Source organism: Callospermophilus lateralis, unplaced genomic scaffold (genome assembly GCF_048772815.1).
Source record: "Callospermophilus lateralis isolate mCalLat2 unplaced genomic scaffold, mCalLat2.hap1 Scaffold_183, whole genome shotgun sequence".
In the NCBI taxonomy this organism is placed as follows: Eukaryota; Metazoa; Chordata; class Mammalia; order Rodentia; family Sciuridae; genus Callospermophilus; species Callospermophilus lateralis.
The window spans coordinates 2,250,883-2,308,985 of NW_027512861.1; the positions used below are offsets into that span (position 1 = coordinate 2,250,883).

Here is a 58,103-nt window from a genome sequence, read left to right on the forward strand (position 1 = left end):
AAAAAACTATTTAAACATCAGGAAGTCATTTTCTTGCATGCATAATATTTATTGTGCAATTACTAGTTGGTTATAGTTATATTTATAAGAAATTAGCACCATTAACGTTTATATGCTGGCCAATTAAATCCTAAAAGTATATATAATTTACCAAAGAAAATAGATTATTTATAGTAAAGCTCTGTTGAATGAAGGAAAACAAAACAATGAGAAAGTCAATAAAAATTACAAGGTTTGAAAAACACTTAGTACTGACACTTCATTGAGGAAAAATAAAGAGTGGGAAACAAAAATCTCCATCATATTTGAATATACTTTTGAACACATCAATATGTTTAGATCTATCTTAACCAAATTATAAGTTGTGTTAGCTTTGGATCACTGTGACCAAAATATCCAACAAGAACAACTTAGAAGAGGAAAGGTTTATTTGGCTCTCATGGTTTCAGAGGTCTTAGTCTAAAAACAGCCAATTCCATTGCTCTGGGCCCAAGGTGAGGGCAAAGATCATGGCAGAATGGTGTGGTAGAGAAGCACTGCTCCATTCATGGCATCCAGAAAGCAGAGACAGAGAAGGGGTTTCAGGGAAGATGAACCCTTCCAGGGCACATTCCCAGTGACTCACTTCCTTCAGGCCTGCCTCAACTGCCTACAGTTACCACTGAGTGAGTCCATTCAAACTAGGATGTACTGATTAGCTCTCATAGTCTAATCATTTCACCTCTGAACATTACAGCATCAACACAAGAGCTTTTGGACACCTGAGATGCAAACTATAACATAGGCAGACAATTTTAGGCTAGTTAGGATTTACTTACTATTTCAAACAGATAACATTTTTATAGTGTCCATGCATGGAAAACTTTGAGGTCCTATCAGACTTCTGTGGCCCTGGAGCCACATAGATACAGATGTCAATAGCCTAAAGTTTACAAAATAAGTAACTTTCAAAGTAAATAACTTTCCAATTTGTAGTATGTAAATGAACAACAAGTTTCTTTTAAAGCAATACTATTCTCTTCCCACTATAAATTATAATACAAATTAAAATCAGTTCAAAGTTAAGGGGTTTTAGTATATATACACTTACTGGTTATATTCTTATAATTTTCCTAGAGAAGCTCATTTAACTCTCTGGATGCTTTAGCCAGTGAAGGATACAAATTAGTACATTATCCATACACATGTGTGGGAATATTTTATGCTCTTCTCATTTTCTAAGTGAATAGACAGAATCTTTGACTTTCAACATGTGTTTTAGTAAAATGCTTTTGCTTATCAATAAAACAGGTAATAATTGATTCCTTTCCTTTTAGGAATATGACTACATTCAAACTAATATAACACTTTAATAGACATGAGTAACAGTATTATAATCATCTTATGACATATTTATTTGTTATATGCATACAGCTATATTAAATAAAAAACAATGAAGAATTTAATAAACAGCTTAGTTATTTGTAATATACATATTTTTTAATACAAAGTCAGATTTTAGAAGTTGTACATAGAAAGCAAAAAGCACTTTACATATTCATAATTAGCTTTAAAATTTCTTTATACTGTAAACACTGAAAATGTTTATATTTACTGATAAGGAATGCCAAGTGTATCCATCACCATTTGAATAGCTTGCAGAGAATTGGTGATTTCTTCTATACTATCTCTTCTTAAAACCCAATCCTGTTTAAGTCTGTTTTAAAAAATAAAAATAAAAATATGGCATTAAAACATATATTTCTTAAAAGAGTTAATTTCTTAAAAGAGTTAATTTTTATCTTTATGTGTTAACTAATTCATGACACATCATTTCTCTTACAACCTTTTCAAAGAGGTGGAAGAACTTCATATTATTGCCAATTATCAGTTCTAGAATATTTCCTTATGATACTGGCTTCTTTGGAGCTTATACTACTTATTTTGCTACCATCTTTTGCTCATTGACCATCTCCTAATTACGAACCTGCTCTTGGACTTCCCCCAAATCCTGCTACCATTCTCATTAATATCAACATCCATATGGCTAAAAAACCAACAGCATTCTCAGTTTTTGCAACCCTTTCCTTCCATTCTTTCTTAACCAATCCTTTCTCACATAGTTTACATTCTAGACTTTATCACCACTTCTGATTTATCCATGTTATCTGCTTTAATACAGTCACTGAACCAATTCCTCCACCCTGCTGAGATCTCTAGTTCACTTGACCTCAACACATACCTATTGTTCATTAGAATGTTATTCTCACTTTCCTCCCTAACTAGTTTAGTTATCTCAATATTATTCCATTCTGTTTCTTTCTCTTATCAAACTTGTCTAGAAAATTCTATTTGGGTTCCAAATTAAATAGAAATATCTTCTTTCTCCATTCCTATACAGATATTGCTAAAGAAACTATACATTTTTATTTTATGTCAAATGGGCATTTGAATTGCCTAGTATGCTTCTGCTCTCCCAGATGACTATTTTATTTCTTTCCTCTTTTCAAATATCTCTTCCATACCCTCTAAGCTACTTCTGAGTTGTTGAGTTTAAAATATCACACCACATTGAGAAAACGGTATAAATCAGGGGAGAGTTTCATGTATCTTCTCACACAAATCCCTACTATGTACACTTCCATCTTCTTATTCTTTCTTGTTAAAAATCTAAATGCCTCACCATTGGTTAGTGGTCAAAATGCGGTATGTATCCATACGATGGAAAGGAGTGATAGAAAGGAGTGAAATTTCAATCCATGATCACATTCATTCATCTTTTGGCCTTAAGTGCTATCTACATCCTCAAACCAACAGTACTCCAATTTTTATCTAAAAAATTGTTCTTCTGTTCAACCATAGGCATGATTTTCCAATGGCTTATTTATATTTTCCTCTTATTTATGCTGTAGGTTTCTCAAGCTTATTCTAAACAAAAGCCATGCCATGATGCAACACTCCTGCCCACTCTGTGCTATCCTCTCCTCAACTCACCCTCCAGGACTTAAAAATCACATGATGCATTCTCGGCCATTCTCTTTATCTTAGTAGTTGTCACTATCTTTATTATTTCACTCATTAATCTGTTTGCTCATTGTCATTCTTCCTGAACCACATAGCTTTATGCTGCACAACCAAATTTAAGCACTTTGTAGTTCAAGATGCAGCTCTATATGATTTGTACTCCCTGATCATGGGGAGTAACCACATAAACAAACACACCTTAAAAAAAAAGTAACATAAACTAGGTAAACCACAATTATCTTTATGGGTCTATAACAGGCTAAATGGTGACCCTGAAAGATATATCTATGTCTAGTCACAGAATCTGTGATGTTACATTATTTAGAAAAAAAGAAAACAGTTTTTTTTTCTTTTTTTGCTGATATACTTAAGTAAAAGATCTTGATATAAAATCATCCTGGATTGGGCTGGGGTTGTGGCTCAGTGGTAGAGCGCTTGCTTAGCACATACGAGGCCTGGGTTCAATCCTCAGCACCACATAAAAATAGAGATTGACATGGAAAATAAAACTGATATAACAAGGTTCTTAGCATTTGGTCTGAACTATTTAACATAAGGAATTTGTTGAATAGCTACTAAATACCCAAAGCTACATCAATATTATTTCATTATAGTGAAATTGATTCCTTTAGATTTACTGAATAGTCTATTCTTTTTTTTTTTTTTTTTTTTGGAATAGTCTATTCTTATTCAAATGTTTTTTCTCTATGGTTAAGAACAATATCTTGTTTATGATAGTGTTAACAAATATATATTTAAATGAATGAATGGTGACATGAAATTATAGAATACAATTAACTGCTTACCTTGAAACTATTCTGGTCCTTATTGGTGTTTCTGGAATAACGGGAATACCTATGGAAGAATTCTTCTTTTGATTATTAAGTATTCTTTCAGCATTTATTTTATGTTTACGAGCTGTAAGTTTGTAGATGCTGTAAATGCGGTCCACAACTTTGGGACTACTTCGTACATCCTAAAAAAGAAAGTGTACATTTACTAAAACCTAATAAAAATTCAATCTCTCCTAGAATAACAAAATCAATCATTTGAATACTATGCAGTAGGCTTTCAAGCTTTTAACAATCAAGAGCATGGCTCTCTAAGTATAGCAGGCAAATTATTTTAAATTGTGAAATAATATGTAAGACAATTATAAAGAGAAGAAATATTCAAAAATTGTAAATTTAATTTGATACTGAATGCAAAAAGGAACTATACTCAATATAACCTGTCATATCTAGATACTAAGTCCTATGAATTTTACCTCTTCCAACTTTCTAGAATCATCCACTTACCTCTCATTGACACAACCCTAGGTGAAGCACAATCTCTTGTCTAGCCACTACACATCTACATTTGCCTCCTTTAATGGTCTCCCCATATCTATACATGCTCTCCCAAATTCATTCTTCAGTCAGTAGCCAGGGTGATGCTAAAACTTAAATAGGAAAATATTATTCTCTTGCTTAAAATGCTTCAGTGGTGTCCACAATTATCAGGATAAAGGCAGGGCTCTGGTTACTCTTATGTTGATTGTGATACCTGGAGAGAATAACTCAGATGTCTCGGCACAGAAAAGCTTGAGACATATTTATGGTTATGATAGGTGGATAGAGAATTATACGTATCTTATTTCCTACCCTGCTAAGGTAATTTGTTATACTCTCTAGTAAGTAGGAAATTCTTATTTACATGACTGAAATAAATTCTATTTTCAGAATTCAGTTTCTTTAATATCAAAATGAAACAATGAATACACACACACACACACACACACACACACCGATACTAGGCAAAAAAAAAAAAAAACAAGTTTGATCACATGCAAAATCATATTTAGTGTAATGGTTACTAAAGGAAAAACATAAAATCTATACATAAAAGAACATAGAAAATAAGCTCAAAGAAAAGTAACTGATCAATACTTACAGAGGCTCTGTTTGTTGTCTTCAACAAAACAGCCAACAAACAACAATTTTTTCTGTAAATGCTTCCACCCTTGTCTGCAACTTTGTCACCAGGCTTTTCTCGGTACATCTGCAAAAGCTCCAACAATGTGTGTATACAGTTTTCTACATCATAAACTGCTGAAGTAGTTTTCTCATACTTGAAGAGAACAGAATGAAATTAAAAGTTGTAATAAGCATACACCTTTAAAACTGCCCAACCGTAAAGACAGCTTAGAGCCAAATCTTTGAAATATCTGCCACAGGTACAAAGGACTTCATGAGATAATTTTTTGTTACTCCTATCATATTTGAATCTTATATGCATATTAATCTTTTACTTTCCTAACCACTTCAAAAGTTCCACATAAAACAAATTAAAGCTAAAATATCTAAAAAAGAATATCTTGAAGTAAATAAAAGCAAGCTTCTAAAGAGAAGACCATTTTAGCAAGACTCTCTCATGAAAGAAAACTTATCTGTTACAGTTAGTCATAGAGTAAGATAATGAGTAAGGCAAGATCTAATTATACTATTTTACATCCTTCTTGAGAGGAAGATGTACTTTAGAATAAAACAAATTTGATACTAAAAATCTAGGATTAGTTTTTCATGCTTTATTTAATGATACTATTACATTCTAGGATTCGTTTTTCATGCTTTATTTAATGATACTATTACATTCATACTGAAATTTGCATGTTTTCAAAAAATAATCATTCTAACATAAAAATAAGAAACCATTAATAGCTAACACTTGCATGGCATGTTTATATATCAAGAACTTTTAAGTATATTAACTCATTTAATCTTCACAGTAACATTTTGAGATGAGTATTATTTTTTTCTATACCCATTTTACTGTGGAAGAAAGTAAAGCAAAGAGAGGCCAAATAATCTATAACAGCTTGCAGAACTGGGATTCAAATTCAGTAGTTTGGGTCTATGTTCTTAACCACTATTCCTCAATATATTGGGTACACTACTGTCATGGTTGTGAGGGTGGGCAAGGAAGGTAAATGTCTCATCTTAATACCACTGATTGTATCCAACTTCTGTAAGCATTATCATTCCTTTTCTATAAAATGGAAAATGTATGAGTTACTTTACAGGATTATTATAAGAATTAAATTAAATAATGTACAAAAATACTGACAAGTTCTCAATAATACTATTATTCATATTATTATTCATATTATAAAAGTAATAGAAATAAAACAACAAAATAGCATTCATATCTATAGTTATATTCATAAATTAAATATTTTCCCCATCAAGACTCTTCATATACATGAATTTTAATTTAGAGGCCTAATTTCAAACTTTGTTTTTTTTTTTTTCCTTTTTTGGTGCCATGGATTGAGACCAAGGGTAGTGCTTAACCACTGAGCCAAATCCCCAGCTTTTTTTTTTTAATATTTATTTTGAGACAGTGTCTCACTAGGTTGCTTATAGTCTAAGCTGCTGAGGCTGGCTTAGAACCTGCAATCCTTCTGACTCCTTCCTGAGCTATTGGGATTAGGCATGCAGCACCATTCCCAGCCTAATTTCTAATTTAGAGCATTTCTACTCTACTTCGTAGAGACTCATCCAGTCCACACTGGATGTGTGTATATGTGGATGTATGTATTTAATCCTGCAGAGTAATACCTTTATTTTACAATTTATATAAATTCTATCAATTCTATCTATCTAATAATTTGCAGAGTTACATTTCTTGAACAATGAATATTTCATTATTAAAATGGAAAACTACCTTAGCTACATTAAGCAAAACTTGTACAGGATATCAGTGACCTCCATACAAGGAACACTACGATTACAACTTCGGATTAAAACAAATATTTTAGAAATTGCTCCACTCTCAGCCATGTTCTCACAACAACGTGGAGATATTCTGGTAACAACCTCTGAAAGAGAAAAAGACACGTTAATTTCCACTAACAACAATGCATTCCAATTTTATATATAACTATAATGTACTAAGTAGAAAAATAAATAAACAGAAAGAAGACCAATTGAATAGAGAAAGAGGACAGGGGAGGGACTGGGAGAAGAAGAAGTACAAAGGATTGAAATGGAGCAAACTGGCTGGGTGTGGTGGCGCATGCCCATAATCTCAGAGGCTTTAGAGGTGGAAGCAGGATGATTCCCAAGTTCAAAGCCAGCCTCAGTAACTTATTCAAGCCCTATGCAACTTAGCAAGATCCTGTCTCTAAGTGAAAAAATAAAAATAAAAAACAGACTGGGGATGTGGCTCAGTGGTTGAACACCCCTGGGTTCAATCCCTGGTACCTCTCTGCCCCCCCAAAATAAATGGAGCATATGAAATTATATGCATTTATGTCAAAATGAACCCCACTACAATGCTCCAAGAAAAAAATGAAGTCTTATTTAATACTGTGTAATCACAATGTTCTTTAAATATTCAAAGATAAAAAATGCATTCCTAATCTTATGCAAGATATTGTTATAACAAACTAACCGAGGTGTTTTAGGGCCTCAAGAATGGCAGAAAGGTGCTTATACGTTAAAAGATAATGAAGTGCAAGTGTGGTTCTTTTTTAGAGTTTATCTTCTTCTCTAATATCCCTATTAACCATCTGAAGACTTAACCGTATAGCTTTAATTTTTGTAAAATCATGTTTCTTCCTCCAAGAGTAGCCTCTCCATAATGCCTTAAAGAGATAAAAGAATGATTTTAAGATTACAGCCCATATTGTTTTGAATTTATATATACATTTATTTCTACAAAATAAATATTTTCATTAAATTTATATGATATGAACAGATACATTTCAACTAAAACCTCAATTTTGGTTTTATTCCTGTATCAAAAACCATAGTTTTCACTTACCTGAAGTTTAGTTATTCTACCATTAAATTTTTCCTGTCTTTTGCAAAGGAGAAAGTGACGTACTGCTTTCTGTATTACTGATGCAGCCCTATTTTTCTGGTTCATACATTCTTGAACTTCATGCTCAATTTTATGATGCTATAATATTTCTCAATAAATCTCTTTCGTTCTAATTTTGCTCGAAACCATCTCTGTTTAAAATGTGAAGATTTTTTCACTTTTAATAAACACATTTTTAAAAGTAGACAAAAACGTACATACATTTATATACATATTTTATATATGTTAGCATTCTTCATAGCCATGTGAAGTTTACATGCTCCTTGAATTCTAAAAGCAGATAATATGAAGCTGCTATGAAGTGAAGGGGGAAGCCAAACTGGCTGTCAATGCTAAACTCTAAAGGAGAAAGAAATAGAAGGTCAAAACGCCTTTCAAACCTCCAGTATCATTTCCCCCTTCTACTTCGTAGAGACTCATCCAGTCCACACTGGATGTGTGTATATGTGGACGTATGTATTTAATCCTGCAGAGTAATACCTTTATTTTACAATTTATATAAATTCTATCAAACTATACAACATTCTGAAAATTATTTTTTCACTAAATATTTTATTGGTACATGCATGTTAATTACACAAATAAGAACTTTATTCAGAATATAGAATTCCTATAAACCATAATAAAAAAGAACATCAAGTAGAAAAAGGGACAAAGTGCATAAAAAGAAAGATTAGAAAGAGCACATGATACACAGATAAGAACTTGAATAATAAATGTAAAAATTTCAGAACTGCTGGCAATCAAGTAAATGAAAAACAAAATGAGATACCATTTCCAATTCACTGGAATGGCAAAAATCAGGGTGTCTTCTGATGCCACTGTTGTGAAGGATTTAGAGGAACAGGTACCCTCCAACTTTACTAGTGAGAGTATAATAAATGAGTAAAATTACATCAGAGAGTAATTCACAGCTTTATTGCTGTTCCATAAAGAAGATTTCCAAACTTACAGTCATTCTAATAGCTATATGCTGAAAGTGTTACATATTATATGATCTTTCCATAGGAATCTGAGAATTGTTCAATATATGTCAAAAATTTCTAAGAGGAAAGTTACATCTCATAGTTTTTCTGCAAAAGACAAACTGACCTGAATACAAATGGCTGAATTAACCCGTTTGTTAGCATTCTTCATAGCCATGTGAACTTTATATGCTCTTTGAATTCTAAGAGCAGACAGGTGATAATATGCAGCTGCTGTGAAGTGAAGGAGCCAAGATTTGGCTCTCTGTTCTAAAATCTAAAGGAGAAAAAGAATATTAATAATCAAGTGTCTGACTTTTTTGATACACCAATATTTTAACTGAAGAAATTTTTTGAAGTACTATAACAAATGAGTTGATTGCTCAGTTGTATAGCATGTAGAATGTTAAAATATTTTATTTTTTATTGGTTCTTTTTAGTTATATATAATATTAGGATTCATTTTGACATAATTTAAAAACAGAATATAATTTGTTAAAATTCAGATCCCAGTACATCTCTTTTCCTTCCCCCACTTCCTGCCCTGTTCCCTTCCCTCTATTAAAGTGTCTGATTCTTAAGATAGTTTTTTCTCTTATGTAACTATCATGATTCAATGTGATTATAATCCTGTATTTCAAAATATTTAGAATAATTTAACTCATGATTCATAGTATGTAAGCAAAATTATAGCATTTAACTAAACTACCCAACAACAGCAATTTAAGACCTTCAATGTATGAATAATAAAAGATATCAATGCTAAAAACCAAAAAAGGCTACTGTATTCCAGCAGAATAGTTAGAAATGGTGATGTTAAATCTGATAAAATTATATGAATTAATTGTTCCAGTATTAGTGTAGCATAAATCCAGTGTAAGATTCTTATAGTATGGCTTTCAACAGTGATCTTGGGGCTTTAGATTTCTAATATATATGAGTAAAATACAAAAGAACTCTATTTTAGGTTCAAATCAGGCTGTTATGCCTATGCCAGTGCTTTATATATTGGAAGCCAAATGTCATGAGCTCCCTTAACAGAATTATCTTTTGCTGAAGATTGGGGTGACATCACAGGAATGGTAGTTACAATTCCTTAAGGGCAGCAAAAGACTACCTGAGTAAAAATTAACATCTTTAACCTATGAAACCTTTCCCTCATACTTCTTTCAGTTTTTTTGTTGAGTCATTATACAAGAGAAATTTTATTTTGCATCTCTGGCAATGGGAAGCAGCAGGGTCAAAGAACAAAAATCTGTGACACCCAATGCCTTTCTATGTAGCTCTGCAGGAGCTGAATGAACTCAAACTAATAATTATATTAGCTCTGAAAATATTCTCCAAAGACCAAAATGTCTTACCACCATTTAACGTCAAATACTTTCATTTCACGTGATTGAAACATTCTACTTAAAAAACTTACTTTTCTCCTTTCTAACCAGCCACGCACTAGTGCTTATAGAATAACTGTAGATTTTTTAATTCAAGATATTTTATTCTTTCACATTTCCCAGCCTCCCAGGCTCATATATGTCTTTGTATGATCAAAACAGCAGATTTCTGCTGAAGAAAGAGCTGTCTTCTTTTATGCCCTCTAAAACGTGCTTGGATTAGACAAGCAGCATGATGTTTCTACAAGGAAAATTTTACAAATGACATTAATAGATAGAAATAATAAGATTTTCCACCTACTAGAGATTCTTGAATTCTTTTCAATGTTTGAGGATGTCATATTTCATAGATATGAAAAGGTGATACAGTCTATATAGATCTATAGCCAAAATTGAAGGGACAAGTCAAGATCAATAGATATTTGGTGTTCTCTCCCTCTTACCCTCCTGATTCTTTTCATTGTGAGGAGGAAAAGGACTAAAGTTATTATAGGAAAAATACATTTACTAAAATAGCTAGCTACAATATAAAGAGCAGAGTGGTCATTATAACCAGCCATGAGGGAACTTCTGTGGTTTCAAGAACCACAAAGCATACCACCAGCATACTTTATGTTGCTCAATTACATAACATCATGACAATCTAATTTTCACACACACAGAGGATGTGAATTTAAATGATTTTAATTCACTTAAGCTAGGTTTGTTTTATAAACCTCCAGCTATTTGGGCAAGTAAATTTACCTCTCTAAACATTTTCCTCACCTTTAAGTTGAGTAGGATAATAGTAACTATCTTATAAGGCTGTATGAAGATCAAATTTGTTCATATACAAGAGCTTATCCAATGCTTGGCATACTTTAAGTATGACAAGTAAGAGTAATAACAATAATAGTTATATTATTAACCATAGTGAATATTACATGAACACTAAAATTTAAGTCAAATTTTAATTTTTGATTTTTTAACTAAAGCCCAAAGCTATTTTAAAATGCAGATGTTAAACAATTTAAATATATAATCAATAGTGTCTTAAAGAGCATGTTACTAAGTACTTGACTTATACTAGACAAAATATGCTACATTCATTATGATTTCTCCAGATTGGTTATTTTCACTGAAAGCACTTCAAACTTGAGTTTGAAAATAACTTATAAATACATACGATATATGCATGCACTATATATATAAAATACTAGTGTCTTTCCAAGTAAAAATAACTTTTACTTGAGTATAATAGATATAAAATAAATGAATAATTAGGTCTAAAAAATTCTTTTTTGTATTATAAATGAGTTATTTTGATTTACACCTACTTTTGCCATTAAGAAGTGCTCATGAGCCATTCTTAAAGAAAGTATAGCTCTCCATTTTCTCTGAATGATAATTGTTGATGCTCTCATCTTCAAAAACCTAAAAAATAGTTATTATTGAAAAGCAATTTCAAATTTAATATATTCAACAAATATTTATTGTTCTCTTACTTCCAATACTGAGGACAAAAAAATACAACAAAGGCAAAACAAAAGGAAGCAGAAATTCATACTTAAGTTCTAGCAATCACAATTTTATGCATACACTTAAGACACAATAAAAAGGAAGTTTTGCAATTGGCAATATCCCAGTGAGTAGGAAACAAGAAGTTCCATAATTCTGGTGTGACAAATAATTTTGAACAAGATCAAAAGAAAGTATGACCATTTGGGTCCAGACAAAAACCTCCATAAAGTGAGTCATGACAAATAATAGTAAAGAATAAAGTCTGTGTGAGTCTCTGAGCAGACAGGAGGTGGTCAAAAAGAGAGGTTGGAAGATTACAAGTAGCCTCAGATAAGAAAAGGACACTTATTTGAGAAGATGGGCTCTTTAATTTCTTCTCAGTATTATAGAAAAGGTAAAAAGATGAGTTTGTTTGATTGTCAGATTTCTTAGAAAATAAGACCGAATATCATTGAGAAAATTCACCATTTTGGTACAAGAAAATAAGATACCAGTCCTTAATATTGATAGTGGCAACTGTGTCTATATAATAAGTCCTCTAACTCTGCTCTGCTCTCCTAAACTGGACAGCAATCACAAATTCTGGGATGTGAAGAAAAATTCTTATAGTGTGAAATTAAAAAAAAAAGACCATTTAATAGCAGCCTCTAAAAAATGTAAGTAAAACATACATTAAATGACTCAATAAGTAAGGAAATAGAATATGCATAGAAAGTTGGTAATTAGGGTCTTCATCATTAAGGACAAAGAGTATGAAGAGTAATACAAAGTAAAGAAAGAAAGAAAAAGAAAAAGAAAATGAAATATGAAAACAAATTTAGCCAATAGCTATATCAACAACAACAAAAAGGACAAAAGCTTTAAGTGTATGTAAATATTTCTTACTAAATTATATCATCAAGGCTATGCTCTACATTTAAAAAGCAAGATATCCCAAGAGATATATTATGGTTCATGAATGGAGAAAATATCAACAAAAACTAACCATATAAATTGAGCATAGCAAATACTTATGAGGACTTGCCAACCACACATATACTGTTATGCTCTTCCACAGGGCTACAATACATTACCCTGTTCTCTCCTGTTTGGCATAGAAGCAACCTTGAATAATTTCAACAGCTTTTAATACAGCTAAATATTCATTGCATGCTCTCCAACACCTATAATAGGCTTGAATCTTGCAGGCGCTCTCACTTTACATAAATATTTCTTAGCTTTATATCTTCTCCATATAGCCTATCAAATACAAAAAATATAACAGGTATGCAATGACTGTCATTTTTTGTAAATTGGAAGAATTAGTATTAAGACAGTCAATCTGAGGTTAATGCAGATAAACAAAAATCAATTGTAGAAATAAAGTCACATACTAACTCCCATTAGAGTCTGGCATATAGTGAGTCCTCTGAGGACAGTGGTGCCGATATAATGAATGCCTGCCATGTACTTTAACACACATACCCTGTTGCTGGCTGTCAGAAAAGCCTAACGTAACACTAGCCAATATTTTAAATTGTAAGATGTGCATTACATGTGGAAATCCAGATACATGTGCACCAATGCATTTGGAAGAACAGAAAGAAAATGAACACACTAACCTACTCTCCATTTCCTGGGGAGTAATCCTTACCACTCCACATACATTCTGGTTTTTGTGTATAGTCTGTAAAGGAATCCTGATCTTACCTTTGTTTCCGGTGTCACTTAATGGTATCTTCTGCTGAGTTACCTAAGCCATAAACATGTCTTGGATCCCTGTTCATGCTCAACATGATGTCAATTCTCTTCCTAACCAAGTTAATTCTCCAAACTTCATTTTCACTAACCTATATTAAACTGTTGACTTTCACCTGATCAATGGCCTCTCAAATAGTCTCCCTATTCTAGTTTTGTTCCCTTTACAGTTCACCTTTCACATTCCTGTCAGAGTAAATTTGTAAAAATAAAAATAATTCTAGCCTTCTCCTGCTTAAATTCCTTTATAAATTTTTTTCTGCATCTTACAAAGATATTCACAATTTTGCTCCTGGCCAGTCTTGTCCTATCTTACTTTGTACTCCTCTCTGAAGTTTTTCAATTTATGTGTTATCTCCTATAGCTGAAATAGTCCCTCCATACATTTTACTTGGCTCTTTCCAAATTTATCCTTTAGCCAAATATTTGAATATATATGTCACTCACTCTAGAAAGCTTTCTCTGACCACAAGATTAGCCTAGATTCTTTTTGTTCCCACTAACATACACTTCTTACTTAATATTATTATTTTCCTTGCTCAATTAAGTTGTTTGAGGAGAGCAACTAAGTATATCTTACGGTCTATTCCTAAAACCCAGTACAATATTTAGCACCTTATTAGCACTAAACAGTTGTGGATTTTGAGAGAGAATATTATTTCTAAGCTTAACAGCAACTATCAAGATAACAACATATCACACTTAGGTTCAAAGCCCAATTTATTGCGCATAGAACAAAAATAGCTGAAGTGCTCAGATTCAATTCCTGGATCTGTCTCCTTCCAATACAACATTGATATTTTTGGTTAATTTTTTCTCAGTTCTCTAATATTTTAACAGATAAAACTCTATTTTCCTCACACATTGGAGAATTTATTAAACAAAATAACAAAATGCTTTAGAAGCCACAAGTGCTAAACTGAATAAAGTACATCTATATAATAAGCAGCTCTAGCTAATATATTATTAGAGGAATATAATTATCCTGTTTCATCCAATTATGCTAAATAACAGTTCACTTTAATTTAAAATTTACTCTTAAAAAATGTCAAATACGGAGATCCCATCTTTTCAAAATTCTTCCAGGAGTGCGATAATTAACACCTATGAAATGCATGAAGTGCAAGGTGACCAGGGTCAAAACAACTCCAGTTCTGTGCTATCTTGCCTGAATCATCATTGGTGTCTTTTCTCACTCTCAAAATAATGTTCTACTTTGGAAGATGATAAAATGGTCACGCAAAGTACTATTATTCTTTATGGCCTGCTTAAACTCATTTAAAAAATTCTCACAAACATTGACCAAAATATTGAAGCTTTATATTTAAAATAAGTAAATACCTGAATTTTTATGGTGCTACTTTTAATTTCATAAAACTTCTGTTTCTGTATAAATCCTTTGATTCTAGCTTGAATTATAATAACACTCCTCCTGATTTGCAAATAGACTTGTCTTTGGTGTTTTGCAGATAGACGGGCTCTGTAGTGATTTTGTAAAATGACCGCTGCTTTTTCTATATAGTAAAAACTGCTTTCTGGTTTGCCATGTCCTGATATAATGCTGTAAAGTGACAGCAGCTCTTTTCTGCTGAACAAATCTTCTCTGAAACACAGTCATAAGAAGGAAGGACTGAATTTGGAGGGCAGAACATTTCTGCATTTCCAGTTTTCTTGTGACTGTATCACAAAGATCTCTTTGAATCATTACTATAGCCCCACTTTGAGAATGATACTCTCCTTCCTGTGAAAAGCAAACAGAGAAGTGTTAAACCACCTGTAAATCATAACATCCCCACTTTGAACAGCTTCATATTGGGTTTTACTTCTGTAATAGTTGAATGCAGATTGGATAGCAAGACTGCCATCCGTTCCTCATATATATTTTAAATTTCTGTCTGTCTTCAGCCTGAAGAGGTCAGATTTCTGAATTTGCTTAAACACTTTTTTCTTTCCTTTTTAATTCTGACATATGACCTACAAAAATCTGTGTAATAAAAATCAGTTTTCTTTGTTCAATAAACAGCTTTGGCTCTGTGCATTAGGTAGAATGACCAAATTAGTGTGGCAGCCAGATGCATACATTGGATATTACTTCTTACCTTAAAGCCTCTGTAAGAAGACTGTACAGAAGTAACTGTTTGGGTTCTTTTGCACTTAATGCTCTGTATCTTCTTTGAACAGAAATTATTGTTGCTCTAATGTGGAGATAATGTCTCCTTGTGAGAAAAGCTTTAAAATGCTTCTGAATAATAATGGCAGCTTCATGCTGTTTCTGAGTTTGTTTCCTTATGTTGATGTCCTGAAAACTTGCTTGAATGCTATTTGTTTCTTCTTTACACATATTGGGTTGAAGAGCTTTTTGTTTCTTTTTATTTGCTCGACATCTGTCTTGTAACACTTTTGTAGCCCACTGGAGCTTTTGGTAGAAACAATATTGCTTATACATTTTGTATGTGCTTTGTATTCTAATAGCAGCTCTGTTTTTCCCTTAAAAGCTGTCTTGTTTTCATTCCTTTATATGCAGCTTGAATGACCACTGCAGAATCCCATTGTCTGATAAAATTTTCTCTTTGCAATTTTGCAGCTCTGTATGTTCTATAATGTTGTTGAATTATAACTGAGGCACGTTTCTTAGTCTGAAATGAAACAAATGTTCTGTGCATTCTGAAAGTCGCCTGAATGATAACAGCAGCCCTCTGCATTTCTTTCATTTGTCTCCTTACCACCCACCCTCTGTATGATGACTGGATCTTAATAACTGCCTTTTGTAACTGAAGGACTTGTAAGTGATGCTTCTTTCCACAAAGTTTTGCACGATATGTTCTCTGAATCCAAATAACAGTTTTCCTGAGAGAAAGGAATTTTCTTCTCATCATCACAGTTCTAAATCTCCTCTGAATAAGGGTGGCAGTTAAATGCATAACTTTTAAAAGTCTCCTAGTTTTCATGCCCCTAAAAGTAGCCTGAAGGCGTACTTCAGATTGCCTCAATTGGTTATACCTCTGAAATTGTTTGTTTCTTGCCTTCACTGCTTGGTATCTTTGCTGTACTATTTTTGTTGCCTTCTTTAACTTATTAAAATACATTTTCTGCTTGTATCTTCTATAGCATGACTGAATAAGTGTTGCTGCAACCTGCATCTTTCTTAGAGTTTGTCTAACTCTTGCTCCTCTAAAACTTGCCTGAAGAGTATTAATAGCCTTTAAAGTGGCCAGGTACTTTTCACGCTGAATTTTACCTTGACAATATGCTCTGTATCTTCCTTGAATTGCAGCAGCTGCTCTTCTCATTGCATGGTATCTTACTCTTGACTGATACATTTTAAACATGGCTTTAATTAAAGTGGCTGCAATGTGCATGTGTTGAATATGTCTTCTTACTCTAATACCTCTATAAACAGCTTGGATTTTAATTGCTGTCTTCTTTAAATTAAGATACTCCTTTTGTTGATGGTTTGTAATTTTGATATCTCGATACCACATCTGAATTATGATAGCTGAAGCTCTGTAGATTGCATATTTCTTTTGGGCTCTGTAAGCTCTATATTTAGATTGTATAGTGATTGCTGCTTTGCTGAATTTCTTTATTCTTTTTCTCACTTTCATACCACGGTAAGCTGACTGTAAAACTAGCACAGCCATTTTTGTTTTCAAATACAAACGATGTTGTTCTCTCCCAATTCTGTAAGCTCTATAATACATTTGAATCAAAAGAGCAGCTTTTCTCATGAGTCTCCACCTCTTTTGTTGCACATGCATTCTATAGTATGACTGTATGATGGCCGCACATTTGTGCTTCCTTTGAATTTGTCTTCTCAGGGTTCTTCCTTTCCATGCAGACTGAAGCACCAGTACTGCATGATGGAGTTCGACATACTCCATACGTTGTTTCTTTCCTATAGTCCATGCTCTTAGATGTTGCCGGATGATTAATGCTGCTGATTTTAACAATCTGAATTGTTTCTGGGCCTTGTTCATTCTAAAAATAGACTGAATCTTGATTGCAGCTTGATGTTCCCTTCTGATCTGCTGCCGGACTTTCCAGCCTCGATAAGCAGACTGAAGAGAAATCACAGCTGCTCTTTTCTTTAAAAAATGTGTTCTTATATCATAAGCAGATTTGTGTGCCCTGTACTATCTCTGAATTTTCATTACCGACCAAAGAACAGATTGTTATTTTTCCCTTTTGCCTCTAAAAGCAGTTTGAATTTTAAGAGCCGCTAGAGATTGTTGTTTCAATAGTCGGCAAACTTTGTAACCTCTGTAGACTGCTTGCAAACAAGTAGCTGCTCTTTTGACTTGCAAGAAGTTCTTCCTCTGATTGACTTGTACTTTGTATGCACAATAGTAATTCTGAATGACAACAACTGCTTTATAAGTTTTCAGGTAGTGCTGCCGCATCCTTCTCATTCTGAAATAAGACTGCAGCGAAACAGCAGCTTTTCTTTGCAATCTCATCTGCTTTCTGACCAGGTATCCTCTAACAAAAGCTTGCAATTTGATACAGGATTCACGTATCTGCACATATTCTTCTCTCTTTCATGCAGCCATTTTCTGTGTACGGTACCATTGTTGGATTAATAGTACAGCTTCTCTTAAAAGTAAATATTGTTTACGTGCTTGTTTATTCTTGACAACTGACTGCAACTTTATTGTAGCATTTTTTAGACTCACAAATTTCTTTCTGGAAATATAAGCATGATAATATGACTGAATCTTTATAATAGATGTTAAGATATGAATAAATGTTTTCCTGACTTGCATCCCTCTATATGCAGACTGTAAAACAAAGACAGCAGAACGTGTTCTGTGATAAGTTGCTAGAACTTTCCTGGCTGAAATGTAAGCTCGGAAATTAGTCTGAATTATAATGGCTACTTTCTTCATCCTCTTATATTTCCGTAATTGCTGATGTTTTCTTATGTGTGCCTGCAATCTGATAACAATCTTCTTAAGGTTTAAAAGTCTAAATTTTTTTCTGTCGCATTCTCCAATGATTGGAAAACATAAGCAGCTCTAATTTGTCTGTATGAATTCTGAGCCTTCATTCTCCTGAAAGCTGCCTGTAGTTGAATGACTGCAGCTCATTTCTGTAAGTAGTTGGTGCGCTCAATCTTTCCTTTAAGGTATGCTCTGTAGTACTTCTGGATAGTCAGTACAGACTCTTTCTTTCTTTTATATAACTTTTGGGCTTGAAAGCACCGAAATCTTCTCTGAATAATAACAATACAAGATCTAATATAAATATATTTCTGTAATTCTCTGTGCCTTCTATACCATGATTGTATGACAATAGCAGACTTTTCTTTAGCTTTTCTCCTAGAATGCCATTCTCTAAAAGCTCTTTGCGATATTACTGCAGCTTTTATTTGTAATTGCATTTTATGTTGCTTCCATCTTCTGAACACAGATTGGATTATAAGGCATGATGATTTTAACCTTTTATATCTTTGTTGATCTTGTTTTCTTCTTAAACTAGCACGCCAATCCCTTTGAAATGTAATTGTGGACCAAAGATATCGTTTATAAGATTTAACAGCAATTATCATTCTTATTCTAGATTGCAGGATGACTGAATAATATTTCAATTTCAGAAATCTTTTTCTAGTGGAATATCTTCACCAATACCCCTGGGAAAGGTAATAAAGGACAAAATGTAAAATAGACATAGCTTTCTATTCTTAATACTTTTGAAAATATTAAGTTTTCTAATACCATGCTTAAAAATGAACACATTAATTAGAAAGCCAATATTTCATTGCTAACATCTTGTTTATAATTTAGTCTTTACAGTGATACAGCTGTAGTCAATTCAGAAATCCATTTCAATTCTGATTGTATTTACACTGCATTTGTATTACAGAGTCATAAGTAGCAATTTTGTTATATTAAAAGGAAAAGAAATATTTTTGATATCTATTGGTTATATATAATTTCTGAAGACTTTATTTCCAGATCTTAAATATTTTCTTTATTTTATGGTTGTTAAACTATCTTATTATGCTTGAAAATTCTGTACGTAAGGCATCCTGTACTATAACATTACAGGAATGATAATATAAACATAGTGAGCCCTCTGTTTCCATGGATTTCCCATCCATGAATTCAAACAGGTGAGGGTGGAACATTTTCCAAAAGAAAAAAGAAAAGAAAGATGTGACTGTATTGAACACGTACCAACTTGATTTCTTGCTATCATTCTCTAAACAATAAAGTCTAAAAACTATTTATACACTACTGGCATTGCATTGAATACTAGAAATACTATGAGAGAATTCAAAGCATACTGGAGGATGAGGATGTGCATGGTCATACACAAATACCATGCCATTTTGTAAACATACAGATTTGGATATCTGCTGGGGTCCTAGAACCAATTCCTCATGGATACCAAGGGACAACTATACAGGAGTTTGAGAAACAAATGAGCTAGACCACTTTCAGGGTTATTATTGTTATTAAAAATAAAATTACTTTCTTTTACCAAATATGGGGATTATAGATATATAATATATGGAATGAATATATATATATGGAATTTTGGAAACACTCTAAAGTAAGCAAACTTTTGTCTCTTGAAAAGCCACAATTATAATGTAGCTTCTTAGTCAATGAAACAATATGTTGGCTCAACAAACAGGACTGCAGACTTTCCAGCCAATTCCAGTTGCTGATATCTACATGATCCCAGGTTACTGGTAATCAAGTTCCAGATAATTCTTATAGAAACCTGTCCAAAACAATCTATATATTGTTGATTAGGAGAGGGGCATGTTGTTTCTTATTATATATTTTTTCCTTTCATGCAAGTAGAGCAGTATAGGGACTGGGTACCAAAGAATCTACAGAAAAAAAAAAGAAAAGAAAAAAAAGAAAAAATCTCAGAATAATAAGTAAACAATAAATGTATAAGCTTAGTACTATTTACATTTGTAGCAAAACCATGAAATGCTAAGGTGCATATCTAACAAAATATGTACAAAATCTATATGAGCAAAAATTCAGAACTGATGAAATATCAGAAATTTAGATCTAAATATACCATGGTCATGTATGTTTAGGAAGACTCAAAATTATCAAGATGTCAATTCTTTATTTTGATTCAATCCAATCTCAATCAAAATCTCACCAATTACTTTGGATATCAGCAAACTGATGCTAACATTATACAAAAAAGCAAAGGACCCAGTATAGTCAACACAAGGAACATATTATGTTAAATAGATATTACATACTTTGGCTAAAAAGAAAAATAACATAGACATTCTATTGACTAATTATAAGCACTATTTTCATTATATACTAACTAAATGGGCTTGGAAGAAAAATGTGTGTATTATTTGTTCCCAAAGAGAAGTTTCTAGGACTCATTATTAAGATAAAGCTATACCTTGGTAAGGTACATGGATTCAAAGTAGAGTGATGCTGTATGCCACAATGTCCCATGCAGTGGAAGACTACAAATCTCTAATACAAAATGAAGACAGCAAGATGCATAGAACTAGAGTCTTGTCCCTTTCAGAACAAAGAAGGCATTTCAATTATGTTTCAGTCTTATGCTGAATGTAGCAAAGAGATTCACAGGTAGTAAGGAGACGCTAAATATTTTTTAAATCAAATATAGTCAGCTTTCTGTATCTATGAATTCTACATTATTAAATTCAACCAAGAGATTGATATTCCAGAAAAAAAAGTGCCTGTTCTGAACATGTACAGAATTTTCCTGTCATCATTATTCCTTGAACAATACAGTATAATAACCATTTATACGGCACTTATATTGTGTTAGGTATTATAAGTAATATAGAAAATTGAAATATACAGGAAGATGTACATAGATAATATGCAAATCATATACATTGCAGATTTTGGTATTCACAAAGGGGTCCTGGAATCAATTATCTTTGGATATTAAGAGACAATATTAGAAAAAGAATTCTAATATTTAATCATTGAAGATTTTGTTATATTTTTCCTTCTTCCTTTAAAATGTTACTAGAAATGTTTAAGTTAAAAAAATTTGTTCAGGATACTATACCTGAATGACCATTGCTGCTTTATTCTATACATTTTCCAGTTTTTCCTTTTTTAACATTAATAATTTTCTTTGTGCTAAGACTCTTCTCCAATATTTCTGAATGACCAGTGTTGCATTAATCTTTCTTTTCACTCGTTGTTTGGTTAGAAAATTTATTACAGCTGACTGAATAATTCTTGCAGTTTTGTCTCTCTCCTTAAAAAACAAAACAAAACCAGCAAATGTGAATTAAATACTTAATTATTTAAGACTTTATTCCTTATATGATAATTAATTTTTTTAAGTTAATTAAGTTACTACAGGACTTTGGGCAAGAGCAAATTATTTCAGGTATTATTCTTTCTAAGTCAGACACTGTATGGGAAAGCAGGTTATGTTTCATAGTTGCCAAAATGTTAGTTGTTTTAGATAGCTACTGAAAACTGGCCATAAATATAAATTTACTGTAATTAAAAATTTGAGGAGCAATAATGAATGTAACCTATTTCTGAATTATCTATGAAAAATTTTATTAGACGACGACTACTTGTTCTATTATTGTTGGTTTTCTAAATATTAAGTATAATATTAGTTAGTAGGTAGGAAGCTGAAAGGGTTAAAATAATCTGTTCTGCTCAACTGGTCAAGAGACCATTTCTCAGATTATTAAAAATGACATTTTTCTCAGAACCTAAGAATGAAGCTATTTTATGTTAATGAAAAATTTTGTACTGTTGGGATCACAAAAGAAAGCAATAAATAACATCTCTATCCCTGTGTCCAGATCTTAAACATTTTGAAAAATAAAATAATGGACACCAAAGTACTGCTTTATAAAGGATAAACTGAAAAATGGTCTCAGGACAAACAAAATGGTCTTGTTAATTACTGCAAAATCAGACACTTGATGTCCAGACCCAATCAACACTAGCACTAGGATAAGCCTCACAGAACACAACTTGAAAAAATCAAAAGGAGAGTCCTTCTGTAAGAAGAGCTGAGTCAAGCATCCCTAAGTTATTCTTCACAAATTTACAAAGCAGACAACATTATTCCCCATGCCCTAGGGCAGACTAAGTGAAAAGGTGGACAGAGGTGGAAAGGAATCAAATTAAGGAAATAGTAGTGATTAGAATATTCAGACCATGTCACCTCAAAACACATACATGCAATTATTAAATTTATCTTTTTAACTTCATATATTAGTAAATATAAAATTCACATCAAGAACCAATCAATTGGAGGCTGTATAGTAGCTCAGTGATAGAACATTAGCCAAGTATGTCCTGGGTTTGATCAACAGCACCATTTAAAAAAAAACTAGCATATTTTAAAGTACAATTCATATGTCTTCATTTTCTAGGATTACCTTATAGAGCTTTAGTTCTGATTTTATTTTATGTTTTCTCCATGCTGTCTGTATAAGTCGAGCAGCTCTTATTTCTTTACGAAGATCTAAAAACCTTGCACAAAAGAAATGACAAATAGGTAATAAGCACCTAAAAAAACACAAAAGATGAATACAGAAGATCAACAGAGAATATATACTCACTGTTATATTCTGAGACTTATTAAGAGTTTAAGAAACCCTTATTTACCTTTTCATCTGGAATTGTATTTGACATATCTGAATGACAAATCATAGCAGGTATTCCACCAAGGTCTCTAACTGCAGACCTGACCAAATAAAAATTTTTCTTTTCATTTTCCAGAAGTTCTTTGTGGAGTTCTGAATTATTTTCTATCATGCGAGTAAAGAAAAAGAAAGAAAGAAAGAAAGAGAGAAAGAAAGAAAGAAAGAAAGAAAGAAAGAAAGAAAGAAAGAAAGAAAGAAAGAAAGAAAGAAAGAAATTAGAATGCTATAGCCCAAAATCAGACATGGCAAAGAACCAGAAAGGTTGATCAACAAAAAAGGATTAACCAGGATCAAATGATTTAAGAGATATGTCCAGAGTACTGTCATCAGATTCAGAGGAAGAATTTAATACCACTGAACCAGTTTTTGTGCATTCCACAGTTTGAGTAGTACACTGACATATAGCATCAAAAGGCACATACCAAGGATGGTAGTGATGGATAAGGTAATATAACACACGGCCATCTGAGAAAGACACTGTAAAATTCTCTACCTGATTGGAAATACCAGAAAAATAATTACTTGTTTTTAAATACTCATATAAGCTTTCATAGAACATTATATCCTTTTAGTAGTTAAAGAGTATCACACTAATTGTTAAGAGAATCTAGTATACCATATGCACAGCCGAATTCTCAAATATTAAATCTTAACCATTTCAAAAGTAGGATTTTATATTATTACTGTCTTGGATTAGATAGTATCAATCAAAACTTCACATCCTTCCCAGAACCTCAGGATGTGACCTTATTTGGAAACAAGGTCATTATAGATATAATTAAGTGACATGGGGTCATACAAGTAGGGCGAGTTCTTAATCCATTATGACTGGTGTCCTTTTAAGAAGAAAGAGACACACAGACAGAAACACAAGGAGAACTCCATAAGATGGGAAGAGGCAGAGACTGAAATAATGCACAGATGAGTCAAAAACTACCAAGCACTGCTGGCAACCACCAGTACTTAAGAACATGACACAGTTCCCTAGAGACTTCAGTGAGAGCATATTCCCTTCTCAGGCATGATATCAGACTTCAAGTCTCTAGAGCTGTTAATAGAATAAAGGTCTAGTTTGCAGTAATTTGTTATAGCTCTCTTAAGAAAATACGGTAATTATAGTCAATTCTCATTATCCGTGAACGCTGAATAGGGAATACTGACCACTTCTCAGGGGGGAAAGATACAGTTAAGTTGCTGTGAGTCTCTGGTCCAACATTTTCATCAGTCTGTAGATGGCATTGTTCTATGTATGTTTCTGATTCAGTCAGAAACAAAGCATGGCCAACAGCACTATATACTCAATGCCTAAACAAAGTTTGCTTAATGTACATACTTTGGAACATCACAGTTTTCTCTTATGAATTCTGCATATGCTTCTACTACACTTGATTGCCATTTTAAACAAGAATATAATAACAAAATGGACATCATATACCAGTTCTGTATAAATGCTTAATTAAGGGCATTTTTCCCCCTTAGTGATATATAAAACTTACATCATGCATTTTCCAATTGGTGACAACTTAGATAAGTTAAAATCTAGCATATAACAATATAATCATTCATGTGAGGAAAAATCTGCTTAAATCTATAAATTTCATTATTTAAGATATGTAAGAAAATATTTTATGCATTAAGCTTAATTGACATCAACCAAAATTATTTAAAGATAGTGAATTAAAGCAAAAACAACCACAAAAAAACTTTACCTTCTTATTATAGAAGGCACAAACTGCATTTACCCAGTCCATCAATAATTTCACATTTTCACTATACTGTTCAAAGAAACCACTATTTCTTTTGTCTTTTTTCTTATTAATAATAGCATCAGAGCAGCACGACACTGCAGACAATGATTTCTTTATACTGTGTGTGTATTTTAGAAAGTGAATTTCTTCCTTTAATTGCTCTAAATTAAGGGAAATATCCACCTGAAACATATAAAAAAGGATAAATTCCTTAATTTTTTATATATTAGTTTATATTTTTAATGTTTTATTGGTGCTTTATATTGTACATATTAGTGGGATTCATTGTTACATATTCATACATACCCATAACATGATTTGTCAATGCCATTTCCTAGTACCCTTCTCCCCTTTTCCTCCTCTCCTGCCTTCTCCTTTCTTTCCTCACTTTCCTCTACTATACTGGTCTTCTATTTTCATGAGATTCCCCACCCTATCCCCCCTTTTTTTCCCTTTGTTCTCTCTAGTTCCACATCATGTTATTTTTGACGTACAGAATTAAAGTATCTATTCTGTATTTTGATCAACTGCAGGTTAAAAAAATAAAACCTAATCAGAAATTTTAAAATCCAAAAATAAAATTCCCAAAGTACAGAAAAATCTACATTTTCTTTAAGGACCTCATACATGCTAGGCAAGGCAAGCACTCTTCTACTAAGCTACATCGCCATTCTACAATCTACACTGATAAAATATCTAGTGGTTAAGAAAATGAGATTTGGGGCCACACAAGCTTAGATTCTCAGCACAGTTCCACCTATCAATGATATAAACTTGAGCTTCAGTTTCCTCACCTGTGAAGGAGACTTAACATGACCTAATGCATGTGTGAGAAATATTAAAATAGAATACATACAAAAATTATCACAGGCCTGAGACAGAATAAATTCTAATAAGTGGTAGTTATTATTGTGTTTATTTGATTCAAATTCCTTTTATAAACTAGTAATCAAAATTGAAAAATAAAAAAAACACAAAATGTTCCAAATGTATAATACCTGAAAAGCAAATACAATTTTCCAAAGCAATGCAAGAGTCTTTTCTCTGTGCCTATCCACAATATCCTTAGATAGGATTGAATTTCCTGCCAATAAAAATGCAGTCCATTAGCATGATTCATGTATATATATATATATATATATATATATATATATATATATATATATATATATATATATATACCAATATTCAATGAGAATAAGTATTTCTCTGTTCAGTTTTTACCATGTTCATCACTTAATTGAATTCCTCATGATTTAAGAATTTGAAGAACAATGTCAACATTGTGCATTTTTTGAAGACGACTTATTGCAGGAATCCTGAGTTTCTTTGAAAGATTCCAGTTCTATGTGAGAAGTTCCATGGTTCGCCTAGTAGTAAAGAAATTTTCAGATGAATTTGCTATGTAACAATATATATGAAAAGAAATATTCATTTAAAAATAGTTATTACCCACATAAATCCCAAGAGTTTAAAGAGAGTAAGGTCAAAAAGACTCCAAATAACTATCTCAAAACTGTATTGCTCCATAGTTAATGAGTAGCTGTTTTTCATTTTTAATTTTTAAATATAGAAATTCATGAATAAAATGATAAGAAAACTGAAACATACACAAAAATATACATACATATCAACAAAATAATAAACTTCTTCAGAGAAAGAAAAAAAGGAAGGAGAGGAAGGATAAGAAGAAGGAGGCATGTATTAAGGTGTGCTATAATCTATTAATCAAGTTAAGTGTTTTTTTTGTTTTTGTTTTTATTTTAGTTATCATGGTAAATCCCATAGTCAGGTATTAGTGGCCTTTTTTTTTTACAGAGAAAGAAACAAAGGTCCAGGAGGAAGTTAATTTAATTGATCTAATTCATCATCATATACTGCTATGACAGAAATAAGACAGCAATTAAAATCTTGTTTCATCAGTTTCCATAACAACAGTTGGTCGAATTCTCTTTCTCTCTCTGTGTGTATAATAGTAATGCATACTATAAACATATTTGAATGTCTACCTAAAAAAGACATGTACTCCAGAGCTTGAATTCAAATTCCTAATATCATCTAGGTTACCAATATTTTATCCACTACACAATAGGCAATATTTCCATAGAAAAAGCAAGCCTCATATGATGTTGTATATAACTAAAAGGTGACCAAATTATTTACAGAATCATAGTTTCTAAAGGCTATAAAATGACTTAAGATCATCCTAGACCAATCAATGTAGGAAACATTTCTGCAACAATAGACCAACCCATTACCAGTTTAACTGGCTGGTTTGAAATTCACATACACATAAAAAAAACACATAATGAGGCTGGGGCTGTAGCTCAGTGGTAGAGCACTTGCCTAGCATGTGTGAAGCACTGGGTTTGATTCTCAGCACCACATAGAAGTAACTAAATTAAATAAAGATATTGTGCCCATCTATAACTAAATCTGTCTCTCTCTCTCTTTTTTAACCCCCAAAGTGTTTCCTTGATAAGGGTATAACATATTGGAGAGTTCCCTAGAAATAAGACTATTGTCTCCAATCCAGAAATTCTAAAGAGACTAACTGAAGTACATGGTCAAAGTCAAGCCTTCCAAAGCTGAAATAAGCAATCCATTACTAAAATCATAGCCAACTGTGAGGGATTCCAGTTTATTATTTGGTAAATATTCTGTAATTTAAAGTCAGGCTTAAAAGAGTCTATATCTCCATTTTACTCTATAAAATTTGGGCAAGTCATTCTATCACTTCATCTGATTTTAATCAAACATTAAAACAAAGTAAATGCTACTAAAGCTAGTCTGAAATGATAATGGAACTCATGAAGCTACTGTTGACATAAAATGTATTTAAGTGTTTAATGTTTTAATTAGTTTCATGCTCTTTCCCAGTCCTTTTCTGAGATATCAGTAGTTCCTAACCATGTACTGCAGAGCATGTACTCAAGTCACATGCCAACAGAAAAAAAAAGTGTGATAGGAGAAAAGTTTCTAGGCATAAAACTGATATCATTTTTTGAAAGAGAAATCTCAATTTTTTTCAACCCTAAATTTATTCCATTACAAGAAAGAACAAAAATATATATATATATTTATAAGTACAGAGTACGACATTTTCCAAAAAAAATTGGTCTATTCCATTAGCAAAATGATTCTATTTCTTATACTTACACATGAAGCACTCCACACTGCAAATCTACAGCAAGATTTGTAACAGAAAAATAAAATTCATTAAATGGTGTCTGAACATGGCTAACAGGCAATCCCAAAAAGCCAAGGTGACGGGAAAGATCACCTTCACCACTTAGGAAATCTCGTGAAAAAGCCAGAAAGATTTCTTTACTAGCCTACAAAGAAACAGGTTGCAGATATAATATTTCAATAGTATAACTTTTTATATAATAAAAGCAAATCCTTTTGGTCATTCTGTAAATATAGACATAAAATTAATTATAGTATAAAAAGATTTTCAGTTTCATATCAAATGTTAATACTGCAAATATCATACATTTTCAATTTAATGTTCTCTTTAAAATTTGCTCATAATTAATAACATACTACAAAACCTAGCATTAATTTGATAATATACTACATCAAAATTAGGTAAGAAATTTCCCTCAAAATTAATTTCTTAGAAACATAGTTTAGTTCATTTTCATGTCAAAATTAAGAGTAATAATGATGTACTGGTGAAAGGTTAACCAACAAAAAATCAGGAAAGGTAGAATTACTGATGGGATTCACTAAATAAACGTTCATTCATATTATATTCTAACATATTAGTCTCTAGAAATGTTCTTTCTGGGCTGGGGATGTGGCTCAGTGGTACAGTACTTGCCCCACATGTGTGAGGCAATGAGTTTAATGCTCAGCACCACATATAAATAAATGAATAAAATAAAGGTTCATCAACAGCTAAAAAAAATTTAAAAAAAACAAAGTTAATGTTCTTTCTAAACAGAAAATATGCCACAAGATCAACAAAAGTCTTAAATGGGAAATTTGAAATATATAAGATAAAATGAAAATTATACCTTGAATTCAGCATCTTTACAGAAGAGACAAGGATCATGATCAATAAGTCTGGAAAGCTTAGCATACCAACAACAATAACTTTTTCAATGTGAAAAAGCTTGGACAAAGCTTCTTCATGATCTTAGAAAAAATAATAACAAATTCATCCATGAAAGGCCAGTTTCACTTAAAACATAAAAAAAGTAGTAGCAAACAAATAAAAAAATCACACTATGTGCCTTTCTTAGTGTTTTACATATATGAATTCAATAAACCTATACAACAACTCTACATAAGAGGTACCATTTAATATTTTCAATTCATGGATAAGGAAAATGGGCACATGAGGAGATTTAGCTGGATTCATTCAACTGACATTTATGGAGCACCTACTATTTGCAAGCTTTGTCCTAGGCACTATATATACAGTAGCAAAGCATGATAAATATAATCTGAATAGGATTTATAATCTATTGGAGGGAGAAGATGGATAGAGACAAAAATAGTAGTAATAATTATACATAGTGAAGAGGAATAATGGGAATAAGGGAAAGGAAGGCAGTGGAAGCAGACCTATTTAGACTGGTTTCTTTAAGAAAGTAAAACATAAATAAAAACAGGAAGAATAACCAGAAGCCATTTGTGCATAGTGTGGAGAAAATGCAAAGGAAGCAGCAATGTTAACCATCTCTGTATAAATGAGGAACAGTAGGGTGTCTATATTCAGCTGCTATATCAGGATTCCAAAGCAAGCGATTCAGAATAAACATAGCCAACCCTGTGACATCACTATTGTCTTCCAAAGATTTGAGTTCACCATAAATTGTCTAAAAACAAAAAATTAAAACCTAAAGTCAGAATCATACTACCTCAAAAAAGGAATGAAACACTATTGGAGAAGAGTAGACAACAATCTTCTAAAGAACTGGTAATAGTCTATATCCTAAACAGTAAGGAAATGACATAGTCATTCAATAAATAACCCTTTAAAACTATACATATATAGTTTATGCATTTTTAAATGTTTACTTCACAAAAAAAGACAAAACTTAGAACTTAGATAAATTTTTAAGCATCTGACAAGGAGCTTTTACATTTATGTTTAAAATTTTTCCTTTAAGTTAAAGGAACATTACAGGTATATACCATTGCTGGGGGCAGTGGTATATACCTGTAATCTCATTTACTTGGAGGCTAAGGCAGGAGGAACACAAATTTGAGGCCAGCCTCAGCAACTTAGCAAGACCCAGTCTAAATAAAAAATAAAAAGTATTGGAGTAGAGTACTGCTGGATTCAATCTCCAGTACCAAAAATTTTAAAAAGTATTGAAACATTGTTCAAATTTAATTATAACCATGCAACTACAGATATCATGAAAGTATAACAGAACCCTAATTATTCAAAATTTTATAATAGTTAACAAGTACTATGTAATAATTCAAATCTGGATGACGTTTTTTAAGTAGTAGTCCATCAAATAATTGGAAAGTTGTGATTTGGCTCAGACAGTTGTAGGTACAAGGCTTGATCAATTACTAGCATTTTACAAGTCACTTAATATCATAGCTTTCACTTTGTTAGAGAAGTAAAAATAATAATACACATCTCATTGAGATTTAAAGAGACTTAAATTAGAAAATATGTTTTAAATAGCCTAGTCTTTTCATTTATAAATGTTCAAAAAATTAGTTTACTATACTATAGGTTCATTACAGCCAAGATCACATTATGTATATTTAAAAGACTACAGAAGTAGCTGGGCATGGTGGTGACACAACTGTAATCCCAAGTGGCTTGGAAGGCTGAGGCAGTTTGAGGCCAGCCTTAGCAATTAAGCAAGGCCCTAAACAAGTTAGCTAGACCTTGTCTCTAAATAAAAAATAAAAAAGGCTGTAGGTGTGGCTCAATGGTAAAGTGTTCAATCTCCAATACAAAAAAAAAGAAAGAAGAAAAAGACTATAGAAATAAATTACTCTGTAACAATATGTCAATAATAAATAATGACATGGTCTACTTATCTAATCAGTATTTCCTAGTTGACCTTATATTTTATATTGAAGATGAATCAAGCTAAACAAATAATTTTATAACTTCTATGAGTAAAACCACATTTTATTAAAGAATATTCTAAGTATATAATTGAAAAATAAACTGTTTAAAACTAAAACATATCCTCACCTCTACGCCAATTCGAAGCCACAAAGGATTATAGGATAATAGCCAGTTCAAGACTTTCTGACGTTCTCCTGAAATATAGATCAAAAGAAAGACAAGTTCAGATCACTAATTAAATAAAGAGGATAAAATTCCACAGAAAAGATATCAGTGGAAAAAAAGAATAATCACTTAAATGAAGCATATTTTCTATATGAAAAATACTTCTATTGTTAACTATACATTATTATATTTATGTATGTGAGATTTGGGGCAGAAAAGCTAAAGCAAGTAAATTTAGCTTTGAAACAAAAAATAATCTCTATCTATCTATACACACACATACACATACACACACACACGCACACACACACACACACACACAAAATGAAATCAGTGTCTGGAAGAGATAATTTTATTTTTATATTTATTGTAGCATTATTCACTGTAGCCAAGATGTGGAAACAATCTAAGTATCCACCAATGAAAGAAAGAATAAAGAAAATGGGTTGTGTCTATACACATAATGAAATACTATTCAGCCTCTAAGATGAAGGAAATATGTCTTTTTTCACAACATGGATAAGCCCGTAGGACATTATGTTAAGTGCAATAAGCCAGGAAAGGAAAAACAATCACTGTATTATCTTGCTTGCACATGTAATCTAAAAACATTGAATTCACAGAAGCAGAGAGAATGGTGGTTGCCAAGGGCTGAGGAGATGCTTATCAAAAGGGTACAAAGTTTCATTTATGCAAGATGAATAAGTTCTAGAGATTTACTGTATAGTATTGTGATTATAGTTATCAAAGCTGAATTACAAACTTGAAATCTGTTAAGAATACATCTTAAATGTCCTCAACCAACCCATCCTCCCCACAAACGTAACTATGTAAGGTGCTAGATATGTTAATCAGCTACATTGTAGTTATCATCTTACAATATATATGCATATTAACATCACACTGTATATCTTAAATATATACAATTTTTATCTGTCAATTATACTTCCTTCAATAAAACTGGGGGCAGGGACTAAATGCAAAATTTAAAAAATTAACCAGTAACCTTCTTACCAATATCTTTCCAGAGGTGTTTATCTTTTCGAACAATTAACTGCCTATTTTCAATTTCAATTTCAAGCTTTTTAATAGCTTTAACAATTTTTTCAGATGTAAATAAACAGCATGCTGTGCGGCGTAATCTATTCAACCTGCACCGTGCAGTATAAGCTCTGAGAGACATTTCATCTTTTGTAGGCGCTCTAGGAACACTTATTTTATGTTGATTCTCCGCTCCCAAAAGAAGAGTAGCAGCATTTTCTGGGTAATAAAAAAAAGGATAAATGTTTCTGGTTAAAAAACATCATAAATTCTTAAATTCAGCAATAAAATCCAACTTAAGATGATAAAAATGGAATCCATTTCCCACTCCTTCCAAGTTTTCTTCTGATTCTCTAATCTTAAAATGTAGTTGTCATCATTCACTAAGTATCTTGGGCCAATATATCTCCACAGCCTGTTAGCACTACCTGCTACCACCAACATTTAAAATATTAGCTTCTCTAATCCAGAATATTAAATGACCTTTGAACTGGCTTATTTTCCATCATTTTTATAAATTAATAAAAAAAAGTTAAGCTCCTAAAGAATGTGATTTTTGCTCAGATCCAAGATGGTAGACCAGAGGGAGGCAGCATTCTGTGTCGCTCCATGACCGGGGTCTCAGCCTGTGGGAATACTGCTTTGCTGAGAGTGATAGAGGACCCCCCATAGCTGATCCTGAGCAGGAATCACAGCCTCTTTGCCCGCAAGGCCCCAGGCCTCAGCTTTAGAAAAGGACTTCCGACTCCTGACTACTTGCTCACGCAGGTCACAAGGTGCCTTAGTGGGACCACTGGCATCAGCACCAGCGCAGAATTCCCAGACGCCGCTCCCACGAAGTACAGCTGCTACCCATGAGCAGGAACTCCAGCCGCCACTCCCACGTGGACCCCCATCTACCAATGTGAGGCTCCCTCTGTCGCTTCCATCTTGTAACTCTGCAACTACTGTCTTAGTCCCCTATTTTCAGTAGCTGGCCTGCACCTGGGGACATCAGAAGCTCTGAAAAAAAGCTGAGAGCTGCAACATTGCATGCTACAGAGCTCATCTAAACCAATCACAACACATCTCCTGGCTACCGCACCCCACCCCTCCCAACACCCCATCACAGAAAGCAGCTGCCTCCATCTTGGGTCATCTTCATCACCATCTTCAGTTGGGGCAACTACCAGTTTGGAACACCAAATAACCACGAACCCATAGTTTTCTAATTCCTCCCAATCGCCAGCAGCTGCTAACTTGGAACAGTGCAATAAAAAACAGCCCTCTATGACAGCCACCAGAGTGCAACATACAAGAACCTCTGGAGAAAGGCTCCTGATTAGGAAGTAGAAAGGGGGCGGGGAGGGAGATACACTTTAGAGACTAATTTAGAGGGCAGGAACTGTGAGGTCTACAGGTGAGATAAGGAGATAAGACCCAGCACCCACATGATAGGAGCAGATAGATGCCAAAGGAGATCCTTGAGGTGCAGTCTCCCAACTGGAGTGCCAAACCCCACTTCCAGGTGCCCTGTACACAAGACCAACCCTCACACCCTGGTAACCCCCACCATCATGAGAGCAGAGATATCAACTAAAAACAGACAACCCCACCTACTGGATGAGAAGGGAAGCAGGAAAGATTCTCATCTCCAACCAAAACAATCCTTATTTCTTCCTTTGAGATTTTTTTTCTTTCTTCTCCCTCTTTATTCTCCTGCCCTCACATCCCCAACATATGTGAAAGCAAGTACTTTGCATGAATTAGGATATTGAGGACTGGTATGACTGAATAGTATATTACTGTTGTGTTGTATATTCTTTTTTTTCTTTCTCTCCAATTTTTATTATTTTAACATTTTTAAATTTTTCTTAATATACATGTGTTTGTTTTATGTATTCTATGTCTTTCCTCTTACTTGTCTACCCCGAATTACTTCCTCTCTATTCTCCTGCTACTAACATTCTTCTTTAGATTTCTCTTTCACACATCCTAAGATTAACTCTATATCCTCATCTCATACCTCCTCAACATATCTTCCTACACCCCAGGTTCTTTGCCCACCATCAGAAACTATAAACCCTTTTACAAACCTACTGATTATATTGTAGATAATACTTGAATTTACCATTTCTGTACACTGTGACCAACCTGTAAATATCTTAATAACAAATATTTTTTTTTAGGTGGTATTTTGTTTATATTTGTTAACATTGTCCTTTCCCTCAGGAGAGGTATTGGAACCCTACAGGGGCACTATAAGCCTATGGGATAAAAATGGTAACGCCTTGGATTCACAGAGCTAAAAAGGAAGACACAAAAGCAACATGAAAAGACAAGGGAAGAAGGTGCCACAAACAAATGAAGATACCACATTATTAGAATCCATGGCCAGCACAGCAGATGAAATGACAGAGAAGGAGTTCAGGATGTATATAGTTAAAATGTTTTGTGAATTAAAGGATGATATAAGAGAGCAAATACAGGCAGCAAAAAAAAATCATCTTGACAAAGAGCTACATAAGCAAATACAGGAAGCAAAAGATTACTTCAATAGGGAGATAGAAGTTCTAAAGAAAAACCAAACAAAAATCCTTGAAATGAGAGGATAAGGATGTGGTTCAAGTGGCAGCGCGCTCACCTGGCATATGTGGGGTGCTGGGTTTGATCCTCAGCACCACATAAAAATAAAATAAAGATGTTGTGTCCACCGAAAACTAAAAAATAAATATTAAAAATTCATTCTCTCTGTCTCTCAAAAAAAAAATCCTTGAAATGAAAGAAACAAATTAAATGTTCAATTGAAAGCATCACCAACAGATTAGACCACTTGGAAGACAGGACCTCGGACAATGAAGAAAAAGTATATAATCTTGAAAAGAATGTAGATCACAAAGTTGAAAAGGGTAATAAACCATGAGCAGAACATTCAAGAAATATGGGATAGCATAAAAAGACCAAATTTAAGGCTTATTGGGATAGAGGAAGGCACAGTTCCAAAACAAAGGAATGAACGATCTATTCAATGAAATAATGCAGAAAAATTTTCAAACATAAAGAACGAATTGGAAAACCAAATTCAAGAGGTTTACAGGACATCAAATGTACAAAATCACAACAGATTCACACCAAGGTACATTATAATAAAAATGCCTAACATACAGAATAAGGAGAGAAAATTAAAAGCCACGAGAGAAAGGAATCAGATTACATATAGGGAGAACCAAGTAGGTTATGTGCAGATTTTTCAACCCAGACCCTGAAAGCTAGAAGATCCTATAACAACATATATCAAGCTTTGAAAAAAAAATGGATGCCAACTAAGAATTTTGTATCCAGCAAAACTAAGCTTTAGATTTGATGATGAAATAAAAATCGTCCATGATACACAAAAGTTAAAAGAATTACAGCTAGAAAACCTCTACTACAGAACATCCTTGGCAAACTATTTTATGAAGAGAAAATGAAAAACAACAATAAAAATCAGCAAAGGTAGATATTACACTAAAGGAAAAGCTAATCAAAGGAAAACCAAGTCAAGTTAAATAACAAAAATAAACAAAAGTAGCTGGGAATACAAATCATATCTCAATAATAACCCTGATGTTAATGGCCTAAATTCACTAATCAAAAGACATAGGCTAGCTGATTCGATTAAAAAAAAAAAAAAAAAAAAAAAAGACCGAACAATACAATATTCTGTTTCCAAGTGTCTCATTTCATAGGAAAAGACATACACAGACTGAAGGTGAAAGGTTGGGAAAAATCATACCACTCACATGGACTGCAGAAGCAAGCAGGGGTTTCCATCCTCATATCAAATAAAGTAGACTTTAGCTAAAGTTAATCAAAAGGGACAAAGAAGAACATTTCACACTGCTCAAGGGAACCATATACCAACCAGACATAACAATTTTAAATATATATGCCCCAAATAATGGAGCATTTATGTTCATCAAACAAACTCTTCTCAAGTTCAAGAGTCAAACTGACCACAACATAATAATTTTGGTGACTTTAACACACCTCTTACACCACTGGATAGGTCTTCCAAACAAAAGCTGAACAAAGAAAATATAGGACTCAATAATATACTCAATAACTTAGACTTAATTGACATATATAGAATATCTCATCCTTCAATGAGAGAATATACTTTCTTCTCTAAACACACATGGATCCTTCTCTAAAACAGACCATATATTATGCCACAAAGTAACTCTTAACAAATACAAAAAAGTAGAGATACTACCCTGTATTCTATCAGATCATACTGGAATGAAATTAGAAATCAATGATAAAATAAGAAATACAAACTATTTCAATAACTGGAGACTAAATAATATGCTAGTAAATGAACAATGGGTTGCAAAAGACATCAAGGAGGATATTAAAAAATTCTTAGAGGTAAATGAGAACACAGATACAACATATCAAAATCTCTGGAACACTATGAAAGCAGTTCTAAGAAAAGTTCATTGCATGGAGTTCATTCCTTAAAAGAAGAAAAAGTCAACAAATAAATGACTTAACATTACATCTCAAAGCCTTAGAAAAAGAACAACAAATCAACACCAAAAGCAGTAGAAGACATATTTAAGGAAATATTTAAAATCACAGCCAAAATCAATGAAATTGAAACAAAAGAAACAATTGAAAATATTAACAGAACAAAAACTTGGTTCTTCGAAAAAATAAATAAAATTAACAAACCCTCAGCCATGCTGACAAAAAGAAGGAGAGAGAAAATTCAAATTACTAATGAACGTGATGAAAAAGGAAATATCACAACAGACACTACAGGAATACAGAAGATAATTAGATATTATTTTAAAAACTTGTACTCCAATATAATAGAGAATATCAAAGGCAATGACAAATTTCTAGAGGCATATGAGTTGCCCAAGTTGAATATCACGATGATATACTCAATTTAAACAGATTAATAGAAGATGCCATCAGAAGCCTACCAACCAAAAAAAGCCCAGGACCAGATGAATACACAATTGAGTTCTAAAGAACTAATATCAATACTCTATAAATTATTCTGAAATAATTTATAAGAAATAGAAAAAGAGGGAGCGCTTCCAAATTCATTCTGTGAGGCCAATGTCACCCTCATTCCAAAACCAGGCAAAGACACATCAAAAAAATAAAACTTCAGACCAATATCTCTAATGAATATAGATGCAAAAATTCTCAATAAGATTCTGGCAAATTGATTACAAAAACATATCAAAAAGATAATGTACCAAGATCAAGTGGGTTTCATACCAGGGATGCAAGGCTGACTCAATATATGGAAATCAATAAATGTAATTCATTACATCAATAGACTTAAAGAATCATATGATCATCTCAATAGATGCAAAATAAGCATTTGACAAAATACAGTACCTATACATGTTCAAAACACTAGAAAAATAGGGATAACAGGAATATATCTCAACATCATAAAAGCTATCTATGATAAGCCTAAGCCCCAGGACAACATCATTTGAAATGGAGAAACAGTAAAGGCATTTCCTCTAAAAACTGGAACAAGACAGGGATGCCCTCTTTCACCACTTCTATTTAACATAGTTCTTGAAACACTGGTCAGAGGAATTAGATGAAAGAAATTAAAGGGATACAGATAGGAAAAGAAGAACTCAAATTAGCACTATTTGCCTATGATTCTTCTATACCTAGAAGATCCAAAAAAACTCCACCAGAAAACTAGTAAAATGAATTCAGCAAAGTACCAGGATACAAAATCAATTCCCATAAATCAAATTCATTTCTGTATATCAGTGACAAATCCTCTGAAAGAGAAATGAGAAAAACTATCCTGTTTACAATAGCTTCAAAAAAAGAATAAAATACTTGAGAATCAAAATTTAACAAAGGAGGTGTAAGACCTCTACAATGAAAACTATAGAACGCTAAAGAAAGAAATTAAAGAAGACCTTAGAAGACGGAATGATCTACCTTGTTCTTGGATAGGCAAAATTAATATTGTCAAAATGATCATACTACCAAAAGCACTATACAGATTTAATGCAATTCTAATCATAATCCCAATGATACTCCTCATAGAAATAGAAAAAGAAGTCATGAAATTCAACTGGAAAAATAATAGCAAAAGCAATCCTTAGAAAGAAGAGTGAAGCAGGTGGCATCACTATACCAGAACTTAAACCTAAACTATACTACAGAGCAATAGTAACAAAAGCAGCATGGTATTGGCACCAAAGCAATGGTACAGAATAGAGAACACAGAATCATATGATTACACTTATATTAGACAAAGGTGCCAAAAATATACATTTGAGAAAAGATAGCTTCTTCAACAAATGTTGCTGGGAAAACTGGAAATCTATATGCACCAAATGAAATTAAACCCCTATCTCTCACCATGCACAAAACTTAACTCAAAATGGATCAAGGACCTAGGAATTAAACCAGAGACTCTGCATCTAATAGAAGAAATCCTACACGTTTCTCTGGTGAATGTGAAATATGGTCTGTTTGAACACTGCAACAATGGGAAAATCACCATTTTGCATGATTACACAATGGTTTGATAACTAAAATCATTTTAGTTATCTGAAATGGATTCCTATAATTTCTATGAAGAATAGACAAAAGTTAATTTCTTTCTCTTTCAGAAAAAAATCTTTCAAATGTTTCTTAGTGTCATGCTTCTACCTTATCCCACACCCAAGTCTTCTCTTTAAGAATAAACACTGCAGTGTTTTAAAATTTCATCTGAATTGTCTCTCACAGTCCCTGTACTATGCAGTGTTCTGACCTACTCCTTAAACTAAGGTACTAACAGTGAAGTCAATACATCCAAAATGTTCAGGCCACAAAGGACTGCTTACATTGGCTGATAAAATGATAGAATGGAAGGTAAAAAGAAAAAGCAAGTTTCAGTACTTTTAGTACAGAAAATGTATTCATGTCAACCTATGTAAGAAAAATTACCTACACAATCTTAAAAACTTAAGTCAATAAATTAGTGAAATAGAACGTAATAAGTAAAGTATATTTAATTAAAGAATGACAAATCCTGTCAAATTTTGGTCTGCTAAAACAAGAGTATTATTAAATTTAAACATTAACTTAATGTTTACCTTCAGAAATACTTGTTTTTACAGTGAAGTCATCCGGAGTTAATATAAAATTTAGCCACCAAGTGAATCCTTGGTTCCTGTTTTTCCTTCCAGCGCTCATCATAAAACATGTTTTTTGCAGCAAATTGCATTGGGTGTCTAGGAATATCTAAGAATACAACTAGATTATTACATATAAAAATTTCTAGTAAATTACTGTACAATATATAGAAAAATAACTTTTTTTTTTAAACTAGTAAAACCATAATAAAAAAACTGAACAATATTTGCTTTTCACTACTTGCTACAAAGACTTGAAAACATTTTGGGTATGAAATGTGATCAAGCAAAATGATAGGGAATAAAACAAAATTCCCTGATTATTTAAAAATCCTAACCTACCATAAAGCAATTTCAGTAAAATCTGATAGAATACCTTAATTATAATTTGCATACACACTTTAAAAATTCTTCAAGGCCTTTATTCAAATTTTTTAAAAAACTCATTTCCATTTGAAATGAAATTGATGCTTCATTCCATGTCACTTTTTCAGATTAAATATAATAAACTATATTTTCAGTTTAAATATAATAAGCACTTACCTGCTTTTAATGGTTTTATGAAGGTCAAATTAGACTGTGCCACAGCAACAATGGGTTTTTATCCTTTTGTTTGTTTTAGAAATAGGTGTTTTGAATGCCATTGAATCTAAAATACATTAGAAAACAAAATTAATAGCATTAAAAAATAAAATTCCCAAAGTTGGTAGCTCATTTAAAATTAAAAGTATGGGTTCTTTATAATCATATTCATTTAGCAAATACTTAATAATTACTATGCTTCAGATACTAATATTATGAACTTAGTAGTCAATGAAACCAACATCTAGAATGTTTTTCAGACCAAAACAATACATTCAATTTTTGTCTACAGAAGTTACTGTCCAGATTTAACCACAATTGACTGTGTGCATATATTCCAGACTGTGTTAGGTTCAGGGAAAATACAGAATAGAAAGATAATTGTCACAGCCTATAGGCAGTTAAGTCTAATACAGAAAAAGTTTAAAAGGGGCATAAAAGACCTTCTGGATGAAAATATACATGTGCTAACTCCTAAAATGAATATTAAGCACAAGGGATATGGCTTGCTGACAAAACTATAACAAGGATACAACAAAGAATAAACACACATAAGAAATTACATAAAAGAAGTTGGAAGAGGAAGGGAGGAGTTCAACAATATTAATAATAGTGGCAGCTAATAATTGAATATACTATGCCAAGAGCTATTAAGTATTAATCTTTCACTCATATAATTATCACAATAAATCTATGAAAACAGTACTATAGTTATCCAAAATTTACATAATTAGGATTCTAGGGCTTAGAGGTCACATAAGTTAGGAAGCAGCAGGGGTTTGAACCTGGGTAGTCAAGTTCTAGAGCCTGCACTATTAACAAGTTTGAAGTACCCTCTATTTCAGTGACAGATTTTATTTCAAGAAATAACACCTTCATCTTTATTTTTGAAAATAGTATAAACAAGAAAATGAATGGGGTTATGACTAAAGATAAAAAACTACAAGGTAGTTATTAGCCAAGTTAGATATGATAAAACAATTTTTAACAAAGGTAGGAAACAGAGCAGAGTTGTTTTAATAGTCGAAACAATAAGTCTTAATACCAACTCACTAGAAAAGTGGTGAAGAATGAGAACAGACTGATTCCCAAGTATATAGCTTACATGATTAATAAATAGCAAGTAATTATAAAGGAAAAGGCAATAAAATTCATAGTAGCAAATACCTATAGGAGTAGCAGTTCACTCTCTCAAAAGCAGGTTTCATACCAGCATATTCTGCTACTAAATGTAAGCATCTTTCCTAATTAGAGCAAACTATAGCCCATGTGTAAAATCCAGCACAATCTTCTTTTGTATGTTCTATACGCAAAGAATAGTTTTTACATTTGTAAATGAATGGGGGGAAATGAAGTGAATAATATTTGATGACATAAAAACTACATGAAATCCAAATTTCAGTGCCTATAAATAAAAAATTATTAGAACACAGGCACATTGTTAATGGCAGAGCTAAACAGTTGTGATAGAAATATGGCCTGCATAGCCAAAAATATTATCTGAACTATGAAAGAAAAAGGGGCTGGGGTTGTATTAGGCAAGTGAAAGAGCACTTGCCTAGCATGTGTGAAGCCCTGGGTTCGATCCTCAGCACCACATAAAAATAAATAAATAAGATAAAGGTATTTAAAAAGTTATTTTTAAAAAAATCCCTAAAAAAAGGCTGCTTACTCTTGTTTTAGAGAAATCTCAAATCTATACCTATTATGAAGATAAGGAACATGATCAAGTTATAACATTTATTAAGTTATAATTTTCTTTTTATTTGAACATTTAAAACATAAAAGGGAGACTCACTTTGCAACCTTCAACAAGCTAGTCCCTCTGCATTGAAATCATTTTATTCATTAGGAAGCCTGCATTAGTACCTTATCACATTATTTGCCATTCATACAACATCTCTGCTTCTATGCTTCAATAATTCCCTGGGCAGAGCTTAATCATTAAAACTGGGAGTAGCTTGAGGATACAAATTATATTTTTTTCCTGGGAAAACAGAGCCTAAACAATGTATGAACACTTAATATGTGCTTTATTAAGGGGCCTCATTAGTGTTGAAGAAATATATCTGGAGAATTGTTTGTCAGAAGAGAAAGAAGCTAGAGCAGCTCTTAGTGAATTACTGGCTCTTCTATGGGCTCATATATCAGATACCAAATATGTACAGTTCTCTCTAAACCTAACAAAGAGGTTCAACCACGTGGTGGCCTCAAAAACAGGTATGGGTTTGAGTGTCAAAAATTCAGTGGTCTTTGTTCATTCATTCATTCACGAATTCATTCTGTTCATCATTTGTTGTATACCTTGCAGGAGACCAAAATGGATATGTTTCTTAGAATCAAATAATTTGTTATCGGATCAGAACATATCTATAAAAAACAGTAAAGCAAGAAATAGAAATAACAGGTAGGTTCAAGATGTCACATAAGCTGTAATTAGTTTCTAAGGGAATATAATTAGAGGGAAATTCATTAGAGAACAGTATTAACAAAAGTTGGTTATAGTACTTGAAATAAAGGATTGAATTAATGAGAGAAAAACAGATATGAATGTTAGTAAGAGTATACACAGACAGAATGGTGAATAAAGATATCTGGCTAAATAAACAGAGATCCTATAACTGATGACCTAAAATGACAGAATAATAATTTTGTAAATCATCTGATAATAGTAAAGCACCATTGGAGTTTCCTGAGCAAGGAAGAAAAACACCACATAGTGGAAAATCAGAAGAGTTGTTTTAATAATTATACATTGGCACAGAACTTTGAAGTCAGTGAATCCCATTGTGCCATCACTATAATCCTTGGTCGTTACCCCAAATAAAAACTTTTATTTATCTTTTCTTCCATTTAAACCCCAACAGTTTAACAAGAATGGTGAAAAAAAAACCATTTATGTTGTAGCTAGGAAAACCTAAGTTTAAACTGTGACTCTAAATATTTGGTAGCGTTTGAGAACCTGGGTCAAGTCACTGTTTTGAACATGATACGATGATGAGTGAACTAAATAAAAAGGTCATTCTAGTTAGAGAAAACAACAAACTGCAAATACCCTGAGGACACAGCATATTTGAAGTTTCAAGGACTACAAGGAAGCCAAAGTGGTAAAAAACAGTGAGCAAGGGAAAGAGAAAAGTAAGAGGCTGGAAAGTCAAAATGTCATAATTTTGATGTTATAGGGACCTGTAAATCATTGTAGGAATTTGGGCTTTCATTGCAACAGGAAGTCATTAGATGTTATGAAACTGAACAGTCCAAGCCCTAATATTTTAAAAGTAGTATGTGGGTACGCAGACTATGGAAAAGTCAAGGGTGAAAGCAAGGAGATCTGTTTGCACATCCTGCAATGACAAAGACTGGCCCAAACGGTGCCATTCAATGGTGAGTGAGAAGTGATCAGATTATGATTATATTTGAAGGAAAGAGAAAATTTGTTGGTGGACTGAGTTTAGAATCAGATCTGCATTTGAGTTTAAAAAGAAAGGATGAGAGAGAAACACAAATAAGGACAATTCCACAGCTTTGGGCCACACTATTGAGAAATAACAGATGAGATCATTAAGAGAATGAGTAAAATATAAAAATGTTTAATAACTAGCCCTCTGTAATCCAAAGTGTAAGGGAAATAAGAAACTTCCCACAAAGAAAACTGAAAGGGAGCAGTCAATGAAGAAGGAAGAAAACCAGGAGAATGAGAATGGCAAGATAAAATGTTCCAAGAAGACAGAGGTTCAAGGCTCCAAACTGTTTACAAATAGCTCAAGATGAAGACTGAGAATAGCCAGGCATGGTGATGCTTGCCTGTAATCCCAGCACTTTGGGAGGCTAAGGAAGGAGGATCATGAGTCCAAAGCCAGCCTCATCAACTAAAGGAGACCCTAAGCAACTTGGCTAGACCCTCCAAATAAAATACAGGAAAGGGATGAGGCTCAGTGGTTAAATGTACCAGGGTTCAATCCCCAATACAAAAAAAAAAAGATTGAGAAATAATCACTGGATTTACAGTGTGGAACTCACTGACCATTTATCCCTTCAGCCTATGCTCTATGCTTATGTTGCTTACATTTTCTTTTAAGCAAAACTCCTTAATAGAGTCAATGTTCCCTTTGTGATCATTCACTGAGTTATATACTGATTTGTATAATTTTTGCATATAGATTATACTTAATTAAAAGTTATTTTCTGAAGTAAAACATCATTTTGAAAGGAGCTTTATTAGTTATTTCCAATTCATCACCTAAAATTGTTGAATCCACTTCAATCAGTTTTTGCTATTTTATTGAAACTTTTCTTGTTAAGGTCAATTATAATGGGTTTATTGGATGTAATCCTTAGTAAATAGAGAAGCATCTATATTTCTACTCCCTCAGTGAAATAGGAAACGGGTCATCAGCTTGGATGAGGATCACAAAACTGACATTACCTGGGGTAGAACCCCAGCTTTATCACTGACTGACTGTAAAATGGGAAAATTACTCAAGTCTCAATGTACCTATTTGTAAAATTGTGCTATGGGTAAAAATAACATTTACTGCACATGAATGTCATAAATATTAAAAGAGGTAATAGTAAGGCACTCACAACTAGGTCTGACACATAAAAGAACTCAGTAAATGTCAGCAACTATTATCAATCATGAGACAGGAGGAAAGAGAAGTTTCAGGATAAAAGGGTGAGGTACCCTATAGCAAAGCTAATAAGCCAGGAAAATACAGCCATAAAAAGAGTTCAGGGATTACTTGGGGTTTGTAGTAATAAAGAACAACCAAGCAAGGTTCAGGCATAGAGTAGGCAAAGTTAGACTGAAATACAGTTGGAATTTGCTGCATGGACAATGAAGGGAAGGAAGCCAGGGGAAGTGCTTGTGTTGAACCATGGAATTCAAGCTGGATTAGGAAAGATAGATAGGTCAGAGATGAGGGCCATGGAAACAGTGGTGGATTAAAGAACTGTATGTGTACAGTGGGGTATAAACAATGTTGAAGTTGGGTTCTAGAGGAAATGTGGAACTTATAGAGATAGTAACTGGATATTAAGATGCTTTTAGGAAAGCATGACCTAAGGAGGTTGGAACTAAATTCCCAGAGTAGTAGAAAGATATTCGAAAATGATTTTGAAATCATAATAGTAGTAGTTTTAGAGAAAGTATAATAAGCAAGATTCAAAATTTTGAGAGTGAATCATTCTCTGCATCAAGAGAGGACAGGGGTGAGAAAGTCTGAAAAATGAGCTTTAAACTATTTTGTTTTTTTCTTTTTGCTTGTTTTTAAGGGAGAGAGGGGATATTAGTTTGGAAATAGATAAAAAATAAAAAGTAGATATTAGAAGATTCCAGCAGGAGCTCCAAAATCATAAAAGTAGGAGAGAATGCAGACAGAACTTGAGAGGGTTATAATGAAAGCACTGTTGTCAAGAGAAGGTCAGGCTGCAACAGGGTAACAAGGTAGGAGAATGTTTGCAAAGAAGTGCTAATGAAGAACAGTGAGTCCAAAGGATATAGAAGGATTTACTGAATAGGAGAAAGAAAACAGTTCCAATTGAGGGATGTTCAAATGAGAGATGTGTATATTTCTTAGGAGGCCTAGAATTCTTTCAAATTATCTGGTAAAATACATAGTGTGGGTTACTTTCCTGCGTGGATCTTGATTGTCAGAAGAGGTATTTTGGGTTAAAAGTGTGATGGGATTAATCCTGTCTGCTTCTGAGGCAGTGTGATAAAGCTGTGAATACTAGAAAAGGAAAAATATTCTTCTCTAAGAAATGGAGAACTCTAGGGACCTATCTTCATTTCCAATTAGTGGATGGACAGAGGCAAAGACAGAGTAAGCTTATCAGGATTACAGGACATGAAAAGGTCTTTCCTACAATCTTTCTGATGGTAGTATTCGGGCCAGGAACTTCACTGGGCCTTCTAGTTAGGGTGTGGACTAAGGCAAGACATGTCAAATACTTTCTTAGGGTGTAAAACTTAAGGAGGTACCAAAAATATCAAATTGAGATAAATATTTGGATATAATATTTTTTAAAAAACAGAATTATTGCAGAAAATTCATGAGTAAAATATCAAAAGTTTGGGCTGGGGTTGTGAATCAGTGGGAGAGTGCTTGCCTCACACATGTGAGGCATTGGGTTCGATTCTCAAGACCACATAAAAATAAATAAAAAATAAATAAAAGTATTGTGTCCATCTACAACTAAAAAATAAATAAATAAAATTTTAAAAAATATCCAAAGTTTAACAGACAAGATTGCAACAATTTCAGAAATTAGTCCCACACTATTTGTTCTGTCTTCCACTGAGCAATTTGACAAATGAAAAGTACAAGTTAATATAAGCTTATCAAAAGCAGATTCACTAAACCAAAACAGAAAATACACTAGAGATTTTATAAATAATACTCACCAGTTTTCTTCTTAAGGCTTAATTTCTCTCTGTTGCTAGTACGTTTTGAGATTGGTGTTGTCATCTTTATTTTTTTAACAGTTGATGTTTTCAATTCCAAGGGAGAAAAGTGGATTCTTTTGATTTTGGGTATATCCATATGTTCTATAATAGCAACCTTCACATTTGTATCTTCCATGTTTCCATCACTTTTTCTTTTACAAGCAACTAAAGCTGTCATTGAATTACTTACTTCACTTTTATAACACTCAGGTTTACTTAATACTGAATCGATAATTGGAAGATGAGAATGTAAAGCTTCTGTTTCTTTGGGGTGATCTATTACTTTTTCACATTCACCTACTGTACTGTTGAGGCATCTTTTTGCTTTTGGCTTATTAATCTGTTTGATTTTCTCTGGCAATGGTGGTCTTCCTTTTAATAACTGTGTTAGAAAGTATGGGGCATCTCTTATGTTGCTTATTATGGCTATAACGAGAAACATCCTGAACTGCAGAAAATTTAGGGTGAATTTGTTTTCTAAAATTGTAGTAACCTTGACTTCACTTCTATAGGATTTAGTTCTTCAAAATTAGGCTTGGGTGTTTTTGAACCCTGATATTCATGACTACATGGCAAAACTTCATTTTTTCTCCAGTGCTGAGGAGACCGGGCAATCTTTGAATTTTCATTTGATAATGATAATATTTTACATGTTTGCTGAGAGGTATATATATGTGCCATGTTATCTTTTACAAATTGATTTGGGGATAAAATAGGATTAACTGAATCTGACTCTAGATCCTGATTTGCTCCATAATTATCATTTACGAAAGAATCTGGACTTAAAATTGTTCTGTAAATTTCATGTATACTTTTGGATTCCAAATTCACAGACTCTGAATTATCTTTTTTAAGTGTATCTGATGAAATAAATGTCATTAACCCTACTTCATTATTAGCTGTATGACTATTACTTACAAAAGAATCTGGACTTAGAAAATTTGCTTGACTTTGCATAAAGTTTAAAGTTGAAGAACAGTTTGGGGTCAGAATAAGTTTACTATTCTCCTCACTTTGAAAGGAAGTTTTAGTTATGACTTCCTCATTAAAATTAAAATCTTTTGAAATGGTGGCATCTTCTACTTTTAACTGTTCCTCATTTTCACATGTAAGAAGAGATGAGTAGGTAGTAGACCGACGTACAGAAAGTGGCAAGCAAATTTCACCATGACATTCTTGGAAAGCAGGGCTAATAGGTGATATAGGTATTTTGTGTTCTTCAAGGGTTAAAGAACGATTTTCTGTTGGAGAACAGGCTTCATTAATACCCAAATTTTCACATGCCTGTAGTGGGCTACTAATTCTGTCAACTTTTTGAGAAACACAAAATGTTTTGTTAATGTTTTGATCATTTGAAATCTTTTTGTTATAACTTGAAGAGGCTGAATTTTTCTTTTTATTAATGGTATTCCAAAGACTCCTCTGTAAAAACAAACAAAATATACTGATGAAATTAAAAACCATTGAATATTATTTTAATAAGCAATTTATACATGTTACTTCAGGCTTGTCATCAAAATAATTTTTACACTTATGAAACATTTTCTTGAATTATAGAATGATTAAACTATTACCTTTTTCTTTTTCTGCTCTTCTGCATTTCCTAGCAATATGGCTTGATGTTTCAGAACATCATTTACAAGAAATGTCACAATCTCTCTTATTCGGCCTTCTTTCAATGGTGTCCAGTTAACAGAAATAACTAGTTTTTCTTTAGGCTACAGTCAAAAGAATACATTTAAAATGATTATGATAATATAATTAAAATAATCAAAGCATACCATACAACAACTATTATTCATGAACACTCTAAAATCCTAAAAGCATTTGGTAAGTCAAATATATTTTTCCCACCTGATCTGCTCATTTCATTATAATGAAAATAGTCACCAGCACTATCAGGGTTCATAACGACATAAAACTATAATAAAATCCAACTGGATGAGGGCTGGTGTCCTGGCTCAGTGGTAGACCTCTTGCCTTGCATGTGTGAAGCACAGGGTTCAATTCTCAACACTACATGTAAATCCATTGACAACTAAAAAAAAAAAGATCTAACTGGATGAAAGCAATAGAATAGTCTCCAGATCATTTTAATTGAGTGGTTTTAAAAAAAATTGAAATGTCTACTCCTTTATCATGTGCAGTACTTCTATTTCAAATATAATGGTCCTGTATTATAAAGATTTTGTGGAAAAAGAAACATAGAGATGATCAACTAAATTTCCTCTTTCTCACAAACTACTCTACAGTCCACATCATAAAATTGACCTTTGTTAAACAATCTGTATGTTTCAGGAACAATTACAGGTATCTCATACAACTGGTTAACTATGAAGTGACCAATGTCTAGAAACTTTGTCAAAGTCATATCGCTAATAATTAGAACCCAAGTAGTCTGGCTCCAGAGTTTAGACTTTAACATCTATCTACACCATACAGCCTGTCCAGTAGAATCTGCCAAACCCTGACATGACAAAACAACAATAACAAACAAACAAACCTTGGTTGTTTGTCAGAGGAAAAAAACATTTTTTTGTTTGAAAAGTAAATCTATATAACATCATAAGCAGTTTGTTTTAGAAAATACAAATACAGAATCTTTACTGTGTAAAACAATTTACTCTGAAAACAAGAACTTTACTTCTACATTATAACAACAACAACAACAACAAAAAGTAAAAGTATCACTATACAGAACAGAAATCTAACTTTCCATAGGAAGAAAAGCAGTCATTTATAACAAGACCAGCCAGGTTCTGAAGTGCAGATAAGCAGTGACACAGAAGGCAATGAACCTCAGATTTGAATTACTACTGCCTTATGAAGTGGTTATTAGCCATCTAGACTCCCTCAGTTAATGATTTCATGCTTTCCAAGGATCTACTCAATTAAAAGGACACATCAGTCAAAATAAGAACCAAATTTTCTCTTTTGTGGATATGGGAATGGGACTAGTATTTTGGCCAAAGCAGGCTGTAAAAGCTATGTGGGAGGTTCTTGAAACAAATGTCATAAAATTAAATTGAATGCACTCTTTGTGCCAACTATTAGTTTAAAAACACCAAAAGTATTTAAAAATACCCGGAGCATATTTTTAAATGCCTTTTTTTTGCATAAAGTTTACTTAGAATGCTGTTAAAGATAAGTAGCATGCCTTGATGCACTGTCACCGCCCAAGTAACTGAGTGCCCTAACATTATATATGTGCGTGGAAAAATGTGGGTCAAGGGCCACCACACTCTGCCTTTATTCTCTGAGGGTATTTTTGTCATTCCTTTCCCAAGCTTCATCCCTACGGAGGAAGGCGGCGGGAAGGACAGGGTAGAAAGCTCAGCCCAAGGCACGCCCCCCCCCCACGACCTACCTGCAACACGAAACAACGCTGAGACATGCTGAAGCCCAGGTCCGCGGCCGGGAAGTGGGAGATCTCCACCTCAGCCACCTCCTCCTTAGGGTTGTGCAGGACCAGGGGCAGCGTCCGCGAGGCACCCAGGCGGACATCTCCGAAGCAGGGGAAAGGGGACCTGTAGAAGTGGCTGAGGGACAGCGTCGGCGGGGAAGCCGCCTCCTCCTGGGCCACTGGTTCCTGCCGCCCCGCCTGCGGCCAGCGTTCCATAGGCCTCAGCTCCCAGCAGGTTCTCCCCACTCGCCGGTTCGCCATGGCAGCCTCAGACCCCGTCCAGGCCTCCTTCCCTACCCCCTACCAGGCTGGTCCGGAGCAGGGACCTCCAACCGAAGCTGGCCTCTTCACCACGCGGCCGTGGAAAAGGTCTGATCGAATTTACCCCGCTTTGTTTTCCAGAAGCCGACACCCTAGAAATAAAAAGGGTACCAACCCCACGAACTCGCAAACTCAAGTCACGGAGCAAAACTAGCCCTGCCTTTTGCCTCCGTTTAAATTTTTCGCCTCCGGCAATAGGCACCTCCACGCTCCGCCCACAACACCAGGGGGCAAATCAATGAGCAGCAGCTTCTGGCCAATGAAACCGCAGCGCCTCGTTTAAATGATTGCATGGGACCCGCCAGTCATTCTTTGCAGAGGAAAAGAAACGCACAGGTTTAGGATTGAAATTGCCTTTAGAGTTTGTAAACAGGTTATAATAAAAGGAAGATAGTAACAGCATTTCCACAGTAAAAGTAGGAATCATTGCGGTTGCGCGGCACAACCATGGATAAAACCGTTGAGTGGGCAAAATAGTTTGTCACTCCACTCATCTGATCCACCACGCCCAGAATTACATCCATGAACTTTACTTCCGCGGTTTTCCGGGCTGAATTGGAAAAATATAAAGACAATTAAATTGACAGTTTAGTAAACATGCTTATTTTAGTGGCTGGCCATTGCAGAAGCTCACTACATGTACACTCTGTTTCTTACCTCCAGATACTGGGAGCAATACTAGATAAATAAAAGCTAAGATTCCCAATAATCCATAAATGATGGTTTGGATAGAAAATTCTCTTGACAAACAACCACTGATTTTTATATTAATATTTTTATAATAATGATTTTAGTTCACATATTACTGTATGTCAGGAACAGTTTCAAACCCTTTACATAATTATCTCAAACTTGAATCCTACAAGATATCTCATGGGACATAATTATCATTATTTGCATTTTATAGATGAGGACTATAGAGCATACAGCTAATTAGAAAGCCAGGATATGTATCCCTAGTTTGGCCACAGTCTTGCTTTTACCCTCTAAAATGTACTTCCTCTAAAGGCAGCAGAAACTTAAAAAACAGTAATAATGTATAGATGTATGGTTACACAAAATCTATAGAAAGAAAAGACTGAGAGGAAAAACAAAATGAGGAAGATAATGTGTGAAATTATGTTCATGACACCACATTTGACCTGAGTTTGAAGAATACCTTAATATGTAAACAAAGTTGTTCAGAGGGGTAGTGCTGTGACTCAGTGGTAGAGTGCTTGCGTAGCATATGTGAGGCACCGGGTTCCATTCTCAGCACCACTAAAATAAATGAATACAATAAAGATTCATCAACATGTAAAAAAAATGTCCAGAGGATTTTTTAAAATCCTACAGTACTGATGCACAATTAATAAGAATGCTAATATGAATTACAATTATTTTCAAATGCATTATATATATATATATATATATATATTACTTATTACTGTGAATTAATTATTACTTATCAAATTAGTATTGCAAATAAATCCTCTTTATATTAAGACACTCAAATTTTGGCTTCAACTCAATGTGTTAATAGCAAAATTTTTCATATTTACTCTATGCTTCATGGGTTTCTCACAAAACAACACTGTTGGCTTATATTTAAAAAAAATAGAATGAACTGTACTGAATATTTTTTACTTGCCTCTTCCTTTCTACTCTCCAATCTTTTCCATTCTGCATTTTGCTTTAATATGCTAATCTCTATTGGCTAAACCAAAAGGTTTTCTCACTGTGTGGTTTCTCATTTGCCTCAGAAGAGGAAGGTGAGAGTAATTCTCTCTCCTAATTGCTCCTCCATGAGTGTTAGCTGGCTTTCTCAACATTAAACCTCACACATAGCTTTAGAGGTACCCTTTCCAGATGGGACTTTCCCTTCACAACTTGGACCTGAGGGTCAGAATACCATTTTATTACTAGTCCTAAGGTATTGCACTATCACTTATGATGTCCTTAGATCTGGTCACGTGTTTGCAAATAGTCCCTTTATTAAAATTTCCTTGAATTATACTAAATTGAAGTAGAGAGCTTTGTGATCCTGATTGATACAATAGTGGCCTCAGGGAATTCTACAATTGAGTTGATCATATTTGAAGAGCTCAGGCATAACCTCTTCTATGGGAAAACATCATGGTAGTCTGAGGTATGTGATGGAATCATGATTATTCAAATTATTGCTGATGGGAGCATGAAGTGTAGTATATATGGAGAGCAATTCATTCAAATATCAAGTGGCAGTGACATCTAGTTGCTATGCCAACACTTTATAAATGATTATAAAGATTATAGTGTTACTTAGTTTTGTCTGGCTACCCTAGAGAGCATACATAGGGAATAAGATGAAAATCTGTGAAACAAACAGCTAAGAACATTTTCTGAAAACAAGAGGCATCTATGAAACTCTGAGGAAGTCCCTCACTTTCTGTATTCTTAAGGAAAATATGGTCAAGAATTAAACACAAATATCTGATAGTAAATCCAAGGATTGGATAACAAATTTAACAACACTATTTAAATGCTCTACAGTGTTAATTCTTTTAGATTAGGTAAAAGGTTTTATGGAGAAGGAGGATTTCCTTGGGAATGGGTATGGTGACTATCATATTTTGGATCTGGAATGTTCATCAAACAGTCCATGAGATAGAGACATGGTCCCCAGTGAGGAGCTACTGGGAAGTAGTGGAACCTGTAAGATATGGTGTTTTGTGTGAGGTATTCAGGTCATTGGGGAGCATGCCCCGTAAAAGGAATAGTGGGACTCCCACCTCTCTCTTCCTGTCTTTTGCTCACTGATCATGAGCTGAGTTGTTTTGCTCTACCACATATTCCTGCCATGAAGTGTGACCACAGGCCCAAAGAAACAGGGCCAATTGTTCAAGGACTGGAACCTTAAAAACAAAACAAAACAAACAAACAAAAAACTGAGCCAAAATAATCCTGTTCTCTTTTTATATCTCACAATCTATTATGGTGGCAGAAGGCTGACTAACAGTGACATTTGGAGAATTGACAAGGCTGAGAACTGTAATCCTCTTTATTTCTATAAACTTCCCTTTCCAGCAGAGGCAGCCTCCTTCACCCTATGTCAATTTGAGGGCTTCCTTATTTTCTAAGAATTGCACCTGGAGCAGGGACTCACAAAGTCAATGTCAATTTTCAGCATTTTCCCCTCCCCACGATCCCTTATTAACTCAGATTGCAAAAAATAAAACATGGGCAGAAAAAGTAAATGTGACAACTACTGTGAGAGAAAATAACCTGTACTGCATTCCAAAAGAGTTACAATATTTTGATAGTCAAAAGTGGATTATAATGGTATTAAACCAAGGGGAAAAATCTTAAGAAACAATCAGAAATAATTGTCATGGGTACACTTTGCCATTTAATGCATTGGAACAATAGTTTTACCGGTTGGCTTTACTACTTGTGATTCATTGATTGAAAGTTGAACTCAGTAGTGGTTTACAGTGAGTTATCTACCTTTTTTTTTTGTAGAATAAAAATTCCAAAGGTTTAGGAACATGGAAATGTTGTAGAACATCTATAAGTGCAACCTAGTCACCCCTAAACATACATATTCCCCCCCACCTCAGAATCCTTCCTTCAACTGAGGCTTTAAGAAATGCATTGCTGTGAGACTCGAGCATTCTTGAAAACACATATGAAGAATAGCATCCTGTTCTCTATATGACAGAAATGATGATAGAGGATGCTACAATGAAAACAAAGTGGATGATAGGACCCACAAGTGGCCAAGACTTGTTGGTACTTAACACAGCAGGTGTGATAGAACTTACCATAATATGCCAAGGTCTAAATGGTAGAGGTATGGATTTGTGGCAGTAGCTAATTGATAGAAAATCCCTAGAAATAAGATAAGCAGTGGATTATGCTGCTGCTTGAAATATAAATGTGTGTGTGTGTGTGTGTGTGTGTGTGTGTGTGTAAATTACAACATCTATGAAGGAAAAACTGAAGTTAGTATTGTGGCGATTTAGAGCCTCTTGCCCAGACACAAACTACTTGACTAAGGAAAGGTCTTGCACCTATGAGGAAGAACCATTCAAAATGAATGTAAGTATATGTCCTAAATCATCATTTAAACTTTCCTGAGAGAGAACTGCAGCCATTTATCACTGTGACTATGGATGGAGGAGAGAGGAATAACCAGACTGTGCACTGGTTATGAAGTGATGGCTCTATCTTTCTGATACACTTCACAAAATTTAAATGCTACCATGGACCAGAGCTCATAGAAGGAGCTTCTAGACATCAGGAGATAAATAGCATCTAGGCCTGAGTCTGTTTCACAGAGAGTCCATTGGATCCATCTAGCTCCAGAATAAAAATGGGAATAGTTCCTGACAGCATTTTTAAGCTTGGTCTTAGATCCAAGAAGCAAGTGATATTATGATAGTCAAGTAGAAGCTTCTGACCATGCCTCCTCTTCCTTTCTTCTAATCCAGAGATTATTGTCAAGACTTGAGGGATGTTGAACTAGTGATTACATCCATATACCCACTTACCTTGCTAATTTTGCCAGTGAAAAAGCTAGATGGGTTACTGTCCAGGAAAATATTTTTTTTGCCCTGTTCATTCAGTACAGAAAACATGAAGCAGTTTGTATTTAAGTGTTTGTATAATACTAACACTATCTTAGGCCAGGTGGTAAGAGAGAAACTATGGCAAAGCTCAGGGTTCCACTGCATCAATAAAGTATCCAAGTATCTAGTGGTCTAGGACATGTCAGGATATCCCCTCTAAAGAAAGAGGCAGCTGCTGTACATTTGTTTCATTTGGAACGCCTCTTTAGATTTTGGAGGCACTGCATATCTTATTAGGGCATGTCTCACCAATCCATTTATCTAGTGAACTTTTTTTTTAAATTGGGTACTGGAGCAAGGCCTCTGCAGCAGGTCCACACTGCAATATATCCTCCCTTGCTAACTGTGAAATGTGGCATTGCAGGAAGCCGTCAATGAAATACATGAGGACCTTCTCTCAGCATGGAAGCCAGGGAGGGATAGGCCTGGCATTGGGAACTTCGCATGGCTCTCCCAATGCACATGACTTTTCCCTTCACTCTGCTAGAAAGATTCCTCATAGTACCAACAGAGATGGGCATAACCCATTGGAAACTAAAAAGCCCACCTTATTTGGGAAAATAACAGTCTGTAGAATCTCTTTGATGTTTCTTGATATAAATCAAATGGTCCAGGCTCCATTTTGTCAGAAGTTCGATCTGACTGGTCAGCTTGCCCATCCTGCCTCCAATTTAAAACTGCTTTCTGTATTCTTTTTTTTTTCCACAATTGTAGTTTTCCTAGCTTTTATTTCTCAGCCCATTCCAGTGAGGGGAACCCCATTCGCACTGCCTGCGCAGGACATGGCATAAAAGGCTTAAGAATCCATAACAATCATGGATATGGAATAGAAGCTCTGGGAAATTTCCATAGATGTATCATGGCACAAAATTTTAGGTTTGCCAATAAGGTTATGCCTTCTCTGCAAACATCTGCTATTTGAAAAACAGATCTTAGTTTTGCTACTAGATTATGATAGAGACTGAATATGTACTCATAGGATAAAAGGAATTTTGTGATCCAAACTGCCTATTGCCAACTATCACCTAGCACAGGATCAGCGAACTAAGTCCTGAGGCCCAAGTCTGGCCCATTGTTCTCTTGTAATAGGTTTATTGGAACACAGTCATGCCACTTAATTTACATATTGTATATAACTCTTCTACACTACACTGGCAGAATAGTCGTGACAGAAATCATATGGCCTGCATGACCAAAAATATTTAGCTTCTAGTCTTTTACAAAGAAGTTTGCTGACCTAAAATCGATTTAACAAGCAACATTCCATTATCAAGCAAAAATGACACATACCCACTCAGATCTACACAGGCCTTAAAAACACACAAGCTATGCAAACAAGTGACTGAAGATTTCTATAATGTATATCTTCTACTACTTTTCTGCCTCTCAAACTATGCCTAGGTAAAATTGGAGATTTCATAAAGATTTTATGAAGAAAGTAAAAACTCTGGTGTATGGAGAGATCTCTAGGGTTGATCGGATGAGAACAAAGCTATATCATAGCTTCCCTTTAGGTATGGATGAAATATACTCTTTGAGAATGTTTTAGTAGTCTACTTCATAAGGAAGACAGTCTAAGGATTTATGCAGATTCCTGGGTAATAGCTAATGGGTTTGTTAACTGGACAAAGTTTTAGAAAAATCAATATGGAAAATTGGTGTCAAGACAATCTGAAGAGAAGCATGTAAAAAGGCCTGCCAAAATAAGTACAGGATGTTAAAATTAAGTTGCATGTAAATGCCTATCATAAAACATCCATGGCAGGCAAGGAGATTAAGAACCAGGTAAAAACAATAACCTTGTCCTGTAGATGTCAGAATCTTTCCTAAGGAAGGAATCCATTTGCTTATTCATCTAACCCACTTACCCTGTGGCCATAGTAGCATGGGCAGAGACCAAGAATAACTTCACACATGGTCTACCCTTACTAACGCTTATGTGAAAGGCCACTGTTGAGTGCCCAACCTAACAAAGATCAATGCTAACTTCCCCCAAATAACTTCATTTTCCAGTGGCACCAGGCAATTTCCTATGGCATGTTGTTACACTAAACCTTGTATGGTAGGGGCAATATTTTTTCTCTCTGAATATACATGGTGGTACTAACTGCCATTATCCAAGGATTTATAGAGAGCTGCATCTATAACCAATGAATCTGTGATGGTTTTCAAAATCTCAAAAGTTCCTTTCTACTCCTTACTTCAAGAGGAAAAGTTTGTGTCCCATGCATGTGGACTAGAACTAGTGACTCACAATGTACTGCAGAAGTGACGCAATATCATTTCCAAGATTAGGTTAGGAAAAGACTGAGCTTAAATCCTAGGTATACTCTCTCTTTTTTGGATTGCTTTCTGATAGGGTGTGTGTGAAGAGTTGGGTGTGGGGGCTGGAGTCAGCTGCCATTTCATTAAGCAGCCCTATGGCAAGGCCACATAGTGAGGAACTTAAGCCAATGGCCACATGAGTGAGCTTGGAAGTATAGCTATTCTGTTAAGAGTGCAACCCTGATTAACAGTTTGACTTCAACTTCATTAAAGACTCTGAGCCAAAATCACTCAGGTAAGCCTCATCTAGATTCCTGACTCTCAGAACTGTGAGGCAATAAATGTCTGTTGTTTTAAGCCACTAGGTTTGGTATAATTTGCTAGGCAGTAATTAAAAAGAATACATTTTATTTTCATTTAAAATTTGGTACTAAGTCTTAGAATATCCAAATATGACTTTAAAAATCCTGATTTTTCCTGAGTTCATCAACTCAAGTTATATATTGGTTGGGATATTGCTGCTTCTAATGGGAATCTTATCTCAAACCATCGCCTCTTGTTCAGATTTAGGCAAATTAAAATAAGAAGTCACTCAGTGCAGAACAGTGTGGTTATGGTAACTGCGTGGTTATGATTATCCAAAAAGATAGAGAGAGAGACAGACACACTATTCATTTTATTTGTTAGACTCTTCTAATAAGCATTTAAAGACAGGCCCAGGAGTGACTTCACAGTTAACTATATAGGCTACAATACAGATTTTTAAAATGACATGTAAATCATAAAAACAAATGTTCACACTAGCGCTTAGTGCCAATTTTCCTACATAAACATAAAACAACCTAAACAAGTTGTTGCCTAACCAGCAGGCAACACAAACATAAGACCCATAACAAACAAGAAACTCAAAACAAAACAAAATCATTTATTAACCAGTACAATCTAGCTAGCAGAATCAACTAAGCAAGTACAACATTTTGAAAAGGCACAAAATAGTCAAGAAAAGATGGTATAAATTGACACTGTCAAAGAGCTAATGCTTAAAATCTGACTTTTCATCAATTATATTAGAATGATATGGTAAGAAGAAAATTCAGGCTTATAAACATACCAGTTCAACTGTATTGAATTTGTTAACAATTACAGAGTGAAAAGCAATGAATGATGTTTAATTATTTATTAGCCCTTAACTAATATTTTATGGTCACTCTGCAAACATGTTTGGACACTTTA

General features: G+C 33.7%; 1 pseudogene; it reads right to left on the reverse strand.

Moving 5' to 3' along the window:
* Positions 1-1,590: 1,590 nt before the first annotated feature.
* Positions 1,591-49,956, reverse strand: LOC143637777 (abnormal spindle-like microcephaly-associated protein; annotated as a pseudogene).
* Positions 49,957-58,103: the final 8,147 nt, after the last annotated feature.